The 72089-nt window shown below is 44.0% G+C and overlaps 1 protein-coding gene across 1 annotated transcript; it reads left to right on the forward strand.

Annotated features, from left to right (window-relative positions):
• Positions 1-15871: 15871 nt before the first annotated feature.
• On the forward strand, positions 15872-26880 carry RERGL (RERG like). The gene is made up of 5 exons (XM_063134415.1): positions 15872-15962; positions 19370-19426; positions 21737-21810; positions 24557-24705; positions 26239-26880. Exons 1-5 carry the CDS (start codon positions 15911-15913, stop codon positions 26519-26521), a joined length of 615 nt encoding a protein of 204 aa, XP_062990485.1. The 5' UTR covers positions 15872-15910; the 3' UTR covers positions 26522-26880.
• The last annotated feature ends 45209 nt before the right edge of the window (positions 26881-72089 follow it).

Below are 72089 nucleotides of genomic sequence, written 5' to 3' on the forward strand. Positions count from 1 at the left end.
AGCGAAACAGTGAGGCCTTTCAGGAAGGTAAAATGAATGCATTGGTTCTTTTGATGGGACTGTGGTAACCACAAGAGCTCCAGAAGGTTTGCTATTATAAGCCAGGGACATTTTTCACACATCAGATGGACTACAAAGATACCCATGTTTTCTTGGGAACTGCCCTTTCATAGGCAGATTGCAGCAAAAAAATAGCAGTGTGAGCCTAAAAATAGGTCATGTTGAAATAGAAATTAAACAAGGTATTTATTTATTTATTTTTTAAAAGTTAAAAATAGCACTCTATAAACGTGAGCCAGCAACTTGTGGCTTTTACATAAATCTTTGCAGGGCTGTTTGGCATTCCCACATCCCCTTCAGTTGGGAAATGAGGGACAGGAAGCAGAAGTAGCTCTCATTTCTCATAGTCCAGGATTGTCAAGAATCAAAAGCCGCCCAGCCAGATCCCTAGATGATTTATTTTGAATTTTGTTTATAGGGTGTTGTAAATAATAATAATAAAAAGTCAAGACCCAGCGATGAGGATCCAAACTAGTGCTGTGCCAAAAATTTCTCCCACATTTTTTTTTTATCATTCTCATTCAATTTGATAGAAAAGACATTGCTTTTGAAAAGAAATTAGTTGGTGTAGAACATTTTGGAGAAATCCCCAAGGGTTGCATCCTGGTTTCTTGTGCTTACTTTACTTAGAGGTGGTTGAGGAGTGGGCACAAATGTCCTGTCTTTCACTGTGCATTCATCTCTTCAGCAGCCTATAACCTCCTCAGCTTCCCACACTTCAATTAAAGCCCAGGGGAAGGCAATATGAGGGAATTCCTCCCATAATGGCTTTTTCCAGATCAGGAAGTGTAGGCAGCCTGGGAGGGTGCAGAGCAATGGAGAGATAGGGATGTTGCCAGCACCCGACTGAGTCCGGGAGTCCAACAGATTCTCTCCAGTCCGCTACCCCAGACCAAGTCAGGTGCATTTGGTGCAAGTGTGGACCCATGCTGGAGCACATGTGAGGCCCTGACAAGTGCTCAGCATTGCTGCCAAAATTGCACACTTCCCCCCAATGGGTCAGTGGCGGCTGTAAAGGCCCCATTTATGCGGCGTTGCCCACCCCACCATAAATAGATCACAACCCAAACCTCACCTAACAATGGGGAATCAGTTATGGGGAACCAATGAATCTGATCGGACCCTAACCGTGTCCGTAGGAAGCAAAGTAAGTAATTAAATTTGGAGCAGATGGTTAGAAATATTTGAAAGCTGAGATCATGTCCTTTCTTTATTTCAGTGGAACATCTACAGTTCCTTGAACTGTTCTCCAAAGCCTAATATGACCAGCCCATCAGTGTTGGCTGAAGGATTTGGGGTGGGTGTGTCAAATACAACAAGCCCACTATGGCTCCCCCTAACATGGAAGAATATGGGCTTGCGAAATGAGTATTCTTTTAAGGATCAGCTGATATTCTTGGATACTCTGTGCAGACTGAACGTGGGAGCATTGGGGCCCTGGCAAATGCCCAACATTGCCAGTTCTAAAAGCCCATTACCATGTTTGCTGTTTTCCTTTTGATTTTACTTTTATTCCCTAGGGCGGCCTGCTTGGCTCCCGGCGAGGCGATGGATATTAAAGCTAGCTTGAAACTTGACCTGGTTTTCATTCTGCTTCGAATGGCCCTATATGGGCAGCGAAGAGCCCCAAACGATCCAGTTACAACACAATCTCACAGGCGCCCAAGACTTACTGTTGGAAAGGGAACCGGACTTCAAGACTGGGACTGTATATTATAAGTAAAAAAATAAAGTGATACAAGTGTTTAATATTTTTGGCCTTACACCAGCCCTGTAAGTTGGATGACTAATATTCCCATTTTACAGACAGGGAACTGAGGAAATGAGACAGGGAATCCTTTCGTATCGCCCGTCACCATCATGCCTGTTGAGAGCTAGGATTTCAAGTTTGACATCCCAGCTGTAACTTCAACTTTGATGTTTTCCCACTTTATTAGGAATCATCGTGATACAGAAGCTGTTTGAGCTAGTGTTGTTTTTTCTTGTTGCTGCTGTAGTTATTGTTTGATCTGTCTGTCTGTTTGTTTATTTATTAATTGCATTTCTATGCCATTCCATAACATAATGTTCCCTGGGCTGCTTACAATCAATTTTATTTATCGATTTCTTTGAAATATTTCTATCCTGCTCATCAGCCCAAATGTTTCCTGGATCAGTTACATGCACTCAGTAAAACAAAACAGCCCCTGCCTGCAGGCTTATGATCTAAAGTAGACACAAGACGCAATGAAAAATTATGGGGAGGAAAGAGTAAAAACACGCACACGTGGTCTCATGTTAGGGCTGGTGGGATGGCCTTGCTTCCCCTCTCATCTCCTTCTATATCGCTTGCTGAAGGAACTGTGGGTGGCAACTGTAAGTTTGTATAAGAATAAAAACAATACAAATAGAAACACCCCCGTCAATAAAAACCCTGAATCAAATGCATACATACATACAACAAACCAAACCTGACAGCAGTCCCAAAGTTTATCACTTAGGTTGACCATATGGAAAGGAGGACAGGACTCGTGCATCTTTAACAATTGTCTAGAAAAGGGAGGGCTCATCTACACCAAGCAGATATTCCACTATGTAAGCAGTATGAAAGCGGTATATAAAAGGCAGGAGCCACACGACTGCTTTATAGCGGTATTGAAGTACAGTGATGACTGTTTGGGACCCATGACACAAACCATATACTGCTTTCATACCACTTTCATGGTGTTACATCCTGCTTGGTGTAGATGTGTCATGAGCCCCAACAGTTGTCAGTGCACTTCATTACCAGTATAAAGCAGGAGTGTAGATCCTGAAGTGCACGTCAATATCACTATAAAGCAGTAGTGTGGCTCCTGCCTTTTATATACCGCTTTCATAGTGGAATATCCTACTTGGTGTAGATGAGCCCGGAATTTCACGAGGTGTCCTTCGTATGCATGCAGCACCTGGTGAACCTCCCTCATCATCACAACAGTTAAAGCTGCAGGAGCCCTGCGTAGCATGACCAGATACAAAGAGGGCAGGATACAGGAGCCCTGTCCTCCTTTCCATATGGTCACCCTAGCCTGGCTAAAACGGGCAGTGTTCAATGCTGCCACTCCACTTAGGCAATGGACGTAACGCTAGTGTAAGCGACCTCTAGCACTATCCCAAAAGCATAAGCTACCATGATGGCTTCTCTGGAGAAATCCATCACACCGACTTATGCTGTTGGTGTATTCCCTAGCTGCCACACCAGCTATGTCAATTGCATAGATGGGGTGGCAGCTAGGGATGGGGTGGGAGTCTGAGAGGAGGTTGGAGTCCGGCGGGCTCCCCCCCTCCCCATTGCTCAGCCTCTAGGACCTCAGTCTGCAGACAGCATCACTTACTGGATCCTGTTTGCTAAGCTGCCATGCAGTCCATGAGTGCCCAGTGACCATCTATTCCATCAGTGAGCCACCATTTTGCGAAAAAAATGTTGGCTTAATTTTTTGGGCTTTTTTTTGTATATGTACTGTTGCCTAAATGGTGGTCATAAAGGGAACATTTACACAACATTACAGGCTGAGGGATTGGGTGGGCTCTGGGCACTCAGGGGCGGGGTTAGTCCATTCATCCATTCCTTTGGATGGTTCTTTATCTTTAAACCAAACTTTAATTGGGCTGCCTTTCAAATAAAGGACACCTTCAAAATGGAGGACAGCCCTCTGACTGCCCTTCAAATAGGGGACTGTCCTCTGTAAAAAAAAAAAAAAGAAAGGCCACCCAGGTTAATGGGTCCAGCGTCCACCCTTCATTATATGGGGCTTTTGTTTCTCCTAAGGATCTGTGCACTCCCTATTGTTACTTCCTCTGGATCAGTGTTCTGCTGACCATATGGAAAGGAGGACCGGGCTAACAGTTGCATAGAAAAGAGAATTTCAGCAGGTGTCCTTTGTGGCATGCAGCACCTGGTGAAATTTCCTCTTCATCGCAAAAGGTAAAGCTGCAGGAGCCCTGCCCTCTTTTGTATCTGGTCCCTCTAGTATAGCTCCTGCAGCTTTAACTGTTGTGATGAAGAGGGAATTTCACCAGGGGCTACATGCATACAAAGGACACCTGCTGAAATTCCCTTTGCTGTGCAACTGTTAAAAATATAGGAGCCCCGTCCTCTTTTTTATAGGGTCACCTTAATCAGTTTCCCATTGCTATTTATGGTCAGGATCATGACATAGGGCGACCATATGAAAAGGAAGACAGGGCTCCTGTGTCTTTAACAGTTACATAGAAAAGGGAATTTCAGTAGGTGTCCTTTGTATGCATGCAGCACCTGGTGAAATTCCCTCTTTATCACAACAGTTAAAGCTGCAGAAGCTATACTAGAGTGACCAGATTTAAAAGAGGGCAGGGCACTTGCAGCTTTAACTGTTGTGATGAAGAGGGAATTTTACCAGGTCCTCCATATATACAGATGACACCTGCAGAAATTCCTCTTTTCAGTACAACTGTTAAAGATACAGGAGCCCTGTCCTCCTTTTCATATGGTCACCCTATCATGACAGCTATGCCCCATTCTCCTTCCTCAGGTCATGAGAACATATAGGAATAGGGATACTGCTATGCCAGTGTGGTGCAGTGGTTCAAACACCAGACTAGGGGCCTTGCTAGACCTACCAGATAATCCAGTGGGGAGTTGGAGCGAGGCCGTGCTGCAGCTAGCGCGTGCCGTTGCCCCAAGCTAGACGTAAACACGCGATGGGGTTAGGGAAAGCCCTGTCATGTGCTCCAGTTTTTTCCAACTTAAAGGGCCATGTGCGCAGGAGCGCACCAACGTAAAAGTAAGTGTTTTTTTTTTAAAAAATAAAGGGTTCTCTGCTCCCCCTGTCCCTGATTTCGCCCCCACAATGTCTGATGCCCCCCTGCCCGCTTGCCTGTCCTCCCCCCGCTCGCCATGCCCTGTCCCCGTCCGCCATGCCCATCCCCATTCTTCTCCCCCCGCTCGCCATGCCCTGTCCCCGTCCGCCATGCCTGTCCCCATCCCCGTTCTTCTCCCCCCCTCTCGCCATGCCCTGTACCCGTCCACCATGCCTGTCCCCGTTCTTCTCCCCCCCTCTCGTGCCAGGTTCGCTCTTTCCCCCGGCCCCCATCTCCGCCCCCCCCGTGATGTCCCCCCCCCGGCCCGATGGGCACAGCACTCCTATGGAATGCTGTGCCCAGTGCATGGCTTCTCCCGGCTACTCGCGAGTAAGCGAGCAGCCGGGAAAAGCCACGGACCCTGCTAGACCTTCTGCAGCCCCAGCCTCAGCCCGGGGTTGCGGAAAAGCCGGGCCATAAGCGGATCCGCTTATCCCGGTTCAAGGGAGGACTTAGCCCGGCCTGACCCCGGGATCCCCTGTGCGTCATCTGGATGCACAGCAGGGAGACCGGGCCTCACACCGGGCTAACTCCTCGTCTAGCAACGGCCTAGGACTGGGGAGGCCTAAGTTCAAATCCCTGCCCAGCCATGAAGCTCGCTGGTTGAACAGTCTCCAACTTCCAGCTTAACGTAACTCACAGGTTTGTGGTGAGGAGAAAAGAGATCCATGTACACCACCCTGAGGAAGGGTAGGACAAAAATGCAATAAACAAATAACATGCCACCGTATATATTGCGCAGGCCATTCTGAACATCAGCAAATGGCTTGAAACAATAAATTAGATCCAAGTCCTGATGTCGGTTGGGATGACAGATAAAGCACAAATTTAAACAAAAACTAACCCCCAAACCTTGCGAGCGCTGCCAAAGAAGCGACGGGACTGGAAAGAATTTTCCTATGCAAGCTGAAGCGAAATCGAAAAGCCACGAGTCTCAAAGCGACTTTCAAGGTCAGGCCAGTGCGGACTTTATCTCCCGGTTATAAAATTAAAGTATGCAAATATAGGGTAGCATATATATAACCCTCCTTTCCCTCCTCCTTTCCCAGTGTGTCATGATTTGGGCAAGACATCCGGGTATCCCTTCTTCCTTCGCTTGGCCTCCTTGCCCATTTCACTGCAACTTGTCATCAAATATATAGGGTTTGGACAACTATAATAGGAACATAAGCTTTGTCCCCTGAATTCAATTAGCCGACTTCCCCCCCCCCAAAAAAAAAAAAGAAAAGGGGGGAAAAGAGAGAAGTTCATGTAAGTAGCCATAAACTAGAATCATAAAAAAGGATCACTGAAGTTCTGTCCTTCCCCAGTGTCCTCGTGTTCCTTTAGAAGTAGAATTGATGGTGACATTATCTTTTTCATTAGGAAGGACCGGTTATATCACTGTGCAGAGCAAGCAAAATGTGTTGGGTTTGACAGGGGCAGGATCTACACTAATGCTTTAAAATGGTTTCTAACAGTCGTGACAACTGTTGGGGCCCAGGACACACTGCAGATATAGTTTTCAAACCGTTTTCAAAGTGCCATATCCTGCTTGGGGTAGATCTGGCAAGGGTCTCCAGATTCAAGGGTCTCCAGATTCAAGGGTCTCCAGATTCAAGGGTCTCCAGATTCAAAGTGGGAGTCCACAGTGGTTAGGATGACCACGTGAAAAGGAGGACAGAGCCCCTGTATCTTTAACAGTTGCCTAGAAAAGGGAATTTCAGCAGGTGTCATTCATATGCATGCAGCACCTGATGAAATTCCCCCTTCATCACAACTGTTAAAGCTGCAGGAGACCTGTCCTCTTTTGTATCTGGTCACTCTAGTATTGCTCCTGCAGCTTTAACTGCTGTGATGAAGAGGGAATTTCACCAGGTGCTGCATGCATACAAAGGACACCTACTGAAATTCCCTTTTCTATGCAACTGTTAAAGATACAGGAGCCCTGTCCTCCTTTTTATATGGTCACCCTAACTTAATAGAGGGTAAAAGTATTAATTATAATTATTACCAGTAGGTGGTATGAATTAGCTGCTATTTCCAAGCCAGTGGGTTATTCTACACCTTTGGAAACAATAAATCTCTCTCTCTCTCTAGACTAAAAAAATAAAATAAAAGACTGTGTGTGTGTGTGTGTGTGTGTGTGTGTGTGTGTGTGTGTGTGTGTGTGCATGCATGTGAAAAACAATGAGTATCAAATCATAAGTATTCATGATAAATCATAAATACCAGGAGACATTCATGCTGGGAATAATTAGTAACACACCTCAACATTACTGAATGTCAATGACGTTTCGAATGCTCTTCACAACACAATGCCTATGAAGGAGGCGTGTGGATTTTAAATGGGTCGGGGTAATTTTGTTAATTGCGGAGATATTGCTGGGAATAAAAAGGAAGGCCTCTCAGAGGCCATAAACTACCGCGTTAGGACACACAAAACCAGCCTTCCATATTTAATGACCTGCTAACTGTTCTCAATTAGAAGCAGGGCTTTTTGTTAATACTTACGGGAACATGGATGCTATAGAAAATGCAGCTTGTTGACAACTGTGCTGTCCTTCGAAGCACTCTAAAAGGGCCCTAAGGAACCCTACACAATGTGAAAAGTGGATATCTATCATTCAGATTGTCAAGGATAGGATGGGTGGCCTGTGTCTGACTTTACAGTTCTCTCTTTGAAGGTATCCTCTATTTCAAGGACTATCCACTTCAAATCCACTTTAAAGATAAAATAAATACCATCAGAAGGGGAGGAGGGGCCTTGAAGTTGCCCTTACCTAGTTAGCAACTGGGCAGAAGGCTGAGCAGACCTAGGGCGTGTCTAGATGGGGCGATATCCTGGGGATCATCCTGGGATCATCCCTTTGCATCCACATGATGCACTGGGGATTCTGGGAGCAGAGAGGGAAGATCCCTGCATTCCCCTGGGATATCGCCCTACACTTTTGTCCCTGTTTTCCCTGCAGTCCCAGGAAGATGCTGTTGCACTGTGCCTGCTGTGGGTTCCTGGACAACAGCTGGTTGGCCACTATGTGAACAGAGTGGTGGACTAGATTGATCCTTGGTCAGATCCAGCAGAGCTGTGCTTATGTTCTTACTTTTAAGGTGGAAGATTCTTACTTCTAAGGTGAAAGTAAGGTGAAAGATTCCAAGCCCTCTTAAACAGTGCTGGTGAATAGGGATGGCATGAGCGTCTGACTGGGTCTGTGAGGGCAGCGTATTACCCCGAGACTGCGGGAAAAACTGGGACAAAAGTGTAAGGATCTTCCCTCCCTGCTTCCGGGATGTTCTTATTATGTTCTTAGTGCTAGGTTTGCATCTATACACGTAATACCTTCCTGGGTTTGGCTCCAGAGTTGGCGGCCAAACCATGGGCATTCTGCTCTTTGACCTTTTCCTCCCAGCCCTCAAATAAGGTGCTCATGAACCAAAACTCCCAGCTTCTTCCTAGCTGCCTCGGTAACTTCCTATCCCTGTTCTCTGGTCCTTTGTATACATAATATACATCTGGCCTTCCTCACCAGAAATATGCAGTTTTTGGGGAACCCTACAGGAATCTCATGCTGTTCAGGGCTCCTGAACAGTTAGTCAATGGACTTCTTCCAGTCTATGGGTTGGATCTAATGCTGGCTCTCCAACAATGGAATGGAAATGGTGGACGGAATGAATTTCCCTCCCCCCACAGCCGCCCTTGCATTGCCCCCCCCCCAATCTGTTCCAAAGGGATGAGGAGTCCCCAGTGTATATTTGGGGAGATGAGGGGATAGGGGGACAGAGAGGCGACCAAGGGGATGTCCGATTGCACAAGCAGAAGTTTGCTTGTGTGGTGTTGGAGAAAGCCCTGTGCTTCCAGGCAGGTCCCAGAACCCTGGTCTAGAGAACAGAACCAGTTCCAGCTCTGAATTTTTGTATGGCTGCCTCTACCCCAGTCTAGTTGTGACCCAAGGGTCAACAGTGAGCATACCAAAATATCTGCCTTGTTTGGCTGATCCATCTCATATTTCAGACACCGTTTCTGGAACGTTGACACTCCTGGAAAGCCACAATTGCATGGCTATTGGGCTGCATTTGGCTTGATGTAGAAGGCTGACATAGATATAAATGCCGTTTATCATGTATTGTTTGTTGATCTTCTATAAATGGGATCTGCACACCCCTCCTCTTCTTTCCTATTTTAAGAAAATGTCTGACTCCAAGGCTATGTCATAGGAGTTGCAGGGGGAAAGGGTATGCTGCCATTTGAATTATATCAACTCTCTTGCCTCTGAGATTTCGGCTATCTTTCTGGAGGACACTCAAAAACATTCATCTTCATTGTTAACTGCTGCAATAAATGATGCCTTTGTGTGGCTGGGATCTGGTCATAAAAAGCAGAATTCTGGCAGGCTGCATAGGAAACCATATTAGCATCATTGTGCTGCGCCATTAAAAAAAAACAACTTATGGCCAAAATTAACTGGGTTAATTGCCGCATGTAGGATGATGAAACACTTTGTCTTAGAAAGATTATTGGCAAGAACGAAAAATACGCCACAAGCGTGGTGTTTTGTGAGATTGCTTAAATCGGACATAAAGTTCTTGGTTATGAAAGATGGCTTTGAACTGGTGATGTTCTTTTACAGCAGGCCTCAGGGAAGGGCTTAGAATTGAACTTTAAATGTTAATGTTGCTTTGGATGTGATTCTTGGATGTGCTTATACTATGGCAAGAGATGGAGGGCCATCAGGAGTGGAAAGGGTTAGGGCAGGCTCCCAGTTTGATGAGGCCCTTGGTATAGGGATCTCCCTTGGACAACCCATGTCAGATGGGCCCCAAATTCAGTCGGTGAAAGCCCCCACCCAGTTTAAGCAGACCACAGGCAAGATTACCCACAATTTGAAAAGTCTTCCAGTGCCCCAGAGCTCTTGATATATTCTGGGGTATTGTAGAAATGAAAACTGCAACCCCAATGGCAGCCCGCTTGGAGTCATTATTATAATATCCCACAATGCACTAGTGTGCTGCTGCATTATAGACTTAGGGGCATTGTGGGAATTTTAAAATGGAAGCTATAAGCTTGCTGCCACTCAAGATGTGCAGCCCTGGACAATCAACAGCCCTTTCTGGGCTGCTTGGGCTCTGGGAGCTGCCCAAGGATGCCATGTGTTGATGCTGGGTCCATCCTGGATGACACCATTTCAGGCTACCACTACTGCTAGTGGTAGTGGTGGGTGATTTGCATGTTATATTACTCCCCATTTTTTTTAAAAAAAATATCCATGCACATAAAAAAGCTAGCATCTCAGGGAGAAAACTGGATTGAACTCTTCTCCCTGACATGTTAGTTGTTGTTATTGTTTTACATACAAGGATGATACTGATGATAATGATGATAATGATGATGATGATGATGAAGAAGAAGAAGGTCTGATCAAGACAGATGTTCCCTACCCTGTTTATGGAATGGAGGAACAGAAAGAGACAGCGTTGCCAGGTATGCAAGAAAAGTGGATTGCTGCAATATGCTTTAAGGGCTGCTCTTAACGTTGGTCTGGAAGTTGCAGATGGTGCAGAATGCCACAGCCAGGTTGGGAAATGGTAGTGGCTTAGCACCAGTGTATCACACCTATGCTGAGGTAACTGCACTGGCTACCTTTATGCTATTGGGCCAAGTTTAAGATTTGGTACTACTTTGCAAAGTCCTAAACAACTCAGGACCAGGATACCCAAGAGAGCACCTGAGCCTGCTCAGTTGCTGCACTCATCAGAGATACCCTCCTGGTGGTACCAAAGAGGTCTGGTCTATCTGACCCTCTGGAAGTCCCATACGCTATAAATTAGGCAGGCACCAACCCTTCCAGAATTTCAGTGCCTAGTGAAAACTAACTTGGTCCAACAAGCATTCCTAGAATGGCAATCTTGTCTTCCTCGTTGCGATGCCATTGTCTCTTCAAGCAATATTTTATTATGGTTGCATACTGTTTTGCTTGTCTATCTGAAATCCTATCAGGTGAAGATGCCAGTGATTCAACTGGGCAGTTCCCATGTGCAAAGCAAAGTATGCATTCTACCACTGAACTATAGCCTGTGCCCTAGAGTGTCATCACAATGGGGAAAATCATGTTTGCTTACCATCGCTTCTCTGCCCGTGTGTTTGTTCCTCATTACTTCCTCTTTTGAAAGAGGAAGTAAATAATGTGCACGTGGCCCATTCAGTGGTCCATTCCAATCGTGTTGCTTCTCCTGCACACAGCAGGAGATAGTGGCAACTTCCGTCTTTAAAAATAAGTCGGACGTACTGTTTTGTCGTGTGAAAAAGGCTAGAAGGGGCAGTAGGCACAAGAGGCAGATGACGTGGTGAGAGAGACCCGTGAAAATCCATGAGTGCCCAGCAATGAGCGTGCAATAAAATGCTCATCTAATCATCAAAACATAGGAAGCTGCTTAAACCAGTTCCGAAGGGACAAGCAAGTCTAGTAAGACTCCCCGCAATTTGGTTCACTTGGGGATTCATGTAGGAGAAATCAATGATCCCTCTACTAGAGAAAAGATCTCTCTTTTCACGCTATGTGTGTCCCTTTATATGTGTCCCTTTTTTTAAAAAAAAATATCATGGTTGGAATGTGAAGGAAAATAAAATTCCCATCAAGTGCTGTCTTCAAGGCACCTTTCTCCTTTGGAGTTTATTAAATGCTTCCTTTGTGGTGAGAACCACAATATTTAGCTTGCTAAACCAAAGGGCAAAAAGTTAAATTTCCAGGCTGTGCCCCCACTCTGTGGTCTGTCTTTTCACAGTGCAATATAAACACAGGAGCTAAAAAAGAAAGAGGGAGTTAGCATTCCGATACTAAAAATAAGCCCTATGGCAACAATATGCACACAAGGCCTTCATTTATATTCTAGGAAGTCAATTCCTGAGTAGGAACTTTTGTTCCCAAACTGTTGTTCTCGGGGCCTGATCCTGTCGTTCAAATGTCTGGTCCTAAGATACACAGAGATGAATATGTAGATTGCAGTGCTGTTGATTTTCTGCAGCTGGGCTACTATACTGCCAATGAATGTAAGACATGATGATGGTGATGATGATAATATTGCTGGAGCAGACCAAACGATCAGCTCAGAAGATTATACAGTGGCCATCCAGAGTCCTCTGGGAAGCCCACAAACAGGGCCATGAAGACCACAGCCCTCTCCCACAATTGCCCTCCAGCAACTGGTACTGTTCTGTTGTTTTTGTTCTCTAAACAGGGAGCTTTTTCTTCAGTCATAACTAGAAGCCCTTGATAGCTCCATGCATTTTTCTAATGGTTAAGGATGGTTCCCTCCAGATGTTATTGGACTACGACTCCCCCAATCCCTGACCAATGGCCATGCTGGCTGGAGTTTACAGGAGTTTGCAGTCCAGAACATCTGGGGGATTCCATGTGGCCAATCCCAAATCCCTTGTTAAACCCATCTAAGCCTTTGGCCATCAGCTCACCACAACGAGTGGCAGCAAACTCCATAAGTTCATGCTGCATTGTGTGATGGCGTACTTTTCTTTGATACTTTTCAGTGCTGGGAGCTGACCCCAAACCAGCATTAGCACAGTGGCTGTCTCTTCACAAAGTGCTGTTGCAGTGGCATTTCAGAGCATTTTGTACAGTACCTGACTGCTACTCTTTATGCATTGTCCTAGTAAGGACTATTCATATTTCTTTACTCAGCATATTATCGCTTCAGCACACATAAAAGCTGCTGGTATCAGCAGAAGTGACTATATGCTCAACAACCATGCATAAGCACAGGGTTGGCTGTAGGACCACTATCTCCCCCACTGCCACCTAGAGGTAATGATGAGAACTCCTTCCCTGTTAATTCACCAGCAACAATCTGTGTACTAGGGGTGTGCACGGACCCCCTGCTCCGCCCTGCGGGCCGATCCGAAAATTTCAGATCGGCCCGCTCCGTGCCGCTCTGCCCATACTCCGCTCCTCTTCGCTGTGGAGCTCCGGCTCCGAATCGGAGCTCCGCAGTGGAGGGGAGTGGTGCCAGGTAAGGCCGGGAGAGGAGGGCGGGGGGGGGGTTACCGGACCCTGCCACCATCGTCGCCCGTGCAGCGACGGCGGCAGAGCCCGGTAAGGGACCAAGGGGGAGGGGGGCCTTACCTGCCTCCGTCCGCGGTCCATTGGCTTCTTCAATTGAGCCCGTGGTTCAACCAGGAAGTCTGGGCCGCAAGTGCGGCCTAGACTTCCTGGTTGAACCGCAGGCTCAATTGAAGAAGCTGACGGACCACGGATGGAGGCAGGTAAGGGAGAGGAGGGGGGTTTACCGGGCCCTGCCGCTGTCGCCGCATGGGCGACAGCGACAGCGGCAGGGCCCGGTAAACCCCACTTACCTTTCCGGCGGAGCTCCGGATCGAGGCGAAGGATCCGCCTTCACCTCGATCCTCTTCGCCATGCTCCGCCGGCCCTCCAATCCTCTTCGCCTCCACCTTAAGGGCAGGCGAAGCCCCCCGCTCCGCTTCTAATTCACCAGTCCGATTAGAAGCGGAGCACATCCCGACTGTGTACTACATCAGTTGCTGCTGCAAATTATTATTAATATCTCTCTTTTCTCATTCATGGTGGTTTTTCTAGATGGACATGATGGACTTTGCCAAGTCATGGTGTCTTTTACTGATTCAGAAATTTCCTGACTATTGACCATGTTTTAATTATGACTGCTTTCTGGATGTTGGTGTGGCTGTATTTTGGAAGGCCCAGTGCTTGAAGGTTTTCTGTACAGTTTTTTGATGTGATGCTGGTGACAGATGTGACTAATGGAATAATTGTGATCTTTAATTTCCATAGCCAGTGGTGCATATTTTTCTCTCTTTTCCTCCTCCTTTACTGCAACATTTTTGTCACTAGGTATTGCTATGGCAATGAGGTACATGAGTTTTTCTCTTCTTCTTTTTTGTCTATAACTGTTATGGATGGTTGATGATGATGATGATGATTAATATTCACCTTTTTTTCCTCTAGCAAAGAACCAAAGGTGGCTTATATGGACCTTCTCCCCCTCTCCATTTTATTCTCATAACAAACCCATGAGGTACCTCAGACTGAGAGTGAGAGACGGCCCAAAGACACCGAGTGAGCTTCATGGCTGAGTGGGAACTAGAACCCAGATCTCCTGGGTCCAATATTTGAACCACTATTTCATACTGTCTCTCAAGATACCAAAGATATAGCCTTCTTTGTGGTGGCACCACAATTCTGTAATGCCCGCCCAAGAGTAACGGCAGGCTCCTTCTCTTCCTACCCTTCCTACTTCTAAGGTGCAATCCTATACATGTTTAGAGAGGAAAAAGTCTTACAACCCAGCATACCCCCTTTCTAAACAAGGACTCCCCCCCCTTTCTAAACAAGCATAAGATTGAACCCTTAGCAAGTTTGTCAAGAGGTTTTCATTTAGGCAGCCATTTGACAAAGACTTTCTTTCTGCTGATTTTGTTTTACATAGTGGTACTGATGATTTTGTTTTATTGTTTTCTTATAGTATATATTTTAAAGTATTTGTATTCACTCATTCAATGACCAGAGTCTCTGAGGTCAGTTCCTGATGAGTATTTGTATTATTAATGCCTTCATCCTTTGCTGACTTGACTGCATTTTTATGTAAAAAAGAAAAAAGAAAAATGAAGTAAAACAAATAAAATACCAAAGGTAGAAGGACACATACAGATTTTTATCCTGCTTGTGCTTTTTATATTGTATTTTGTATTTGTGTTTTTAGACTGTTGGTTGTTTTATTTTGCTTTTCATGGTTTTAATTTTTGTGAACCAGCCCAGAGAGCTTCGGCTATTGGACAGTATAAAAATGTAATAATAATAATAATAATTAAAGTATGTGTGTTAAAAACACAAGAAGAGCCTTGCGGCTCGGATCCGAGATTCATTGAGTTTGCTTTCCAAAACCAAGCTACAAGGGAGTAAGGCCCAGTGAGACTTACTTCTGAGGAACCATGCATAGGATTGCACAGTGAGTTCAGGATCCCATTTCCCAAGTGGCTAAGCAGATCTCCCTCAGAAGCTGAAATCCAAGGCATGGCCAATAGCCTTCCTTTCCTTTTGCCGCCAAACAACTGGAGTTAAGCCTTTGAGGGTTCAATTTGCCTAAAAAGCTGCACATAGTTTTAATTGGGTTTTTTTTTATTGCCTTTAAATTTTCTACTTTTTTTTGTTTGTTAATAGTTTAATACATCTTTAGCTGTGTACATTATTTATTGTTCATATTGTTTGCATTGATTTTATCTGTATGCCGCCTTGAGATGATGTAGAGTACACATGTTTCAATAACTGAATAAATTTGTCCTATCCACCACCCCCTTTAAAGCCCCGGGATGAGTGAGGGGAGGGTTAGCAAGCAAAGACGTTTTCTGAAGGAGACTCTGAACACATGCGCTACAGGAGAGAGTTCCCAAACGAAGGTCAATTTCTCAGGATGCGAGTCAATTTCACTTTTGTTTCTCTCTCCCTCCTGGGCTCCATGTCCTAAGGTGAAGCATCTCTCCAGGCGCTAAAGAGTACCCCCCACCCCCGAAGGAAATTGACTCGTTCAGGCAACCTACTCCATTCTTGATTTGTGACTATTTTGGTTTGTTTTTGTTTTGTTTTGCAAAGAGGAGAGGACGCTGTTCTTCTTCCTAGCCACGGTCCCAGGGCTGGAAAAGAAGAAGGAATGATCTGTCTTAGTAATTCCTTTCCCTGGGGTGGGGGCGACCGAAGGGTGGGCGGATCCTTGAACTACGTTGCCCTGGAATGCAACCAATTCGCTCTCCCTCGACGTCCTCCGCACAGGAGGCTATATAGAAGTTGCAAAGTGTGGTCAAATTGCTCAGAATTGCTCTCTAGGGATTGGAAGGCAGAACTGTGCAGAGACGGGAGGGAAACCCTCCCCCCGCCCCACGTACACCACAACAAACTAGGAAAAGGCATAGATTTCCTCCTCCCCCTCTGTCTTGCGTGGAGGTTTGCAGTTTGGATTGCCCAAAACGACTTCAAGGATGAATGAGATGAAAGTAGCTGTTTTGGGCAGCGAAGGGACAGGCAAATCTGGTAAGACTCCCCTCAATTTGATCCATTTGGGGATTCATGTAGGAGAGAACGATGATCTCTCTGCTGGAAAAAGGGATCTCTCTTTTCATGCTATTCGTATTGCCAAATTGATTTTTGATAGCTTTTTTTTTTTTAAAAAAAAAAAGTCGAACTACTGGAGTTCTCTAGGTTTCTTTTTGTTAGTATTTGTACATGTATATGGGGCAGATTAGTTTGTGCTTTGTTTGTGTGTTAACATATTTTAATAATATATGTATATATTATAAAATCTATATATCTGTTACTTGCAATTTCATTTTCCAGTCTATGTAATCTATCATAGGTCTAGAAATTGTATTTTTATAATGTGCTTATCTTTCTTTCTTTCTTTCTTTCTTTCTTTCTTTCTTTCTTTCTTTCTTTCAATACACTTCATTCCAAATACCCAATTGTGGTTGCCAACTTTTTCAGGTCAATTATGGTGGTCAACTTTTTTTTTTACATCCCTGGCCCTCTAACACCACTTCTATTTTTCGTGTCTAGAAAAACTTTGCCTGCTTAAGTTCTGAATGTGGATCTTCTCTTTAAGGGATAGAAACAGTCCGTTTTTAAAAAGTAATTTTTGACAAACCTTAACTTACTAGGATGATGATGCAGAGGAGTTTAGAACAAGAGCTGATATAGATTTGGCTGAATTGTAGAATTTGAATCCAAGTTTTGGAATTCTGTGACAGAATGGATTTCCACATTATAAAAGTTAACAATCCAAAGCAATGTTTGAAAGTGTTCAAAATTCCAAAAAGTTGAATTTGTGTTCTGAAACTTCAAAGTTGAAATGTGATCTTCCCCTTGAATAATAGTTCAACATGCACAATAACACCCTACTGCTGCAGCCCCAGGCACATAAAGTTGGGAATAAATCAATTGGAACTAAAAGAGGCTTACTTTTGAGTAAACATACATAGGCATCTGCTGCAAATTTTAAAATGACAGTGATAAATACCATCAACTTCCCAAATGCGGTATCACCCTTCCCAACCTGTAATTCCAACAGCACACCAACAGTGGTAACAGGGTCTGAATTTGGAGTCCATAAATTTGATTTCCACAAATAAATTTGATATAAGATCCCCTCCCTGAAATTAATATTTGCACCCAGTAGCCCAGGTTTTGCTGTAGTGTGGCTTTCTCCAACCTGACGCCCCCTAGATCTGTTGGACTACAACTTCTTTCCTCCCCAGGCAGCAATCCCCAGTCCAGCAGATCTTGGGGAGGGGGGCACCAGGCTGGGGAAACCTTCTGTAGTAGTTCTTTCAGGATTCACACAGGGATCTCTTCAACTTTAGCTGTAAATTATTAATTTAAGCTTTAGCAATAAATCAAAAAGTATGGAGGAGGAGAAGGAGAAGACGACATGGTGGAGCGGGGGAAGTCTCTATCTTGGTATCACCAGCTTGGGTTGTGCCATCATTGTATGCTCAAGAGCCTTGCAATCATCCCACTTGACCAGATGTAAGGCTTACCAGTTTTTGTTTTTGTTTTCTGAATGAGCGGATGTGATAGATAAGGCCGAATCTGCAGTACAGCTAACTTAGCAAGACTAGTCTTCATTTTTGTTTTTAATTCATCATGTTTCTTTCCCGTCTTTCTTCCAAGGAGTTCAGGGGTGCTGAACAACCCTGTGAGATAGGTTAGGCCTAAACATGGTGACAGGCCCAGGATCACCCAGTGAGCTTCAGGGCTGAGCAAGGATTTGAACCCAGGTCTCATTGGTCCAAGACTTGTGCTCTACCCACTACACCACAATGTCTCTCTTCTAACTTGAGGTTGACATTTACTGTTCCATTTTGGCAGTGTAATGCAGTTGTACTCCTAGAGAGCTTGCAAGGGTCCAGAGCATAACCTGGAGGTTTGTGATGCAACAAACTTACTGAAGCTAAGCAGTTCTGAGTCTGATCAGGGCTGGGATGAAAGACTGCCTGGGAACTTTATGTCTGCCACCTGAAAACCAAAAGACAAATAACAGAGTACTTAAAAAGTGTGTTTTTCATTGCTGGGACATGCAGTTCGTGTTAGTCATCCTTCCTTGCCTCCTTCCTCAAGTGCACATAAAGGATCCATTAACAGGGACCAATTAGTCCAAAGAGACAAATTCATGGGCACAGCATCTGGCTTTTGTATCCTTTTCCAGGATGTATGGAAGCTTCACAGCATTCTGTGGCCGCAAACCTAGGCCAGATTTACACCAAGCAAAATATGACACTTTGAAAACAGTTTGAAAATATTTATTTATTTATTTATTGCATTTATATACTGTCCCATAGCTGAAGCTCTCTGGGCAGTTTACAAAGTTAAAAACAGTAAACATTAAAAACAAATATACAAAGTTTAAAAACATAGAAAGCACAAAAACAACAGTATCCTTATAAAAACAGCTATTCTAGAGTCCGTTGAAAACAAACAAATTCAGCTCATGTTGTTAAATGCTGTTAAATGCCTGGGAGAAGAGAAAGGTCTTAACCCTGGGCTGAAAAGATAACAATGTTGGTGCCAGGCGAGCCTCGTCAGGGAGATCATTCCATAATTGGGGGGCCACCGCTGAAAAGGCCCTCTCCCTTGTTGCCATCCACTCGGAGAAGGACCTTAGATGTAGAGCGCAGTGAGTGGGTAGGTTCATGTTGGGAGAGGCGTTCCGTCAGGTATTGTGGGCCCAAGCTGTGTAAGGCTTTATAGGTCAAAACCAGCACCTTGAAATAGTATAAGGAGTGTGTCCTGGGCCCTAACAGTTGTCACTACTGTTATAAACCATCTTAAAGCAGTGGTATAGATTCTGCCCTAGTCACGACTAAGCCCTAAGACTTATTAGCTGCAACTAACTTCTTCCATCAGTTAGACTTACAGTGCAGTCCTGTGCATGTCTACTCAGAAGCAAGTCCGATTAGATTCAATATGACTTACTCCCAGGGGTAAGTGTGTGTCGGATTGCAGCTTGAGTCACAATTGACTCTAGCTGGACCAGAGGAGAAAAAATAGGTGCAGTCCAGGTTTACATTCTTCTTGGAAAGCATGTATACAAATAAAGCTGAAGGAACGCATTAATGCTGACTTGATTCAGGCTCACTTAATCCAGTGTTAGCATTAAAATAGGCACTGCAAACACACCTTAAAAGCTCCATTTATAACCTTGTCATCATTATCTCATCCCCACCGGGAGTACTCTATCTTCCGGTTGCATCTATGAACCCCAAGGAACGTTGTATTATTGGTCAATCAAGCTGTATCCTTTCTATTGGACAGGCAGCTTGGGAATCTAGAACCAAATATGCAATTTAAAGAGAGGACTCAGAAGCAATAAGGTTCTGCCTTATTGCATGTCGTATCCACAGATTGATAATTTCTTAAGTGTGATTTTTCTTCTGTCATTGCAGCCCTTACAGTGCGTTTTCTAACCAGGCGTTTCATTGGAGAATATGCCTCTGATTCTGGTAAGCCCCCCATTAAACTTGGGGAGTATGTATCTACCTTGCATCTTGGGAGAATATCTGCCCATCGGATCCCTTGTTGGCATACATCAATGATGGATCAGTTCAGCCACTCTCAAATTCTCCATGCAGAGTGGCCATGTGGGTGGAGCTTGTCACAGCACTGCTCCCTTAGCCCTGCATTGTGGAAGATGCAAAATAGGGGCCAAGCTGCCAACACAGTTGATGCTTTACCACTTGTAGTAGGGTGGCCATATGGAAAGGAGGACAAGGCTCCTGTATCTTTAACCATTGCAGAGAAAAGGGTGTTTCAGCAGGTGTCCTTTGTATGCATGCAGCACCTGGTGAACCTCCCTCTTCATCACAACAGTGAAAACTCCAGGAGCTATACTAGAGTGACCAGATACGAAAGAGGGCACGGCTCCTGCAGCTTTACCTGTTGTGACAAACAGGGAATTTCTCCAAGTGCTGCATGCAAAGAAATGACATCTTCTGAAATTCCCTCTTCATCACAACAGTTAAAGCTGCAGGAGCCCTGCCCTCTTTTGTATCTGGTCACTCTAGCTATACTTTAGCAGCTTTAACTGTTGTGATGAAGAGGGAATTTCACCAGGTGCTGCATGAATACAAAGGACACCTGATGAAATTTCCTTTTCTATACAACTGTTAAAGATCCAGGAGCCCTGTCCTCCTTTCCACATGGTCACCCTAACTTGTAGTGACAGTGCAAAAAAACTGAAACCTTTAGGAAACAAAGAAAGAAACTGTGCTGCCATGCCTGCCAATGGCGAGCCGTACCCGTGAGAAACTTTTGAGAATGTCTCTTTCCTCTAGATAAATTTGGTGAAATTGTTCCTCCATTTTCTCTGCTGACAAGTAGGGTGGAGAATTTTAAGATGCCATTTGGGCACAGATCTGCTCAGGGCAGAGGTAGGGAACTTGGTGCCCTTCAGAGTTTTGGTCTGAACTCTCGTCAGCCACATGCTCAATGGTTAGGAAATTGTGGGAGATTCCATTCCATTTCATTCATTATTACATTTCTACTCCACCCAATAGTGAAAGCAAATTTAAATGCAATTTTGCATGACCAAGAATAAAAATCCCAGGACCCATTAAAAAATCTTTTCATATGCTATCAAATGCCTGGGAGTAGAGGGAAGTCTTAATTTGGTATCAGGTTGGAAAGATGGCAGTGTTGGTGCCAGTTGGAGCTTACTGGGGAGTCATAATTGGGGAGCCACCACCGAGAAGACCCGCTCCCTTGTTGCCATCCTCCAAACCTCCCTTGGAGGAGGCACCTTGATGGGGGCCTCAGCTGAAGTTTGTAGTGTATGGGTAGGTTGGAGATACAGTCAAAAAACTTCTGGAGGGCACCAGGTGACCTACCTCTTCCCTAGAGTAATTAACAATGCAATGTTATACATGTCTACTCAGAAGTAAAACAATTATTTCAATGTGACTTACTCGCACAGATAAGTGCATTTCAGCTTCAGGGGAGCACTTAGGTAATTTTGGATTTAATGGTTTTAGGGCCCCGCCCCAAATGACAATATGTATTGATTTACTTCAAAATATGGTAAGCCAGCCCTGCTACTTTTGGGGACCCTCCTGTTTATTCTACTGAGTGGGTCCTGGGCATCTACCCCTGATATTACCTGAGGTTGCAATCCTATGTTGAAAATCAGCAACCCCCAAAGTTGGTGGCTGCTGAATGTCCCCATGCAGAGCATCTGGAGCATGAAGGCAATTGTTGCCTCTGAGTTCTGACCACCCTGCATTTTTGCTAGATGGGCAATTTTGCCCATCTAGCCATGGTGATTTGGAGTGGGAGTGAAGATGGCTTGGGCAAGCATAGGAAGCTGCATAAGCCAGCTTCCCCGGTCTCCTCCTTTCCCTCCCCTGGGACTGCCCAGGTTTAGGAGTGCAGAGAGATAGCCGGCGTGATTCTTTCTGTGCTGGCTACGAGTGGCTGGTAGCGTGGTTTACTGGCTCAGAGGTCGGAACCCTGAGTCTGACCTTGGAGCCAGTGGACCGAGAAATCCTACGGCATCCCCAGACACTGTCTAGGGGCCATAGGATTGCTCCCTAAGCCATAGGATTGCTCCCTAAACTGAAACAACTACATGTCTGTCTCTCCTGCACAGAACAAATTATAGTTTGTAAGCCCCTGAAGGCAGAGATCTGTGCTCTTATTGTTTGTAAACCTTGATGTCAACTGTCAAACAATAATGTGAATTGGTGCCTGAGGCTCTGCATTGGTACATAGTATTTATTTAGCTCCATGTTCATGCTTATTCCTTCCTTTTCCCACAGAGTGCATCTACACAAAACATATGTGTCTGGATGGAAAACAAATTAACCTGGAAATATATGATCCTTGCTCACAAGTAAGTTGAAGAATACCATGGATAGATGTGCCCCAAAACTCCTGGTTTTGGGGCACATCATTCCCAAAGTTCTTTAGGGAAATGGTGTTACAGGAGGTGCAGAGGAAGGGGAAATTAATTAGATCCTCAATTAAACTCCAAATTCAGATGAATTCCTCAGGTTTAAACCCATCTTGATCCGAATAGCAGCATTAATTTCAGAGGTTGTTTGATTTTCTCCTGTTTACACCTACTGTCCGGCAAAAAAAAAACAAAAAACAACCCTACAAAATGTTCAAAATCTCACAATTAGAGCAAAGTCTGCTTTCAGCAACTGCGACTTCAGTGCGGTTAGTGCAACAGAAATTGGCTGTGATTTTTTTTTTTCATTTTCATTTATTACATTTTTATATTGTCTGAAAGCTAGTGATCATTGATTGGTTTGCAACATGATGAAACATGATATTTTTAAAATAAAAATGTGATGGGCAAGTGCTCCACACTGTTTTATAGGAGAGTGTTGTATTGTGTGTGTGTGAAAGACCTCCTTTCAAGGACTGTTATTTGCAGGGCATTGACAGAGCCAAAGATTAGCTCAATGAACTCCGTGCAATGCCAAGATTGATTGATTGATTGTATTTATGAGTCACTGTAACAAAATGTTCTCCAAGAGAGAAACAGTAAAATATAAATAAAAAATATGATCAAGTGCTAGAATCAACAAGTAAAAAGATAGCACAAGCAGCAAGAGGAAAGCTCTGGAGAATTTAAAATATTCATAGAATCATAGAATAGTAGAGCTGGAAGGGGCCTAAAAGGCCATCGAATCCAACCCCCTCCAGCAATGCTGGAGTCTTATTAATCTGATTGAATCCCATTGAGCACAATGGATTTTAAGCAGCCTAAGCATGTGCAGGGTTGAAGCCAAAGATGCCCATAGTCCCTTGCCCTCCCCACTGAGCTGAGTAGAACCAGTTCCCCACATCTGGGATTAATATAGGCAGCAAGGGTGTCTATACAATGTGATTTTGTTGGTAACATAGGAATAAAATGTAGTACTGAATGAAGAGAAACATCATTCAGTGCTACGTTGGCAATAAGGGAAAGGGCCTTTTCTGTGGTGGCCCCCTGATCTCCCTGAAGAGGCTCGCCTGGCACCAACATTGCTATCTTTTCGGCGTCAGGTTAAGACTTTTCTCTTCTCTCAGGTAGTTAACAACATACGCTGAGTTTTTTAACTGACCCCAGAATAGCTGTTTTAAATGGATATTGCTGTTTTTATGCTTTAAAATTTTTGTATATTTGTTTTTAATGTTCATTGTTTTTAACTTTTGTAAACCGCCCATATAGCTTTGGCTACGGGGCAGTATATAAATGTAATAAATAGATAAAAATAAATAAATTCAGTATCTTGAACATCTCAGCTTTCATTAAAAAAAGAAAAGAGGTAAAAGGTGAAGCAGAAGCAAGTTCCTAGCCCTAATTGCAAAGGTATGCCTGGTGAGATCTCAGAAGCGAGAGGAGAAACACAAGTAAGGTTTCCCATGGTTAGCATTTGAGTTTTGGTACACTCTATACCTCTTCACTCCTCTCCTTATCTAACAGAATTGGAAGAAATTATACAAAATGGTAAAACAGTAAACAAAATATGCAAAATAAGAAGTCTCAAACCATCTGTCAGGGATGCTTTAGGGTGGATTCCTGCATTGAGCGGGGGGTTGGACTCGATGGCCTTTTAGGCCCCTTCCAACTCTGCTATTTTATGATTCTATGATTCTTATTAATTTATACAATTTATGCAGATTGCAGAATTCAGTTTTTGCGCATCCTGGTGTGTAAATTCCTTAACCTTTTTTTAATGCACACATGGACTGGATTAGAATGATGGATTTAGACTGAAGAAGAGTTGAGTTCAAATCCAAGTTCAGCTACAAAGCTTATTGGGTGACCTTGGGCCAATCACTCCTTCTCAGCTTAGGCTACATCGCTGGGTTGTTGTGAGGGTAAAAGTGGTGGAACCCCACTTGCTTTTTGAACTGCTGGGAGAAGAAAGTGAGTTAAAAATGCAAGTACTGATAAGTAATAAAATAGTGCTGTGCCAAAAAATTTGACCACTCCATTATCAGCATTTGGGTGTGTGTGTGGGGGGGGGATGAAAACAAATGAGGCCAGGAGAGGTGAGAAATTAAGACTTTTTTTCTCCTTAGGGAGGTGGGCAGGGTTTCCACATATCTTTTTAAATGTGGCCAGTTGCTGAGGGGTTGTCTTTCTTTTTCTTTTAAAACACTCCCAGTATTTTCAAGAGCCCAGAAGTTCTTCCTGAATGCTTATTGAAGAGGGCGAGGTCACATGGTCTCGAATAGGCATTCACTAAGAACTACTGGGCTCCTGAAAATGCCGAGGGAAGGGGGTGTTTTTTGAAAAACTAAAAAGTAGAAAGAAGGTCCCTCAGCAATCAGCTACACTTTAAAAAGGTACATGGAAGCCCTGTTCCCCTCCCCAAGGAGAAACTCCTCAGAATTCCTCCCTCCCTGTGAAAGAGACAGAAAAAAACAATGCCTCTTTCGCAGGAAGAGAGAAAGTTCCTGAAAATATTGGGCAGAATTTGGCCTAGCTTTACAAATAGAATGTATGAGTTTCTGGGGAGTGTCCAACAGTTCTCATTTGAGAGAATGGTGCACCAGCAGTTACTAGGATGCTCTTAACGTCATGCTGAGCCAGGGTCTCATGCAAAGGGTCTCACCCCATCTGTTCTCTTGTCTTCTAGCCTCGGCAAGGAAAGCTGTCCCTCACAGATGAGCTCCACTGGGCAGACGGCTTCGTCGTTGTCTACGACATCAGTAACAGAACCTCCTTCACTTTTGCAAAAGCGCTGCTGTACAGGATACGCGAGTGTCACGCGGGAGCTTGCAAAAGGTAAGATAGCACCTGATCGAGGTGGGGAAGTAAGGCTGCAGAACCACAGGCCCAGGCTCAAATCCAGTATGCCTCGGGTCCTATTCGGGCCCTGTGGGATTCCCCAGACATTCATATTGCTTTCCTTTCCCAGGCTGTCAATGGCTTAGTGGTTTTCTGGCCTTCATGCAATTCCCCCCCCTTTCTAGAAGGTTGAAATTCCTTGTCCTAATCTTGGTTACTGGCAGTTTTAAGCTCAAATATGCTGGTATTTTTAGTCCTGAGCTTGACTGAAAGGGTCATGGTGATGATTGGAGAATCACGTCTGGATCCAGATTTGATCATACTTAAGAATAGACCCACTGAAATAAAAAGGACTTGAGTTATGTCCCAGTGATTCAGCAAGTGTAGACGGAGTATGACTACATTTGGATTTAGTCCTTCACTTTTTCATTTCTTATTTGTATAATCCCTGCCCTAATGGATTAAAACAACAGCAACAACCACCCTGGAAAGTTCAAGAACATATCTGTACTACAAATCTTTCCTCTGGTTTGAGTTATTCCTTCTTCCCAGGGAATGGTTGGAAATGGAGTTCAGTGAGGGTTGTTGATGTAGTGATAAACTCAGACACCCCCCCCCCCACAAGATCACATACTATAATACCCAGTTTATCTGGATCAGAATCACTGTGGTCCCGTGCACAATTACCAGGGAGTAAGCTCCATTGAATTCTGTGGTTCTGAGTTTGACTGCGGAGGTTCAACTTGTAAAATATATTGAGCATCAATGAAAGATGTTCAGGCAGCTGAAATGCAACCTTTAGCTTTTAATTACAACGCAAATAATCTTGCAATGAAATGTTACCATTAAAACTAGTCCTGTGCTGGAAATTTCTCCCATATTTTATTTGACCATTCCCATTCAATTTGATAGAAAATAAATTGCCTTTGAAAAGAAATTTATTTATTTCAATAAATAAATCATTTAAAGGAGAACAAATTTTGGAGAAATTATCATGGGCTTAGTTCAGAGTAGGGATGTCGGATAAATCTGTACAGGGGGGGTTAAAATTCACAAAGCTTTGAGCAGGTTCCCCCCCACCCACCCTGGACTTCTACTCACTGGCCTGACTGAATGCAGATTGAGTCGGGCCAGTTCGTGGATTTTCATGGTTTTCCACCTTAAATTGTGCAAATTTGGGGCATACTTTGCGAAATTTGTGCAAGTTGCGGTCATCACATGCGTAATTTGTGCAAGTGGCACCCATGATTTTGCACAAATTGCAGATGCAATTTGCACAGGTTAAACATATTACAACCACAATTTGTGTAAATGTCACTTTAAGAATTTTTTTTTGCACTTTTAGCAAATTATTGGGGTGGCCAATAATAATTTTCAACGAACACTTTAAAATAAACAACTATGTTAAAAAATAAAGCTTAAAAACAGCACATCAACAAAAGCAGCATAGAAATGACCTCATAATTATCAGAATAAAATGGATCTCCAGATGGTGTTTACAAACCTTTTCTCTCCTCCACTTTCCCTCAGAGCATCTGAGTCTACCGTCATTTTGGTTGGGAACAAGCAAGATCTGTGCCACATGCGAGAAATTGGCTGGGATGAAGGACAAAAGTTGGCCCTGGATTACAAATGCCAATTCTGTGAACTGTCTGCGGCAGAACACTGTCAGGAAGTGGCGGCCATGTTCACCAAAGTCCTGAAGAACGTCACCACTAGTTCCAAAGGGAAGGAGAAGAGACGGCCCAGTGGGTCAAAATCCATGGCCAAATTGATCAACAACATGTTTGGGAAGAGGAGGAAGTCTGTTTAGTGGCAAGTCCAATGGCCACATTCTGAGCAGAAAGAAGATGCACAAAAAAAGGGACCTAAGCCACATGGAGCCTGCACCAACGTATTTGTTCTTGAAGAACTCAAGTTTGAAAGGAAGCCATAGAACAAGATTGAATTATTCACAGATTTCTCATTCAAGGTCTTGTTGATTGATGAGCCTCAAGGAAAGGTGAACTTCCTCCAATGAAAAGTGTTGCACCTGAGTTGACATCAGGCATTGCTAATTCTGTCTGTGGTGATGAATTCATGTGGGAGGATCCACATGTGCAGGTTTTGCTATCACAGCCAATGGGTAGACAACCTGGCTGCCTTAATCCACCTAAATTTACCCATGACTACAATCCCATTGAATACAATGAGGCCTAAGTTAATAATCAGAAATAGCTTGAGTTGGATCATGGCCAGCATGTGTGAAGAAGGCAGAGAAAGCTGCATTGGGCAGTGACTAGATCCCAAGGACTCTAAATGTTTGGGGTCTGATCTAGCTCTCTTAACATTAATTCACTCTATGATTTTAAGTAAGCACCTTTTCCTGCTTCCCCTTCCATTTTCCTTTGGAAATTGTATGATTTTGGGGGCAGAGACTGTTTTACATCCACTGAAAGTTACATTGCCCAATTCCAGTTAAAGCTTCCAGGTATTCAGTATCCTCAGCAATAATTTGTTTCCTTATATTTTACTGCCTTTTGTACAGCTGTGTGATTGCAGAGTCAAGGAGTTGTTGGTTATCCAAACCTTGCACTAAGTAAATCCAAATACTGTTAAGGGTCTGATAGCATGCTTGTAGGTAAACTCTGTTTGAGGGATGGGTCTTGGGTGGGGAGATGAATGTAGAACCTTACCTCCCAATGGCTTTCTCTTTGGGGTTGGGCTTGCTTAGCAAATTCTCCAAACTAGTGAAAAATCGATCCATGAGTGACTCATATCTGCATCTTTCATGCTTCTGGATAGTATGCACAGAGAAGGCTTGCGCATCACCACAGCAAGACGTCAAATGCATTTGGAATGTGCACCATTCATCACTTCTGCGGGGGTGGGAATGCAAAGCTACTAGCTTTAGATGGAGTGCCAACTTGTGATCTCTGTCTGGGAAAGTGTACAGACAGCAGCTTCAACCTGAGTTAGCAAAGTATATCTATTTCTGATTCATAATAAAACAGGAGCAGGCACACAGGTCATCTGGTTGCAGCCTTTCACACTATCGTGAGAGTAACTAAATTTCTATTTAAATTAAATTCTATTTAAATTAAATTAAATTATAATAGTTTTGTTGCTGTTGTTAATCACCGCTCGCCAGACAATCACACACCAGTGGGGGGAAAAAACTGGATAATTTGAACTTACCTGCATGGGATCGGAATATATGGTCTGTGGCAATATCAGAAAAAAACCCCTCATGATTTACATTTCATTCAAGGAATGACAGAACTGTTAGCATTTTATGGCATATGGAGATTTATTCAATACACATCACAACTGGATTTGCAGCAATATATGCCTGCTAATGCTTTGAGCATCTGGACATTATCGCAACCAAATGAAGATTATATATCACACTTATTATTTTTGTTTTTTGTCCTCCCACCCTTTTCTCTAAAATTGTATTAACCAAATCTTCTGTAACAGTCTGTTATGTCCCAGTTGTTAGAGGGCCGTTCTTTTTTCTGTTATATCTAAAAATAAATAAAGCGTTATATTATTATTATTATTATTATTATTATTTATTTATTTATATAGCACCATCAGTGTTATATAAAAATAATAATAGTTAACTTCTAAATTTGCATATATACATATAAATTAGCACATGCAAATTTTATGCAAATCAGAGTAGACCCTTTGTCCTCTCCCCCACCCAGTGATTCATAAAGACAGAGGACAAAAATCTGGCCTCCATTCCTGAAGCAAGGAAGCTTCATCTTCACTGGCAGAGATTCCATGGAAGGCTGCAGTGTCCCCTGAGCAGGGACGTCTTGCATGCCTCACAGATCCTTGACATCTTCAAACCCATGCCACACACACACACACACACACACTGCCCATCATGGTGACAAAAGTGTGCGAGTCACGTGTGGCTGCCAGATCAATGGTGACTGGTAGAACTTTCATACAGCTAGATATCAGTTTGCATTAACTTGTATCTGCATGTCTTTCTTTGGAGAGACTTCAGTACAATGCAGTTCTTTTGCAGCCTTTCTGAAAAGGATACCTTTCAAAGGTAATACTTTTTCTGTTCTCTGTGTTTGTTTTCCAGGAGATGGGTTGGTGTGGGGAGTATTCTGTCTTTATTGCTTCTTCCAGCACCCTCTTGTGGCCTGTTGCTCACAACTCTTTGAGAAAAGGACTGCAGCATCTTTCACCCAGGATGGAAAATATAAGTAATGCTAGTGGGCACTTGTAACAAAATGTTGCAGTGTGGAGTGCTTCTGTTTGGGTTCACTGTTTTCGGCTGCTCAGTGTTCTGTGATCATTGAGCACTGAGCTGTGTTGTAGTTTAATTTCTCCTTCCATTATCATTATTGTTATGGTCAATCCCAGGGTGATTTGAGAAATGAAACTTCAGTTGTGTCTGAATCAGTGAGAAAACCATGGGTTAAACATCCATCCAAAAACACATCAGCCCTATTCTGATGACACACTAAGCCACGTTGGTTAAGCATTTTGAGCTAAACATTATGGCTTAGTGTGTCGCGAGAACCATTCCTAACCATGGTGGCTAAATAACCATGATTTAACCACACCCACCATTTGCTGCAAAAGGGTTAGTGGCCTAACCATGGCTTAGCATGTTGTCTGAACAGGCTCGGTGAGAGGGAGTACAGGTGGGGGAAATTGTGCTTTCCGGAGCCTCTGGAAAGTGGACAATTCCCCCCTCCATTCTAATGGTGGCTGCCTTGGAGAAATCACACGTTTCTCCCCTCCTCCCCAAATGGGGCCCTTATTAATGCATACAAGGCCAGCATGTGATAGCATTACATAGATGACATCTTTGTCATTTGGGACTATGGAAGCTTGGAGAATTTTACAAACTTTATCAACCTGACAAAAACGTTTACACCTCAACTGAAAACCCAAAATCACCCTTTCTGGTTGTCTTCTTAACATTGAAAACCATATTGTCACAGACGTATCTTGTAAACCTACAGATTCCCACCTGTACCTGAACTATAAGTCGTGTCATGCAAACATCTAAAGGAGGGCATTATATCTAGTTTGGCTCTTAGGATAAAAATGTGCAATAGTGAAGATAACTTCTCAAGAAGATATAATGAACTTAACTAACATCTCCAACATGACTGGATACCCTAGTTGCATTATTGACTACGATATCAACTGAACATCAGTAATATCCAGGGATACCCTTCTTCATGAAGCAATGGATAACTCTTTGAAAGAAAACTGTCATTTCTTTGAAAGAAAACTGTATTACCATCCCACTTCCCCTAACAACTGCAGGAACATAAAAAGTTGTTACCCTATCATACCCTGCTTTGGACATTTAATGGGCGCCATTAATTCTCCACCATGTTCACATTCAGAAAACCACCCAATGTATGTAAATTGCAAGTAAAAGTAGCACTTAAACAAGATATTTGCAACCCAGGATCACACCAATGTAAACCAGCCCATTGCATTACCTGCAGTTACGTGCAAGAAACTACTTCTTTTAAGAGCACAGTTACTACCAAACCTATTTCATTAGACAATCAGGAACATGCACTTTCACAAATATAATTTATTTAATTGAATGTAGAAAGAAAAGGGGAAGGTTGTCTTTTATGTAGGAAAAAACTACAATGGGCCTAAGAACAAGGTTCCATGACCACAAATCTGCAATTTTTACCAAAAGCAAACAAAAAGCAAATATAAAGAAGTACAGCAGCCTCTTGCAAGACATTTTAACTCTTCTGTACATTGTCTCCCAGTTTTACAATGGCTTCCAAATGAACAAACAAAAGACACTGACATGCTTGACAGAAAGGGAAACATCTGGATCTACAGGCTCAGAACCTGGAGGACATTTCATAAGCTTTATAACGCTCACACCACCTCCTCCTCCTCCTCCTCCTTCTCCTTCTTCTGAATTTTCATCTCCAAGGGTGCTAAACTCCCACTCTTGGGCCTAATCTACACAAGCAGGATATTGCACTATAGAAGCTGTCTGAAAGTGGTAGATAAAAGGCAGGAGCCACACTACTGCTTTATAGTGGCATTGGCCCATTGACATTTACCATATACCACTTCCATAATTCTATATCCTGGTTGGTGTGGCTCCTGCCTTTTATATATTGCTTTCATACTGCTTTCATAGTGGAATATCCTGCTTGGTGCAGATTAGGCCTTGGTATCCATTTATCATGGGTACTGATGAGGATAGAAGCTGAATTGCTTAGCATTAAATATATTTTGAAATTATTCTGTTGCTATGTCTCCCGAACTTCCTTGGGTTTCTCTACATTAAGGAAAAGTTCTGCTGCCCTACCCGGGGCTTCGCCTTCCAGAGTTTTTGCATCTTCACAATGGGTATTCCCCTCCCCTGTTTTTCCCAGTTCCTTTGTGGGCACATTCCATATGCTTAATGTATACAGCCAGGAAATGGTGCTGCAGGATTTTTTCAACATCACATGGTTCTTGAATTTCACCACTTCTTTGATTGCATTTTTGTTGTTGTTGCTGCATTTTTTTGGCAATTTATAAAATGGCGAAATAAACCTAAAAAAATTACAAGAGAGGTACTAAAGGTTGACGACATCATGAAAAGGACCCGCAAACTTCAGTGCATGAAAAATTCCTTGTGTAAAAATGCCTCCTATGATTGCATTCATAGAGGATCCAGAACCTCCGTGTTACTTTGTTGTTGTGCTACTTCTCTTTTCCCCTCCCTCCCTCTCTATATACATAATCTGCAGCCATTTCTATAACCAGGGTTTTCCAACAGCAGCAGACTGCAAAGTGTTATAAAACACCAAATGGTAACTGAATACATCCATGCCCAGGGTGGAAAGAAAATGTCCACAAAAATTACCCCATCCTCCTTCTCCTCAATTTAGCATCTCCTTGATCCATCCTTGCTTTCAATGTTTCAATCAAGTCCTTTACACAATCACTCTCGGGCCAAAAGCCTGCCTTTTTTTCATCTCCTACAGTTTAGCTTGTCAAGAGATGTTCCTCTCCCTTGATTGCACGGGGCTGGTGTAAGATCCTGAGCTTTAGCACGCTTTGCATTCTGAGCTGGCATCATTCTTCCTAGAGTAGGGTTTCATGTTTTGCATGGAGAATATTTTCCTCCTTTTAAGCTTCTCTTCCTCCACCATAAACTGAGCACACAAAGCAGTTACTGATTACTGATTACTTTAATACATTACATTACTATCAAAGCAGAGCAATTCATGCTTTCCTGCAGCCTACCTAATGTTCTCTCTAGCAAAATCTGATTAACATGCAGAAATGTTGAACGAACTGGGAATTTGCCATTCTGTGCAAAATCATAGCTGATTTTTTTTTAAAAAAAACACCCAATAATAATAATAATTCAGTCCCTGCCCCATCATGTCTAAAAAAAACCCTCCTGCATATTACTCATCTCTGTATCTGAATATAAGAAGAAATCCAGATAAAATGTGAGCGGGTTAAACTGTCCTTATTACTACTTGTACCTTTGAAATGCAAACCTCCTGCTCTGAGTGTCCACTTCTGGTTAATGTCAATCATATAGCTTCATCCCACGTACCTGTTTCCCTTAAATTATCCCTACAGCACTAAGCTGTCAGCATTGTTGTTGTTGTTGCTACCGGGCGGCAAGATCCTTTGCATACCAGGAAGTGGGTTTAAGAGGGGAAATGTAAAAATAATCATTAAAAAATCAACGGTTGACCCAATCTGATTCAAATTTGGTATGCTTAAAGCTCTCCTTAATATCTATTACTGTGCCAATTTTGATGTCTTTACCTTTAAAGCTTATGCAGATGTAAGCATTTGTTTAATTTTTCTTCAAATCCTGCTCCTGCACCCCAGTGGCCACTCGGATGATACGCTCAAAAACTAGTACCAAAGTACGGTGAGTCTTTTGCTTTTATAGCACAATTAAAGCAGCATGCATGGGAGTACTTCACAATAAAAGCAGATTATAAGCTGGAAAACTTCGGAGTCCTTTGCACGCAATTCACAGTGATTGCACAGTATAACGCTGGTGTGATAAAGCTCATAAAGAGATAGAGTTAGCCTAGTTGTGGAGAACAAGCAGAATCCTAAGCAAGTTCAGGCAAAAAACAAAAACAAAAGTCCTATAACTCCCAGCATGCCCCAACCCGGAAATGCTGGGAGTTGTAGGACATTTTGTGTCTAAACATTATTATTATTATTATTATTATTATTATTATTATTATTATTATTATTATTATTATTATTTGCATTTTTATACCGCCCAATAGCTGAAGCTCCCTGGGCAGTTCACAAAAAACCAAAACCATTCAAAGTACAAAAGAAGCAGTATAAAAACATTATTATTATTATTATTATTATTATTATTATTATTATTATTATTGCATCATCTATGTACATGGTGCTGTACACAGTAAGCATGCATGGATTTGCACACTAGGGGGCTGTCTTGATGTTGTCTTTGCCCCGGAGTGGCTCCGAATCCGCACTGTGTCAGTTAGATGATGCAGCTGTAGATTTTGAATTCACCCCGGTGCCAAGAGACAAAGTTGTGCTGCTGAAAAGTTGTAGATGCACCCCGACTTTTCCAGCCAGAGTGAGGTCAGCCCAGCTCTTCCGCTGGTCTGCCCTCGCTCGGAGTCACTCCATGGGTATTCTCAGGCAGAAGGCAACCTCCTTTTAGTTGCTGGAAGCTACGGGAGAGGACTAGCCCAGTGAAGCCAATGGCCACCGGAAAGCACGCGCTGCCTCCCCTCCTTAGAACAACTTTCCTCCACCAAGCACAAGGGATAGTGCGGGGTTTTGGCAGTGGTGAAGACACCCTCTAAGTCATGTTCATTGTAAGTTTTCTGTAGATTCCTTATGCATATGTGAATCAGCGCATGGTGTTTGTTCACTGTTGGTATCTTCTTTCATACCTGTGGATGACACCATAGGGAAAAGGCTATTTAGACTTTGCAGCTGAGGAAAAAATGCACCCCAAACTGTACAACAGCACTCAGATTTTTACTGCTCAGTGCTACAAAAATGGGATTATGTAAATACCAAAAACAGGCAATGCCATTAGCATAACATCAGCATTTAACAATCAGAATCCACAAACAGAGTACTGATACTATCACTACAATCAGAAAAAGCCCAGTTTCTGGGAAACCAGGTAAGCCTCTTTCAATAACCTTCTTCAGGTGTGATGGCACTCATGTGATGCTGGGGAGAGTAGGGACGATGTGCTAGTTCCTCCTACTCTGTCACATCACCGCTCCCCTCCATGCATAAGGCAGGCAAAATGTCTGCAGCAGGGAGCCTTCCCTACTCATGAAAGCACATTTTAGAACAGTGATCATCCAAGTGAAAGGCGAGGAAGCTCGTGACTGCAATGCGATGGAGAGGATGAGGCCAACAGGATTATTGCTGCTCTGCCCCCACCCCACCCCACCCCAGGTGTGGCTGGGCAGGAAATACTTCTTGTGTTGCAATTTTCATTTTCATCATCGTTTGGCCTCTCTTCTTTCTTGGTCACATTCAGGCAGCATCACCCCAGTCATTTTCATGTTTATATCTTCTACGCTTTTATCCAGTAGTGAGGTGGAAATCTAACTATCTTTGGGGTTGGGAGAAGAAATGGAAGCTGGTGGCTCCAATTTCGGTGGGGCTGTAAATCCATTCTGGGTTTCAATCAGAACCAGTCAGAACTCTCAAGGTCAGAACTCTCAAGCTATCCAAGGTGTTGAACCTGCCCTAAAAATAGTTTCAGCACCTCGGATAGCTTCTTTAGAGTTCTGGCTGGTCCAATTTTCCACTGCCACCAATTCTGATAGAATACTTTAAAACCTCCTAGTAGCTGGTATAAGAGGCTTAGGAGTGACATGGGTGGCAATGCTAGAGACAAGATACACTATTAAACAAGTGATCAATTAAAGGGATGTTTTGTACATGAAGGGTTGTTATTAATATTTACTTTGGGTTTTTCAAAAGACTGCTTAGTGACAATTCTTATGGGCTCAAGAGACACTGTTGGTATTATACACCTCTTAATGACTTCTTTTTACCTTAGGCCAAATCCCCTAAATCTGCACCCCAGCCAAATACCCTGATAGCCAAGTCAAGCACTTAGGTACAGTCTTCTTCTGACACCAAAATTCCTCCTGTTGTGCTACTGGCTGGCTGGGCAGTTTATATGGTTTTTTTTTTTTATTGCATGCTTGTTTAACCTTCTCCTGGAAAGATCTTAGGGCAGCCGCCTGGCATAATACAGCTCCCTACTCCTGATTTTCACCAGCCATGTAAAGTAATCCCACAAAAAAGGAACAGTTTAATTCAAGCTTTAGCTACTCATTTCCTCCTCAGCTTTCTCTTAGTCCTTCTAAAACACTGCATACCAAAGAGCAGACCTTCTCCCTACCTGCCTATCACACACTGACTGACTTCCAACTTTCATGTATCATACCATAAATGTCATTTCCCAACTGCTCTTTTCCACCTAGCTAGAATCCCCAGCCAAGCAGAACTGAATTAACCTGTTCCAGCCCCCATCTAACAATATTCAAACTGATTGTCTCTCTCTCCTCCTTCAGAATGTCCTCCCTCTCTCAAAATTCTAGAACCCAGGGTCATCCCATGAAGCTGATTGGACGAATAAAAGGAAGTACTTCTTCACACAGCGCATAGTTAAATTATGGAACTCACTACTACAAGATGTAGTGATGCCCAACAATTTGGATGGCTTTGAAAGGGGGTTGGATAAATTCCTGGAGGCTGCTAGCCCTGATGGTTGTGTGCTATCTCCAATATTCAAGGCAGTAAGCCTGTGTGCACCAGTTGCTGGGGAACATGGGTGGGAGGGTGCTGTTGCACCATATTCTGCTTGTTCATCCCTGGCCAATGGCTGGTTGGCCACTCTGTGAACAGAGTGCTGGACTAGATGGACCCTCAGCCTGATCCAGCAGGGCTCTTCTTATGTTCTTATGTTCTTTATGTCACTAAGCAACTACTACACAGGCTTTTGACAGTAACAAAACAAGGCCTCAAACCTACTCAGATAGAGACATTATTGTCTCACAAAGTAAGGTGACCAACTGTCAGGATTTTCTCGGATTTGTCCTGGTTTCTCTTCTATCCTGGGTGACGGGGGATTTTCTGTAATTTTCTATAATATCCTGGAATGACACTCTTTCCCCTTTAAGTCTGCTATTAGCATGGCATGGGGGAATGAAGTGCTTTCTGGAGGCACGTCATTCTCCCCCCACTTCTCCAATTGGGGCCTTAAAAGGGAAAGCATGTCATTCCAGACATTATAGAAAAGGCCCCGATTGGAGCAGAGCAGGGGAAAGCATGCTTTTTGGGACACTTTCCAGAGGCCCCAGACTGCACACTTTCCTGCTGCCCCACATTGCTCCAACTGGTGCCTTAAAGGTCCCAGTTTTATTTATTTATTTATTACATTTTTATACCGCCCAATAGCTGAAGCTCTCTGGGCAGTTCACAAAAATTAAAACCATAATAAAACAACCAACATGTTAAAAGCACAATTACAAAATACAGTATAAAAAGCACAACCAGAATAAAACCACGCAGCAAAATTGATATAAGAGTTAAAACAGTAAAATTTATATTAAAATTAAAATTAAGTGTTAAAATACTGAGAGAATAAAAAGGTCTTCAGCTGGTGACAAAAGGAGTACAGTTAGAGCAGTGGGGTGGGTGGGAATGACATGCTTTCCCCCCTACTGTTCCAATTGGGTCCTTTAAGGTGGCAGGTGGAATGACACACTTTCTGGAGGCCCCAGAAAGATGCTTTCTCACCCATACCCACCTCGGGTGTCCTCTTTTTTGGTTTCCAAAATATGGTCACCCTATCACAAAGGTCACACAAAATAAACATTACAGAACAAAATGATTATCTACAGGCTCTTCTTCTTCTTCTTCTTCTTCTTCTTCTTCTTCTTCTTCTTCTTCTTCTTCTTCTTCTTCTTCTCTCTCTCTCTCTCTCTCTCTCTCTCTCTCTCTCTCTCTCTCTCTCTGTGTGTGTGTGTGTGTGTGTGTGCATCTATACATGTGTGCAGCAACTGACCCCTGGGCCAACATCATAGGTGACCCTCGGGGCTATAAAGCTGTCAAAAATGAGGCTGTTCCTTGTGAAGTAGGTCATGCATGGCTACCCTAAAGGCAGCTCCCAAAAAAGAGTCTGCAACAAAACAGAAAAGTGCAACAGCAACAATAACAGCAGCAGCAGCTGAAGAAACAGCAGCTCAATAAGAATTGTCAAAATACTTTTTTTAAAACCCACCCACGCACTCACCCACCCACACTGCTAAAAAGCTTCAGTGAATAAAAATATTTTTAATTAGTACCAAAAAGAAAATGACACAGCAGACTAGCAAATATGCCGGGAAGGGGAGTTAATCATCTTGGTGCCATGACAGGAAAGACCCTGTCCTAAGCAGCTTAACCCTTCCCCACTTCCACCCAAATTTCACTCTGAATATGCCCCAGCTGTTTTAATTTTTGCCTCCCTGGCCTGGCTCTAAAACCAGAAGGGTTGGTGTTTGTTTATTTATTTATTCTATTTATACCCCACCTTTTTTCCTTCAAGGAACCCAAGGTAGCATACATGATTCTCCTTCTTCTCTCTATTTTATCCTCACAACAACAACCCTGTGAAGTAGATTAGGCTGAGAGTCTGTGCCTGGCCCAAAGTCACCCAGTGAGTTTTCATGGCTGAGTGGGGACTAGAACCTAGATCTCCTGATTCCCAGTCCATCACTCTAACCACTACACCACACTGGCTCACCACACTGGGTTTGCAGGGTAGAAGAGACAGGGGAGGAAGGAATTTAATGCCCCTTCCCTCCCACTGGCTGATTCTCCCTTTTAAGTGTGTCCCGTTCCTGCTATCCTTTTATCTCGACAAACAAGGTTTGGGAACTCACATTTGCTGAGATAATGTCTAGTTCTGCCCTTTACCTCTATTAGAAAAGGAGTCCTGCTGAGTCTCAGTGGCTCTCTAAGAAAGTAATAAGATAGAGTTGTGATCTTAGCATGCACACATAAATCCGCCAGACATCTAAACAGATTGATAAGTCAAGTGTTTTCAGGTCAACTGTTACCAGAATGGAGTGCTTATTTGTCTCAAATTAGAAATGAGATGCTTGGTGACAGATAATAGAGATGAGAGGCATAGGAAGGGAGGGAACATTTCCCCCTTCTTCTCTTTATCAAACTCACTTGATTTAATACAAGGCATGCATGGTTAATGACGGTTTTGAGTGATACCTGTATGTTTTATAGGTGCATAAATTGGTTGTAGTAAAATCTTATACCTCCTATATCACTGGGTATTGTTTCAGCCTATTACAGGCGATATCTATCCAGAGTTGACTGGATTGTATTAATCTGATCCTAGTTTAATGATGCCTTAACATTTTTATGGGAGAATTTAATGTTTGCAGTATCCATGTTCCTTATTTGAAAGTGTGACTTATAGGTTCTCATCTTCCTTAAATTATGAAATCCTTCAGCTAATAAAGGAAAATGATTATGCTTTGCAAAAAAAGAAGAAGAAAAAAGGAAGGCAAAGTCATTTAACAAGCCATATAGCTGTCTATTGTAGGGCTTTGCATAATAATTGTAATTTAGCTATTAGGAATTCTAAAACCAGTTTATCAGTGATAGCTTGCAATTCTGAACAAAAAAACGAAAAAAGAAAGGAAAACTTCAACACTTAAAGACTACATTTTCCAAGCACAGGGGGTGAAAAAACTTTACTGTAGATCAATAATGTGTTTGTTAATATTGCTATTAAGGACATCAGTTTTTCTGAAATAGACAAGTGTTGAGGATAAATTGGGGATGTTGCAGTTATAATAATCTAATATTAAGTTGTCACTTCTGCCCCTTTGAGAAACACTAATATTTGATGCTATTCACAATGGTAGTACCAGTTGCAGAGACGTATATCGAGTACAGGTGTACAATCTATTTTGGGGCCTCTAAGGGCCTGCTAAACACGTGGAGGTATTAACTGGGTATGTGGCAAAGTTTCGTACTGTCCAAATCTGGATAGAAAACTTTTAGGGTGACTATGAAAAGGAGGACAGGGCTCCTGTATCTTTAACAGCTGTGTAGCTTCACCCCACGTACCTGCTTCCCTTGGATTATCCCTGTATCGCTAAGCTTTCGCTGTTGTTGTTGTTGTTTCTACCGAGCGACAGCGATCCTTTGCATACCAGGAAGTGAGTTTAAGGGGGAAAATGTAAAAAAATCATTACAAATCAACAGATGACCCAATTCAATTCAAATTTGGTATGCTTAAAGCACTCCTTAATATTTATTACTGTGCCAATTTTGGTGTCTTTATCTTTAAAGCTTACGCAGATGTAAACATTTCTTTAAAATCCTGCTCCTGTGCCCCAGCGGTGGCTTGGAAGATACTCTAAAAAAGTAGGGGCTAAATATGGCAAATCTTTTGGCTTTATAGCACAATTAAGGCAGGATGCATGGGAGTACTTCACAATCAAAGCAGATTATAAGGTGGAAAACTTCTGAGTCCTTTGCATGCAAATCACAGTGATTGAAGAGTATAACGCTGGTGAGATAAAGCTAGTAGAGAAAAGGGAATTTCAACAGGTGTCATTTGTATGCATGCAGCACCTGGTGAAATTCCTTCTTCATCACAACAGTTAAAGCTGTAGGAGCCCTGCTCTCTTTTGTATCTGGTCAAGTGGGCAGGGCTCCTGCAGGTTTAACTGGTTGTGATGAAGAGGGAATTTCACCAGGTGTTGCATGTATACAAGTGGCAGCTGCTGAAATCCCCTTTTCTCTACAACTGTTAAAGATAAGGTGACCTGTCCTCCTCTCCATATGGTCACGTTAAGAAAACCCAGGTTCTGATTGAAGCAGAAGCATTTCTGGTGTGCACCCAGGAAATGCTGCTTTCCTGGTCTTTTCTCTCTGGGGCCATTTTGGAAATAGCATGAGGCAGGTAGAGTGTAGCTTGCTTGAGACTGTCCCCAGGCAACAGTGGACCACATCTTGTATGGTGGTAATATGGTAGCCATGTGATCTCCTTTACAGAGGACATGCTCTATTTGAAGGGATATCAGAGAACTGTCCTCTGTTTTGAAGGTATCCTAAGGGCTGCCCAGTCCAAGTCTGGTATAAAGATAAAGAACCTTCCAAAGGAATAGCTAGGATGTGAAGTTGTCCTTCAACAATGCCTGGACAATAGAATAAGCAAGACACGGTCAGGCCACCTGGTCACCCTCCTCCAAACTATGATGAGAGTAATTCTGCATTTATATATTTAAGTTACAATAATTATTTCTAACTTTGCAACTATATGTATCAATCGGCATATGCAAATGTTATGCACATCTCTGTCACTGCCCTATGTTCACTTTTATGGTAATGCGTTTTTGGGTGTTTCACAAGTGGCCACCCTAGATGCCAGCCAACCTCTTGACACAATGGAGGCTTTGGGCATTTGAGATGAGGCCTGGCATAGTTTGATCATGAAGAGGTGCCCTCAGGATTCCACCTTGCATACCAGTCAGCTTCTGGCCTAGCAAAAGGGCAGTGATATCCTTGAATCTCTATCTGGGAGGCCTCAGAGCATGCACATAGTACTATGTAGAATCCATTCCAGGTTCTGCAATCTACTTCAACGCAGAATGGCTTCACCAACCTTTCTCACAGATGTAGAAAGTCAGCCAGAGCTTCAGCTCTCATCAGCATGGAAAGGAGGTGAATATCAAGTTGAGTCAGAGCCAAGAACAAATTTACCCAAGTGGCAAGCTGTAGCAGACAGAGCTCATCGTAGAAAACGGGGAATAGAAAATGCAGGATATAGATGGGAAGTCTGGTCAAGAAGTTTGCTGGACAGAGTTTTAAGTCCAGCTGAATGAAATCCATGGGGATGGCCTTGGGCAAGTAGCATGACTGTGTGTTCTCTTTTACATAGGGCAGCCCTCTATTTTAAGGACTGCCAGAGGACCATCCTCTGTTTGAAAGCATCCTTTATTTGAAAGCATCCAATTCTGGTTTAAAGGAAAAGAATCGTAAGGACTGTTGCCCATCTGGACAGCAGACTGAACAGGTAGGGAGACTGGTCACCTGCTCACAGTTTTCCACACTATTGTGAGATTGAACACAGCCACTTGTAGCGTTTTTTATTGCCATTGGAATTGTTTTAATGCTGTGCTTTTCATATTTCATTTTAAATGCTATTTTAATATTGATGTGCGAACTGCTTAGGGATTTTATGACATTTAGCGGTGTATAAATATCACAAATACATAAACAAACAAATACAGGTCAAACCATGTGGGAGAAAGCCTTTACACCAGAGATACTGCAAACCACTTAGAGATTTTAGTCAACACAGCAGTATAAAAGCAGTAGACATAATATTCAATTAACCCGTACAACAGGGATGGAAGAACCTCTGGCTTGTGAGCCAGATATATGGCTCATGTGGGAGGACTTTATCTGACCCACAACTTCTACCCCAGACACCCCCTTCTCCCTCCGGTCTGAGAAATCTCTTCACCCCAATCAACATATATAGACAGGTGCAGGAGAGGCAGTTGCAGGCAAGGTCATAAAAGGATGTAAAGAGATAGCCTTCAATGTACTGCATCTCTTAGTTTGTTAGTATACATTTTAGTATGTGGGTGAGATATATATATATATATATATATTTGCACTTTCTGTGAACTGTCATCCTCTTCCTAGGCTGTGGCTGGTCCATGCTGGCACAGAGTCTCTGTGCAGCGTGCTATAAAAATGTATGGGTCAGGCCACACAACTGCATTGGATTCCCTTATCATCTCTCAAAATGTAGGAGCTTCATTACCAGCAATACCTAACCCAGGTGGCTTCATTTTTGTTTATTTTCATATATGGTAATTGGAAAAAAATGTTAATGGCTTCCACTCGCTATGCGTCACGCATCACATCAATGTAATGGCCACTTCAGGAGTACATGTTTTAAGCTGTTCAAGATGATCCTTGTCGAAAGAACACTTCTGCTGGGGTGAGCATGTTTATAATGAGTTCCACCGTGCTTGCTGTGTACAAGACTGAAACCACACTAAAGAGTTTTAAGTGAATGGGTCTTAGTACGACCCACCCACCCTCTCTAAGCAACATGATCAACAGAGTACCAATTTTGGTGCACTTATTCCAAAAGATATTCCCATTGTGACCATCCACATTAGCTCCAATTGCAGCCTTCCTGGCTTTTGCACCTTGCATTTTTTGACCCACTTCACTTCTATTTGAGATGCACTATAATTTATATCCCTTTGAAAGGGATGGGCGAGGGTTCCAATGACCATCACTTATATGCAAGAATAGTAGGGCATTAGGTAGCATTAGTTATGAAAATTAATTTATCAAAAAGGATACTTTCAGGGCCTGTAATGTCAGCAAGACCTTTTATTCCGTGGAATCTGCGTTGGACAAATCAGCTGGAGACCTGCAAGTAGTCTGCAGAGCTGCAAATGGTCACATAGGGCATGTCTAGATGAGGGCTTATGCCAGGGATCGCCCTGGAATCATCCCTGTGCATCCACATGATGCACAGGGGATCCCGGAGGCAGGGAGGGATGATCCCTCAATTTCCCTGGGATAACGGGGACGGCTTTCCCCACGGATTTTCCCATGGTCTCGGGAGTGTATGGAGACAGCAGGGCAACATTTGGGCAGCTGTCCCAGTTTCGTCCCAGCTCCACGTAAGTAAATGTGAGGAGCTGGCAACCAGGCATAGGGCACGGAGCTCTTCAAGCGCTCCGTGCCCATCGGGGGTGGGGAGGGGAGGGGATAGGTTGGTTTTAAAAAAAAACTAGGGATGTGCTCCACTTCTAATCGGACCGGCGAATTAGAAGCTGAGCGGGGTGCTTCGCCTCCCCTTAAGGCGGGGGTGAAGAGGATTGGGGGGCCGGCGGAGCGTGGCGAAGAGGATTGAGGTGAAGGCGGATCCTTCGCCTCGATCCGGAGCTCCGCCGGAAAGGTAAGTGGGGTTTACCGGGCCCTGCCGCTGTCGTTGTCGCCCATGCGGCGACAGCGGCAGGGCCCGGTAACCCCCCCGCCCTCCTCTCCCGGCCTTACCTGGTGCCACTCCCCTCTACTGCGGAGCTCTGATTTGGAGCCGGAGCTCCGCGGCGAAGAGGAGCGGAGTATGGGTGGAGCAGCACGGAGCGGAGCGGGCCGATCCGAAGTTTTCGGATCGGCCCACGGGGCGGAGGGGGGGGGGGTCCGTGCACACCCCTAAAAAAACCCTTACCTATGCACTGGAGTGCTGGTGCACTCCAGGTCCTGATCTTAAAAGAAAAAAAATGGCAGACGTGATGTTCTCCTTCCTCCCGGGACGTCGCATGACACATGTGGACTGGAGGGGGGGAAGGTTCTCGCAATCAGCATGTCACGAGATCCCCCCCCCCCGGTGTAGACATGCCCATGGATGTAAAGAGGGGGACATAACTGCTTTGCATGCAGAAGGTCCCAGGTTCAATACCCGGTTTCTCCGGGTAGGGCAAGGAAAGAAATCCCACCTGAAAGGCTGGAGAGCTGATGCCAGTCACTGGCAACAGTACTGGGCTAGATGGACCAATGGTCTGACTCAGTATAAGGCAGCTTCCTATGTTCTAAAGAAGACACTTACAAGCAGCTGCCCTGAGTCTTCATCTGAGCACCTGGTTCTACTTTCCTAGAACCTGAGGATTTTCCTTAGAACTTGGCTTGGGCTTCTTTTTGCTTACCTTGATGTCCTAGAATAGGGTGACCATAAGAAAAGGAGGACTGGGCTTCTGTATCTTTAATAGTTGCATAGTAAAGGGAATTTCAGCAGGTGTCATTTGTGTGCATGACGCACCTGGTGAAATTCCCTCTTCATCACAGCAGTTAAAGATGCACAGCCCTGCCTAGCATGACCATATACAAAGAGGACAGGGAACCTGCAGCTTTAACTGTTGTGATGAAGAGGGAATTTCACCAGGTTCTCCATATATACAAATGACACCTGCTGAAATTCCCTTTTCAATATAACTGTTAAAGATACAGGAGCCCTGTCCTTTTCATATGGTCATCCTATCCTAGAAGCCCTGCTGCCATTATTTCACCAGAACTTGGAGGGACTACTATACAGGGAGTTGCCTACAATAGTCTCTTAAGTGAGTTGGAGGAAGGAGCAGGAAGTGATATGCCCCCTTTCTCACTGGTTGGTTAACATGGCTGGCCCTACTATTAGGCAGTTGCCTCAGGTGGCAGATGCTTGGGAGGTGGCAGCAAGGTGTTGTGAGGAGAGAGTTGTGGCCTGCCCTGCACCACCTAAGCTGGCCTGCTGCCTTCAGGTGTGGTGTAGGATGCATCTTATAGCCAGTGTTGACGAAAGATTCAACTACTAGTCCAGTTAGATTTTGTATGTGGAACGAGAGAGATGGCCATCTTGCCCTCAGGCAGCAAAATGTCTTCGACCAGCACTGCTTGTCAAGGAGAGAAGAAAAAATAATAATCAGGCATCCTATCTCCTAGTGCTATTTCCCAGGACTCCTGCTTTTTTCTTCTCAGCCCCGCCCTAGCAGGCCAGGGCTGTATGTTGAGGACATGGCAGTCTGCCACTGGCAGTTCCACTCCCTCATCACTTCTGGCCCAGCCATGTTTGCTTCCGGTTGAGATGTTCGTGGCAAATGCTTGCCGATGAGTTTCCCTCAACATAAGCCCACATGTCTGTCTTCTGGGCCATCACATAAATCTGCCTCCTAGAATGGAATCCACGTGAGCAAAATCCGGACCTCTAAATTAGAAGTCAGCTAGTAGGAGCATTGATGTTACCTGAGCGATAACTTCCAGCAGGGCTGGCCCAAAACATTTTGCTGCCTGAGGCAAAAACCAAGAGGTCACCCTCTCCCACTCCATGTACAAAAGCCAACTGGACTGTTTCTTCAACATTGACCATGGGAGAGCCTTCTCTACAGCACCTGAAGGCAGCAAGCGAGCTTAGGGGGCACAGGGGAGGCTGCATGGCCCACAGATCTCTACTTCAACACCTTGCTGTCACCTCCCTGCCTCACTCTGCCTAATGGTATCTGCTGCCTGAGGGTAGGGTCAGCCCTGACCTGCACAAATGGACAGAGGTATATTTAAAAGTAAAGCCACGCTCATTATACTTCAAAAGTGTAGATATATAGGGCATGGGTAGACGAGGGGGGTGGAGGGGGATGATCTCGCAATATGATGATCATGAGATCTTCCCCCTCAGTCTACACGTGGCGCACGGCATCCCAGGAGGGATGTCGCGCCCGCCATTTTGTTTTTGCTTTTTTTATAGGAAAAGAGCTTGATCGCAAAAGGTAGGGGGTTTTTTGTTTTAAAAAAGACCCCGCTCCCCAACCCCCCGATGGGCATGGAGCTCTGTGCCCGGTTCCTGGCTCCTTGTGGTTACTTGTGAGGAGCCAGGATGAAAACGGGATGCCTGGCCACACCTCCCGCAGTCTCAAGATCACCCCAAGATGGTGGGGGAAATCATGATTAAAGGGTAGGGTGATTTCCCGGGGCAAGGGAGGGATCATCCCTTCCTGCCCTCGGGATCCCCTGTGGGTCATGTCTAGACCTGGGATATCTCCAAGTCTAGACATGCCCATACTTTCTCTTTCTCCCTTTGCAATCTTATCCACTGTGCTGGTCAGCTTGCAGAGGTATTGCAAAGCCACAAGTCATGACGTTAAACTGATGCTACAGTCATCACCCACACTTCAAGGCACTCATTCCGCTCGTGCATCCGGTCAGCGAATCAGACCTTCATAATCAACCCAGCAAAAAAGTTTTAATTGTACGGTCAAAAACTTTTTCTTATCAGTTCTATTTCTAGCCACAATAGAAGAGATCAATTTCCAAATTACACATCAGATGAAGCAGAACACCCTGGGAAAAACGTGAGCTGCAGTGGTCTGACAGAGGATACATTATATTCATGAATTACTGGTGCCCTTTATAACTCAGTTAAAGATGGAGTAATGCACAGAGCCACAAGTGACTTAGCAAAAGGTCTGGGGCTAGTACAAGGGAAGATGAATATGTCTTATGCTGGCAGTGGATATCCCGCACAGAATAAGCTAATGCAACATTGAAGAGAGAATTTAAATTAAGTTCTTCCTTATTTTAGAGTTTGATAATATATGTTGGAAGGTCGTCCGCCCCCCCAAGCACTGGTGTTTTCCTTGTCTTTTAAAAGCAGAGAACATGGTAGAGCTGAAACAAAGCTAAGAGCAACAATTTTGAATTTTGATGGCTAAATGTACATGCAGAATGTTGTGTTTGGCTAATATACATTGCTGTCCTGTGATCGCTTGGTTTGTGCAAGATTTAGTATGATCAGATACAAACATTCCCCTTTCTATGGCCTTTATCCAACAGGCATCAGTGCATGTGTACGCAGCAGCTCCAGGAACTCACAATTTCACTGACCAGCTGTTTGCTGGGGTGAGGGGAAGCAACATAAGAAGGCATCTTAAATCAAGTTGGACTTTTCGTCCATCTAGTTCAATACTCACTGCTTTGACTGGCAGTTGCTCTCCAGCATTTCAGACCGGAGTCTTTTCCATCCCTAGCTGGAGTTGCCAGGGACTGAACTTGGCACAGCCTGCATGCAAAGCATGTGCTCTTCCACTGAGCTATGACCCTTCTCTAGATCAGGGCCCTACATCAAGCCCTTTTGTTCCCCATTCCAACATCTGATGAAACTACTGCAGGTATCGGACTGGGGATATATGGGTGCAGCCCTTGGATCACATTGGTAAATAGGGCTATGAACATGACCGTCTGTTTCCATACACATGTGGCTTCCATACACACGTGGAGTGGGATGCTTGGAGTTAGATGCTTTAATAACAGTGGTTATAAAATTGATTGTTCTTTAGATATTGACCCTGTTCAGATGACTTGCTAAGCCGTGGTGGTTAAGCACTTTGAGCTAAACATTATAGCTTAGCTTGTTATGTGAGCCATGCAGTTTAAACATGCTCATTTGCTGCAAAAGGCTTAGTGGCTTAACCATTGCTTAGTGTGTCATCTGAACTAGCTTATTGTGAAAGTGTGTGCTGGAAGCCAATTTCGAAGGGGTTTTACCCTATAAGACAACCCACAAATGTTTTAAATTTGTAGAGAGGTTTGGCTATGGGGTGGGATAGACGTGTAATCAATCAATCAATCTTAGATGTTATACTTCAATAAAACAGACATCTGACCAAGGCCATGCCCCCTTGGGGGCAATTATATCAAAATGGGCATGCCTCCTTGGGCCTGGGCATGTTGGGGAGGGGATGCATCCTTGAGGGTTGGCCATGATGTCCTTCTTTTTGGTTTCCAAGATATGGTCACCCTATTAGAGACAAGCTACAGGTAACGGCTGTCACCATCTGTGAGTCTATACAACAGTAAGGAAGAGACTCTACGGCAGTTCCCAGGTCTGGGAATTGGGCTGTTTGCTTGTTCTGCGTGGGGTTGCACTCCGTCTGAAGAAGCAGGTGTGTAGTTTGGGGGTGCTCCTAGATCCATCTCTATCACAGGAGACTCAGGTGACCCTGGTGGCTTGAGTGTGTATTTCGAACTTCAGTTGGTACACCAACTACATGTGTTCCTGGATAGGGACAAACTAGTTATGGTGATCCATGGATTGGTAACCTCATGATTAGACTACTGTAATGTATTCTGTGTGGGGCTACCCTTGAGCCTGGTTGAGAAAGCAGCTAGTGCAGAATGCAGCAGCTAGGGTGCTCAGTGGGACACCCAGCTATGTTTACCTAAGACCTGTGTTAAAAGAACTCCACTGGCTGCCTGTTAGTTACTGAGGCCTAAGCTAGACCTAAGGTTTATCCCAGGATTGTTCCGAGGTCATCCCTGTTCATGAAAATTACACACAGGGGATCCCGGGAGCAGGCAGGGATGACCCTAGGAGAAACCTTAGGTCTAGCTAAGGCCTGAGTCATGTTCAAGGTTATGTTATTGTCATACCAAAGTCTAAACAATTTGGGGCCAGGTCATGTAGCAGACCATCTTTCCTTACATTTATTTAATTATTTATTTATTTATTTTTTATTTATTTATTACATTTTTATACCGCCCAATAGCCAAAGCTCTCTGGGCGGTTCACAAAAATTAAAACCACAATAAAACAACCAACAGGTTAAAAGCACAACCAGGATAAAACCACACAACAAAATTGATATAAGATTAAAATACAGAGTTAGAACAATAAAATTTAAATTTAAGTTAAAATTAAGTGTTAAAAATATACATATATCCAGCCAACCTTTAAGATTGTCAGAGGAGACCTTGCTAATCATTACAAAATTAATGGAATTTTGCCATGTAACACCTTCTTCAGTAAGGGTGCCCACACTTTGGAGAACCATATCCCATTCAGTTTGGTAGGCAGAAAAGATAGCATGTTTCAAATGCCTCCAGAAAACACAATTGTTCACCCAGGCTTTTCCCCATCTTGTAATGGCATTATTCATGCTCCTTCACCTTACTGCTCCTTGCATTGCTCTGATTGTAATCAAGTTTGTTTTAAATATTTTATTTGAAATGTGGTTTTTTTATATTTATATGTGAACCACTTAGGGAGTTTAGTATATGTGGTGGTATATAAATTCTACAAATAAATAATAAAATAAAGGAGTGGAATTGTGGAAATGTGTAAGGGCCGTATCCTTCTCTACTTTTTATCCTTCTCTCCTTTTTATTCGGATCTTGAATCCAGAGAGGACCGATCCGCCTCTGCCAAAGGCGGATCCGGATTGGGTTGGGGGAGCTGCGGATCGAGGCCTCCATCCAGAGCTCTGAACACAGGTAAGGGGGGAGGGGGGCTCATGTGGCGCTGCTGCAGTTTGTGCGGCGACGATGGCAGAGCTGGGGCAGGGGGGCTTACCTTCCTCCATTGCGGTCCAGCGCAGGCTTCAACTGAGGCCTCAGTTGAAGCCTGCACCAGACTGCAACAGAAGCAGGTAAGTGGGGGGGGGGGGAGAGGTGGGCTTACCTGCCTCCATCACGGTCCGGTGTAGGCTTCAACTGAGGGCCAGGCCTCAAGCCGGAAGAGCAGGCTACAGCCTGCTCTTCCAGCTTGAGCCCTGGCCCTCAGTTGAAGCGTGCGCTGGACCATGATGGAGGCAGGTAAGTAGGGGGGAGGGGGGCTTACCAGGCTCTGATGCTGCAGTCCGTGCGGTGATTGTGGCGGAGCCAGGTAAGGGGGTGTGGGGAAGGGGGCTTATTCAACCCCCATTTTGCCCCCCCTTCCCCACTTACCTGCCTCCGCTATCTGCCGCAGAGGCAAGTAGGGAAGGGGGGGCAAAATCTCAATCCGGCCCTCTGGATCTCGCTCCATAGTGTGGAGTGGGGGAGGGTTGGATCGACCCAAAGCAGATTGGCCCAATCTGAAAGTTGTGGATCGGGCCATGAAGCAGTTTGGGGAGTCTGTGCACAGCCCTACTCAAAACCCACACATTTCCAAAGTATGTGATGCAGTCCCTGACCCAAAGTGTACAAATATGTGTCCATTTGTAATAGTGTGTACAAAAATGCATATATTTGGGGAAATGCACATAGAAACACTTCATTCAATGAAAAAATACTTGCAAAAATGTGTATGAAAAGACATGAATATTCATGCAGTATTTTTTTTTTTAAATTACAACCTGGAAGTGGGACAGAATGAACTTAGTAGTAGACAAATGTGAACCAGGGCAAAATCAAGATTGAGAAATTCACCCATTCCTAGTTTCCATAGGCCTTAACCTTGGAGAACTCAAAATGCAATATAAAAAGGGCCGTATCTTGACAATTTAATAATGTAAAACCCTCAGCTTATTTCCATGGAAATTTCTGTCAGAGACTCAAAGGCGAGCTATGACTCTAAATATGCTTCTTTTTGCCACTTTTACAATGTAATAAGGGGTTTATATATAAAAAAAATAGCAAGGGCACTTTAAAAATCTAACATGGCTATGATTTAGACTAATGTAACACACCATTTGCCACTGATTATTTTAGTTAGTTAAGCCATAAAGTCCTTTTTAAATAGGAATAGCAAGAACCTGGGCCATTAATAATTATTATTGCAAATGTCACTGATTTTTAGATGATAAAACTTAATAGACTATCACCATTAAAACATGTGCTTCTTATAATGAGGCTGTGTACCAACCTGCTCTTGGTTTTTTTCTTTCCCGTTACATTGCTTTTTGACAACCACTTTTAGCAGCTGTGCACACTAAAGGCACTCTTAACAACAACGTCAACATCATCATCATCAACAACAACAACAATAATAATATCAACCACAAATTTGCCATAAAGCTGGTGTGATGTGGAAGCTGAGCTCTGGTATTAATCACTAATACAGCATAGAACTTGGGTAGTGGGAGAAAAGGGTGGGACAGAGAAGAAGAGCAAGATAGAGAGGCAGATAGTTAGATGATAGAATTTTCTGCGTTTCCATCATTATCAACATAGTTGTTACAGCTATGTATGTATGATCCAAACAGTTCAAAACTGGTTAGTTATTATTACATCATTCCATGGTTCACAGATGAACATATTAACTGCTTCCAATGAAAAATTCTCCAATCCAGCAAGGGTCCATATGTACAGTAGCATCCTTATAATATTATTGTATTTATTGCATTTATATCCTGCCTTTCCTCCGTGGCCCTCACAGAGGCATACACGGTCCTCCTGCCATCTCATCCTCATAAGAATGTAAGACAAGCTGTGTTGGATAAGACCAAAGGTCTACCTGTCCAGACCAGCATTCTGTTCCCACAGTGGCCAACCAATGTCCATAGGAATTCCACAAAGAGGACATGAGTGAATTAGCAATCTCCCACTTGTGTTCCCCAGCAACTGGCATAAAGAAGCATACTGCCTCTGATCCTGGAGGTAATATATAGCAATCAGGACTAGGAGCCATTGATAGCCTCATCCTCCATGGAGGTGGGTTAGGCTGAGACATAGCATCTAGTCTAGGGTTATAATAAAAAAAGTAGGACAGGGCTCCTGTATCTTTAACAGTTGCGTAGAAAAGGGAACTTCAGCAGGTGTCATTTGTATGCTTGCTACAAATTCCCACTTTTTTTATATAATGTTTTTATTATTGTGTGATTCTGGTTACAAGGGTCGACTAATGTATCATATATGTACATTCGTAGTCAATACAGATAAATAATACAAATTTGTACAAGCCTGGGTAAAAATATTTAACATTAATTAGTTAATTTGATTTCATTTAAATTCCATTCAATACAATTCAACATAGGAGATATCTGATCTGTTTCATTCTCCCATTCATAGGGTGACCATATGAAAAGGAGGACAGGGCTCCTGTATCTTTAACAGTTGTATAGAAAAGGGAATTTCAGCAGGTGTCATTTGTATGCATGCAGCACTTGTGAAATTCCCTCTTCATCACAACAGTTAAAGCTGCAGGAGCCCTGCCCCCTTTTGTATCTGGTCAACATGGCAGGACTCCTGCCATGTTAACTGTTGTGCTGAAGAGGGCATTTCAACAGGTGTTGCATGCATACAAATGATACCTGCTGAAATTCCCTTTTCTACACAACAGTTAAAGCTCTGTCCTCCTTTCCATATGGTTACCCTAAACAAACTCTCAAGAAGAAGCTGCTTTATCTGACAGTGTACCACCTTACAAACTAGTACACCTGGCTCTTTTCCTCATTCTTACCTCTAATGTACCTCTTCTACTTTTCCAGCACAAAACATTTTTCCATTTTTTGCTGCAACAGTAGATCTTCCCCGTCAAGGAGAGCTGTTGGCCAACAACAAATGGAAGGAAAGTATAAAAGGCTTCAAACAGTTCCATTCAGCCTCAGGGCTTTGGGAATTAAAAGTACCGAACTTACCTTTTGCATACAGTCTTGCTATATGATGGCAAATGATGGTGCAGCATCTACAACATTGAGACTGAATGTGAGAAACCTAGATTCCAGTGTCTGCTCATCCATGGACTGAGTTTACTGCCCTTGGCTAACCCGATCTTGAAAATCTTTCAGGCTGACCCGATCTTGAAAATCTCTCCTGATGATAAACAAGACATTATAAAGAACTTGAAACACTGATTGAGCCTTTGCCTCTCAGAGTCATTTCCCAATATTCTGCTGGACCAAACCAAAGGCCTATCTGGTCCATTTGGGAAGTCTACAACAGGACATGAAAACAAGACCAACTTCCCTCCCATGTGCCCCAGCAGATATATAGAGAGGTGTATTGCAGAACCTGGAGAGATAATAGATAGCTATAATGATTGGCACCCATTGATAGCCTCATCCTCCATGAAGGTAGGTTAAGCAGATACATAGCAACTGCTCCAAGATCATCTAGTGAACTTCCTGGCTAGATAGGGATTTGATTGGCCTGGCTAATCTTCCCCCAACACTATAATTACTACACCACACTGGCTTTTTGGATGGATGAAGCACGCATACCAGCAGGTGCGCATATTGAGGCCTGCATCCCCATTGGTAACTTTATCCTCCATGAATTGGTCTAATCCCCTTCAAAAGCCATCCAAGTTTGTGGCCATCACTACATCTTGTAGTAACAGTTTAATTACGCACTGTATGAAGAAGTATTTCTCCCTATCCATTTTCTCCACCCTGTGAATAATTTTATACACTTCTATTATCTTCCCTTTCCCCCCTCTCTCTTTCCCCCTAAACTAAGGAAAAAGTCTCTTTGGTGAACATACGCAACAGGGGAAAAGGAAAGGAACCTCTCGTGCTAGCACTGAGTCATTACTGACTCTTGGAGGGACACCAGCTTTCACTGACGTTTTCTTGGCAGGCCTTATAGCGGGGTGGTTTGCCATTGCCTTCCCCGGCCGTTATTCCCTTTCCCCCAGCTAACTGGGTACTCATTTTACCGACCTTGGGAGGATGGAAGGCTGAGTCGACCTGAGCTGGCTGCCTGAAACCAGCTTCTGCTGGGATCGAACTCAGGCCGTGGGGAGAGTTTCAGCTGCAGAAACTGCTGCTTTACCACTCTGCACCACATGAGGCTCTAAACTAAAGAGCCCCCCAATAATTATAAGCTTTCCTCATAGGGGAATGTACTCCATCCTTTGATCATTTTTGTTCAGAGGAAGGGAAGAACGCAACAGTGCCATCCCCGTGTTGAAAATCACATCTTCTTCCACCCAGGCATGTATGTCTTGTTACCATGACATTTTAAGGCAAGAGTTAAACATGAAATTCTACCCCCTCCACTACATAAACAACGGAGTTGTTAAAAATTCTGTCATATGCGCAAACCTCAGTGAACGCTGCCATCAGCTTCCATCCAAACTAAATTTACTATTTGCCTATCTGTTGCATGCCTCTGAGTCATCTCCCCTTTATGCTTCAGGCTATAAATAACTCGGTAGCCATGATTTTCAAAAAGAGGGAGAAGGCTCAGAAAGAAAGGGAAATAAAGTAAAGTTCTTCTCATTTTATTTAATTTCTTGTCTCCCCCCCTTTTTTTTATGTATGTGACAAATCTCTACACAAAGATAAGAAAGGTTGGCAGGATGCTGAATAGCTCTATCTGGGTCTGAGGCTGTTTTAAACACATGGCTCGAAAATTCAGAAGAGATCTATCATTTGGCCCGGTCCACATAATTGATTCATAAGTCAGCTGCATCAGGCAGGTTTTGATGGTATCTTTATAAATAGGTTGCCGCTTTCAAAAGTGCCTGATGATATCTCTCATATTGACATGAAAGGCGTTTGGAGGTTGGAATGGGCTATAACTAAGGGCGCTCTCAGACTAGGCGATGTGAGACGCTTGCTGCTGTGCAAATAAAACATGTGCCAGAATTATTATTTTTAAATTCCCCCACCTATATATATATATATATATATATATATATATATATATGGTTTTGTTTGAATTTTTAATAGTAAACACCTGAGAAGAAGAAGCCTGCTAATGTGATTTTATTTTACTGCAAATTATAAAATCACTAGGGGTGTGCACGGACCCCCACTCCGCTTCTCTTCCAGATCCGCGATTTGCAAATGGGGCGGCTTCGATCCGCCCCCGCTCCGCCTATGTCCGCTCCGCTGCGGAGCTCCAGATCCGGATCGGAGCTCCGTTTCCCCCCCCCATAGGCTTGCATTAAGCTAAAAAAGTATATAACTTTTTTTCTGTTACAGTTAGAAACCTCAAGTTTGGCACCATGACACCTCATGGATGTATACACACGCACGCCAAGACTCAAGGCAATCCCATCATCCCATGATTTTTGGGGAATTTATGAAAATCGGGCACCCCATTCACACCCCTTTCGATAGCTCCATCAATTTGCACTTTAGAAACCTCAAACTCGGCACCATGATAGCTTATCCAGGGATACACATGCACGCCAAGGTACAAGCCGACCAAGGGGGAGGGGGGCCTTACCTGCCTCCGTCCGCGGTCCGTCGGCTTCTTCAATTGAGCCCGCGGTTCAACCAGGAAGTCTGGGTTCAGACTTCCTGGTTGAACCGCGGGCTCAATTGAAGAAGCCAACGGACCGCGGACGGAGGCAGGTAAGGGAGAGGAGGGCGAGGGGGGGTTACCGGGCCCTGCCGCCGTCGCTGCATGGGCGACAGCGACAGCAGCAGGGCCCGGTAAACCCCACTTACCTTTCCGGCGGAGCACCGGCCCCCCAATCCTCTTCGCCTCCGCCTTAAGGGCAGGCGAAGCCCCCCGCTCCACTTCTAATTCGCCGGTCTGATTAGAAGTGGAGCACATCCCTAAAAATCACACATTCTTGGAACATATGGGGATGGGGGATCAAGACTGCAGTGGCAAGCCCACCCACCCTTCACCTATGCATTTTCACAATGGAGGGTGTGCACAGAATACACAACTGTGCTGCACAGAGCTCTCTCTGTGCAATCAGAATCCTGGAAAACCTGGATGCCTGATGAGGTGGGAGGAGCATTAAGTGCCAGGGTGGATATTTTTCTCGAACAAGCGACCTTGAGAGCCCATGGTTTGCTGTTGGGTTGTTCAGGGTGGTTAACAAGCCGCATTGCATGGTTAATAAGCCACCGTGCAGAAAATGCCCTAGGTCTGACAACACGCTAACCCACAGTTCAACACACAACCCATGGTTCAGCTACAAACAACACTCAACCACTGGGTGTGGGTTAGCGTGTTGTGCGAACAGCTCCTGAGCGAGGTAATGGCAGGAGGAAGAGGAAAGGACCGAGTTAATTTTGACCAAGAACTCCCCCAAACTTGGGGAAGGCACTAGTTACACCAGCCTTCCCCAAACTGTTATCCTCCATATATTTTAGACTATAACTCACCCCATTCCTGATCATCGGTCATGCTGGGTTGGGCTGCTGGGACTTGAAGTCCAAAACATCTGGAGGGTACCAGGTTGAGGAAGACTGCCGACTGAATGTGAAAAGGTTGGGAGCTGGGGCAACACACACGATTCTGCTTTACTTCCCACTCCATCTCTTTGGTGAACATACGCAACAGGGGAAAAGGAAAGGAACCTTTCGTGCTAGCACTGAGTCATTACTGACTCTTGGAGGGACACCAGCTTTCACTGACGTTTTCTTGGCAGGCCTTATAGCGGGGTGGTTTGCCGTTGCCTTCCCCGGCCGTTATTACCTTTCCCCCAGCTAACTGGGTACTCATTTTACTGACCTCGGGGGGATAGAAGGCTGAGTCGACCTGAGCCGGCTGCCTGAAACCAGCTTCCGCTGGGATCGAACTCAGGCCGTGGGGAGAGTTTCGGCTGCAGTAACTGCTGCTTTACTGCTCTGCGCCACATGAGGCTCTACAAAACAGGGGTACCTACTAATAAATAAATAAATAAATAAATAAATAAATTTATAGCTCAGATTAATAGAAGTGAGCCAAATTGTCATACATTTCCAGTTGTGTATTTGACATGGCATAATTTTTAGTCATGCAAGAAAAGGATGTGCATGAAATTTGCATTTAAACAGTATTACACCTAAAATGTGCATTTCCATTTTCAAACATGAGGACTGTATTGCAACATTTGGGAAACAAAAGCCAGTGGGCAAGTGACAGAGCCATTCTGTGCCCCCCTCCTCCACATCATCTGGGGTACCACAGGATGCTGTGTCTCCTAGCACCATTAGGGTGCTGTGTATCCCCTCCTCTGAGGCTGGAGACAGATCTCCATCCTTGGAGGAGAGACGATTGTGGATCTCCCCTGTCCCCAGATCCTTTCAACTGCAATGGAAAGCAACTGCAGTAGCTCCTCACCTGAGGACAGAGCTCCAAGCCCAGGAAGTAACAGGGAGGGAGCAGCATGTGCCAATGGGTAGGACAGGGAGGGGAGAGGCTGGCGAAGCAATGGATCCAAAGTCTGGCATCTAGATAGGCTCTGAGTCTTATCTAGCAAAAAATATTGCAAAAGAGGAAGATGAGGCTTTAAACGTGTCTGGCGTTCCTTCTGCCCTTGCCAGGAGGGCCTAGGATGAATGGAGGGCTCTGGCAATGGATCTCCATCCATCAGGCATCAACCTCATGGGATTGTGCCCTATGTTCTAATCCTCCCATTCATTTGGAAGATGTAGATCAGTTCAGTACATATCAGGATTCACAAAGATCAAATTCTTAAAGCACACCTGTCCACAATTCCCTTGTTCCCAAGCCCCGTGAGCTGTTCCGAAGCTTCGAAACCTTATCCAAACATACGGTACAATTTTTGCCCGAAGTTTCTACCTCTTTGAAAATCCACATTTTGTTCTGAAATAGAAACTAGTGAAAACTCGGCGCAACTTGACTGGATCTCATGTTGCGATTTCTGCTATGGTGGTTGTGGTAGTGGAACTATGATATAAATGGCAGCCTGTAAGATATGAGTTGACACGATCCAGATGTGATGTTCAACTACATCATATCAGGCCTGAAAATGTCATTAAATCTGAAGGGGAAAGTGTCTAAACATGGCCAGCGAAAGTGTTGATGTAGTGCATGGAACAGCATAACAATGGGGGAAACGGTTTTATTAAATCATGTGAAACATTTCTTTTTTTTATTTTTATCATGGCAGTAGAGGTGTGTATTTTGAATTTTTAGGACTGTCTTTCATATCCGTAATTTGTTTTAGCACGGAAATACATTTCTTACGGGCAATGGGATATGGCAACAATTACAGCATTCAAAGAGAATTAGGCTGGATGCCAAGTAGAAATAGGTAGTGTGGAGAGGACAAACACATTTCCTAGAACAACTAAATGACAGGGCAGCTTGTTCCTTCAAGTGATGGATGAGCTTCCCCCGGTACAAGTCGTAATTAATTCATATATTTTTTCTGAGCTGTCACATAGAATTCTCGGAAAAAGCTCAGGCTTTATTATTATTTTTTCTGAGAAAGCTTGGAAAACAGCAACAAGACTTAGGCACTGTCCCTCATTCCTTTATTTTCGTGCTACTTTTTATCTTTTCCTAACAAAATGCCTTTTCAATTGGGGGTTGGACAGGGCTAACCAGCATGGAGGGATCACTGAAGACTCATGGAGGGATCACTGGGACTCATCAACAATGAGTGGCATCATTTTATGCTGAGGTGCATGGGATTTTTAGTTTCCCATGTCCCCCAATTCAATGAATTGGGGTGCAAAGCAGAGGGAAGTGCAGCTCCCAAGCACCCCAGAATAAAAGCTATTCTTAAACATGCTCAAGAGCATCCAGGCCTTAAGGATCAGGACTTTTCTCCTGTCCCCAACCATAAACCTCCTTCCTACTCCTGGGCCTAATCTACACCAAGCAAGATATAGCACTATGAAAGCGGTATCTAAGAGGCAGGAGCCACACTACTGCTTTGTAGTGGTATTGAAGCGCACTGACAACTTTTGGGGCCCATTGACACATACCATATACCACCATATACCATATACATGTCACTCCACTTCTGAAATCTCTTCATTGGCTTCCAATTCACTCCAGAATCCAATATAAACTTCTCCTGCTGACCTTCAAAGCTTTTCACGGTCTACCTCCTGCCTATCTCTCCTCTCTCATCTCACACTATTGCCCCGCTCATGCTCTCCGCTCCTCTGATGCCATGCTTCTCGCCTGCCCAAGGACCTCCACTTCCCTTACTCGGCTTCGTCCTTTTTCTTCTGCTGCCCCTTACGCCTGGAATGCTCTTCCAGAACACTTGAGAACTACCAACTCAATCACAGCTTTTAAAACTCAGCTAAAAACTTTTCTTTTCCCTATAGCTTTTAAATATTGAGTTTGTTCTGACTCTATACTGTTAGCCTCACCCTACCCGGTGCCTGTTTACACTTCCCTGTGCCTGTTTGCATTCTCTTTCCCTCCTTACTGTTTACTACAACTTTATTAGATTGTAAGCCTATGCGGCAGGGTCTTGCTATTTACTGTGTAATCTGTACAGCACCATGTACATTGATGGTGCTATATAAATAAATAATAATAATAATAATAACTTTCATAGCACTTTCCTAGTGCAGTATCCTGCTCGGTGTATATTAGGCCCTGGTTTCTCTCCTCTTACAAGGATAAGTTTCCTTGCGAAGGGACAGGCAGGCATATAGTGAACTCTACATGAGTCCTGATAGTTTAGGAACTGCTCATATTAGGGGGCGGGATTTCCAAACTGCAGGGCGGGGGGCGGGGCATAGTTATGAAATAGTTCTTGAAACTACTTAACCATTTCAAAGAAGTTACAAAAGTAGTTCCAGTTCCAGTTACTAAAAAGTAGTTCACTAGTAGTTTGTAGTTAAACTACCCTTTCAGGTCTTTATTGTCCATACGTGCAAAACGGCCCCTGTGTGAAGGGATGGCGCTCACTGTAAATGGAGCAGAAATTAAAGTAGCACATTTCCAGCACAAAAAAACTACATGGTTGGAAAAAGCCTTGTAATGCTTTACGAAACAGTGATCACCGTAACTCCCCCCTCTGCCAACACATCCCAATCAGAATCCTACGGTCACATTTGTAAACGTTCTCTGTGCTTAATTTTTCAAGTTGTATTACAGCCTTTATTGTGAAAGTCAAGCCTTTTTTTTTTTTTTTAAAGTTTCTTTATAGGTTCTTTGAAGAAAGTGGGGTGTGTGTGAAGGCCTTTTGTCTTTTTTATTGCTTAGATCACTCCCACCCTCTAGTGGGTCACCGGGTTATTGCATCTGATTATTAACAACTGCTGTTAAGGTTGATACTTCGTTACATCCTAAAAATAAACACAGCGGCACTCCACTAACAAACCGAATACACTGATCTGATTGAATGACTGATAATTAATATTTAGAGTCCACCTTATTTGCTAAAAAGCCATCAAGGTAGTGAAGGAAATCTTCAACATGGGAAGGAAATTTGGCCAGCATGCCAGATGAATTAAATCTCTTGTGAAGTCTACACACTATAGGTTTTTTTAAAAAAAAAACAGCCAAAAGACAATGAGCTACATTTGCACATTAATTATTTGCTTAAAATTGCAATGCTTCATGGCTTTGAAGTCTTAAAGATGCATTAGATCACTCAGCACTTTCAGGATGCATTCGAAGTCTGTCACCCAAATTTTGCCCCAAATGTTGTCCTGATTTTTTGTTCGTTATGAGGCAGAACTCATTTGCATCCCTATTAGAAAGGCTACTCTGAACTTGTACAAAGAAGAGAAACACAGTTCTGCATAAAGCAGTGTTTCCCAAACTGTCCGGAATATCCTGCCTGTCAATTCCTTTGGACGACCCCAACTTTTAGCATTATGAGGGAGGGAAAAGTGTCTCTCGAACCATAATATCACTATCATGTCCCCCAGTGGGCACCTTCTTTTCTAACCAAAATCTCCCAACTGTAACCTATCCTCACTGAGATGCCGCAGCCCCTTGCTCCTTTCTGCACCCTTTCTTGCTCTAAAAGGTCCTCTCTGAGGTGTCATCAACAGAACTGTGCACAACTTCATTCGAAATGTGGCTGCACCATACATTTTTATCGATGGAAGGCACGGAGGACTGATTTAACGTGGCAGCTCATTCTTGCCTCAAACACACCACCTTGCCAGGAGCTGTGGACATTGTATTTCTCAATTTGATGCCTTATTCTTCAATTCTGCAGATAGAAACTCCCAACTCTCTCCCCCCCCCCAGATATTTGGGGAGGGGGAGGGAAGACACCATCTGTTTTGAGGATAACTTTATGAGAAAGGTTAATGATTTGACTTCCTCCCTCCGCCTAGAGTGAAGTCCATTTCTTTCCCCCCATTCTATCTATCCTTGTTCTTTTCTCCTGTCTGAGGCCCTGAGACAATGTTTCACCTCATGAAAAGAAGCAATCTCCTTTCCTTCTTACGGTATCGCCGTTATCAGAGAAGCCCTCCATTACAGAATGGAGGCATTCACTATCTGTTTTTGATCACATTGTTAGTGGCCTGTTCAGCAGAGCCCCAGGGGTACACACTGTTATCTCTTTGGTCTATGCTGTGAACTTTGGCTGGCTAAGTGGCTCAGGCGCCTTTCTGAAAGTTTCGGCAACTATATTCAACCTCTCTAAGATGCATACTAATGTTAGCTACTAGTTTCTTCATATACATGCATGTACATGACTAGGCATGGGTGAGGAATTTGTTTCAATTCAGTTTTGATAAGAATTGGCCAAAATTCACAAAATTCTCCAGATTCAGGACAAAAGGAAGTTGAGAATCGAAATTCATGAATGTGGGGAAAACCCATAGGGATAGGAGAGCTCACCCACGTCCGATCCATCCCGGCTTGTCGGGCCACGCAAGCTTCTTCTGAGGTTCAGTGAGGCCCAATGAGCACTTTGCCACCATCTGCCCAATCTTTGAAAATTATGCATTTCTCCCCATTAAAGGCCCCATTTACACAAGAGTTAAGGCGCAAGCACTCCATTTGTGCCATTACTCTTGCGTAAATTGGGCCTTTACAGCTGACATTTACACAGTGAGGAAAACACACAATTTTCAGAGCTTCTGTTGTGACACAGAATGGAGGCTCTGGGCAAGGACACGTGGCTTCTGAGCACCCATTGGGCCTCGCAGGCGCTCTGACTGTGGGTCCACAAACGTGCCATGAGCACTCAACTGGGTCCGGGGAGCAGATGCAGGGGAGTCCATTGGAGTCATGGTCTCAGTCAGGCGCCCGTGACATCCCTAAAAACTCAAACTGAAAGATTCATTCATCTAGGCCCAGCACTTTCAGTGCTTAGCTCTTAAAACTCTGGGTTTGAACCCCTATATATTCAACCATGATTGTGGTGCAGAATGAGGGTTGCCACCTCTTTTTCTGGCAGTCTCCCCATATTTAACAGCTACCTGGCAGGCAGGTACACCTTGGTCCTTTCCAGGCTGGGAAAAGCTGTCGCTATTCAATTTGCCCAGCACAGTTGGGTGAACGTTTTACTTCACTTTGTTTGTGATAAGAATTTACCAAAATTTATAGATTTCTTCATTTTAAAGAAAGAATGAATTTAGGAGTTAAAAAATGGAATGTGGGGCAAATTCACCCATCCTACATATGACACAGGAAGCTGCCTTTATACCAGGTAGGACTACCTGTTCATCTTGCTCATTACTGGTAGCAGCTCTCCTGAGAATAGTCTTTCTCATCACTGATGTTTTAAACTGGACATGGCAGTTGATGGATCCTAGGCCCTTCTGCATGCAGAAGTGGTCTTTCTATCACTGAGTTATGGATCATTTCCAAACTCCACATTGGTTTCTGTCCTTTCCTGCTCTTCACACACTCACCATGCTGAATCACTCAGTAAGTGATTTGGAAGGAGATTCATTGGCCATCCAAAGCCATCTCACCAACAGATCTCTCCACCACCACTCCGAAAAAGGCTATAGTAGATGATGATGATGTTGATGATATAGTGAAAGCATACAACTCCCCTGTTAAAACAGCTTTGGCCCTGGTTAGGCCTCATCTAGAGTATTGCGTCCAGTTCTGGGCTCCACAATTCAAAAAGGACGCAGACAAGCTGGAGTGTGTTCAGAGGAGGGCAACCAGGATGATCAGGGGTCTGGAAACAAAGCCCTATGAAGAGAGACTGAAAGAACTGGGCATGTTTAGCCTGGAGAAGAGAAGATTGAGGGGGGACATGATAGCACTCTTCAAATACTTAAAAGGTTGTTACACAGAGGAGGGCCAGGATCTCTTCTTGATCCTCCCAGAGTGCAGCGCACAGAATAATGGGCTCAAGTTACAGGAAGCCAGACTCCAGCTGGACATCAGGAAAAACTTCCTGACTGTTAGAGCAGTGCGACAATGGAATCAGTTACCTAGGGAGGTTGTGGGCTCTTCCACTCCAGAGAAATTCAAGAGGCAGCTGGACAACCATCTGTCAGGGATGCTTTAGGGTGGATTCCTGCATTGAGCGGGGGTTTGGACTCAATGGCCTTGTAGGCCCCTTCCAACTCTGCTATTCTATGATTCTGTGATTCTAGTCTGTTTCTGGGCACAATTCAAAGTGCTGATTATCACCTATGAAGCTCTCTATGGCTTGGGTTCAGGTTATCTGAAAGACCATATTCTCCCGTGCGAGCCTGCCCGTGCTCTGAGATATTCTGGGAAGGCCTCTCTCTCAGTCTCACCAACATCCCAGGCACACCTGATGGGTACGCAGGAGAGGGCCTCCTCGGTGGCTGCTCCAAGGCTCTGGAACTCCCTTCCCAGGGAGACTAGGCTGGGTCCCTCTATGCTACAGTTTCGGAGGCAGGCAAAAACGTTTTTGTTTCAGCAGGCTTTTGGAACTATACTGGACCCGTGTTAATGTGTAGGATCCCCCCACCCTTTAACCTGTTACAGTTTTAAATTTTTTTAACATGTTTTTAATTTTACTGTAGGTTTAATTCTATTTTCACTTTTTGTAATTTATATTTATTAGGGCTGTGCACGGACCCCCTGATCCACTCCGCATCCCGATCCACTCCTTTCGGATTGGGTCTGCTCTGCTCCACATCGATCCGCCTCCGCTCCACTGTGGATCTGGATCGGAGCTCCGCTTCCCCCCCACATAGACTTGCATTGCAATGGTTAAATGCCTATAACACATGTAACTGGGCACCATGATAGCTTCCACATAGATACTTAGGCATGGCCACTTTGAAGGAAATCAGATCATGCCCTGATTTTTGGGGAATAGTTAAAAATATTTTTTCCCATTTATAGAAATGCAGTTATCTCCGTTATTTGGTCAGCTACACACATGTAACTGGGCACCAGGATACCGTCACATAGGACCTTAGGCATGGCCACTTTGAAGGAAATCAGATCATCCCCTGATTTTGGGGGAATTTTTAAAGTTAAACATAAATCAATCTTCCTCTCAGATTAACCACTTCAAAAATGAACACAGGGAGAAAAGTGTCTCTGTATTCCTCTAGCTTAGTCCCCCCCCCTTCCAACATTGGGATTGGAGGATGCTTATCATCATGATTGGGAGATGAAGCTGACTATCAACGATGAAAAAAGCACCACTCTCCCACTTTTTATCCATTTAATAAAAATTAATTGCAAGCAAACTGCACACCGTATATTTTTGAAAATCTACACAAATGACCCCCAATCATCAATCTCTAAGCACAGTAATTTTCAGGGATCTAGCTTTAGAAACAAAGAAGTTATAGGTGTTTTTTCACCCAATGCAATCCTATTTAAAAAAACCATCCAAAATGGCGATCGGAGCTCCGGAACTACGCGGAGCGCTCCGCAAATGAGAGAACCGCATCGCATCGCTCTGCTGCCCCCGACTCAATTCGTTTCCGCCTTTGGCAGAGGCGAATCAGATCGCTCCGCTCCCTCTTCTACGACCCAAAGTGGAGTGGAGCACAGCCCTAATATTTATATGTTTTAATTGTACATGTTTTAATCTTGTAAACTGCCTTAAGACTCAGTACAGGGAAAAAGGCAGTATATATATAAATATTATAATAATAATAATAATAATAATAATAATAATAATAATGCCATCCCAAGGTGATGTACACAATTTGCAGCCGCACAACACAATAGATCAATTATAAAAATGATAACAAAACAATAATAGTATAAACATTAACACTTAAAACCAGATAACACCATACACAATGGCACCCAATAAAGTCCTGACTCAATTATTGGCCAAGATAAATAGAAAAGTGTTTAGGGCCAACCTGAAGGTTCTATTAATGGGGCCTGACATACACCAAATGGAACTGAGTTCTACCAGTAGGGAGATAGCAATACACTTCTCTACCAAGTCATTTTTTTTTGGTGGGGGGAAGTGTAGCAAACTATAAGATTATATATTCACCCCTTCCTCTTTTTTCTTGGTGTGGGTTTTCAGCAACGCATGGGAAAGGCATGTAAGAATGCAGGCCCATCTCTCTGTGACATAGCCAGGCCTCCTACACCTGACCAGGAATGTCACAGCCATCTACTACAGGTGCAACCTGTTCTCCAGGTTGGCCACCCATGTATCTTTTGAAGTTTTATGCAGTCAGCACATGAAAGAATCAGTGACATGCAGATGGTTTGTTACAGAGGACAAGGAAAACTGAGGCCTGTACACAGCTCACACCTGACCAAGTACGGCTAGCTGTGATTACTTGATTTTCAGATAGTTTCTTATTAGGCCTATAGGGAAATACCTGTGAAAAACTAAGGCTTGTTGGTCCAAGTTAAGGGCCTCATTTTACCAATATTCTTTGGCACCTGAGGAGGGCCCCAAATTAACATACCCAGCCCTTCCCATCTAAGAAGAAATATATTTAGGTTTCTGTTTGAGGCTTGATGAAGCTGCTGAAGACTTCACTGTTGAAGCAGAGCTGACAAAACATAGTTTCTACAAGATTTCCCCACATCCCATCCCTCAGCTCTTGCATTTTAAGTATCTATAAGATTCCACCCACTCTCCAATTTTGCTGCTTGCAAGCAATGCCCTTGCTGTGCATTTATTTTTATTTCAGCTGATGCTCAATGCATGAAGTAAATTGGTAGCCCTTACTCTCCCTCACCCAGCTGTCTAACTTGCTGGTCTGCTTTAGCTGTTTCCCTCAATGCTTTGTCACTGAGGTTGAGATGCTTCATCAACTAGGACTCCCCCTCATGCATGGGAAAGGCTAGCAGAACACAGATCTGCAATCCAGGGTAAAGGCCCGATATCCCAATTTGATCAATTTCTTTATGAAGATACTAGTGATAGCATACTAGGTAGGGATGTGCTCCGCTTCTAATCAGACCAGCGAATTAGAAGCGGAGTGGGGGGCTTCGCCTGCCTTTAAGGCAGAGGCGAAGAGGATTGGGGGGCTGGCGGAGCGTGGCGAAGAGGATCGAGGTGAAGGCGGATCCTTCGCCTCGATCTGGAGCTTCGCCGGAAAGGTAAGTGGGATTTACCAGGCCCTGCCGCTGTCGCTGTCGCCCATGTGGCGACAGCGGCAGGACCCGGTAAACCCCCCTCCTCTCCCTTACCTGCGTTCATCCGCGGTCCGTCGGCTTCTTCAGTTGGGCCCGCGGTTCAACCAGGAAGTCTAGGCCGTGGCACAGACTTCCTGGTTGAACCGCAGGCTCAATTGAAGAAGCCGACGGACTGCGGACAGAGGCAGGTAAGCCCCCCCTCCCCTTTGGTCCCTTGCCGGGCTCTGCCGCCGTCGCCGCACAGGCGGCGATGGTGGCAGGGCCTGGTAAACCCCCCACCCTCCTCTCCTTTACCTGCCTCCGTCCGCGGTCCATCAGCTTGCGGCCCAGACTTCCTGGTTGAACCACAGGCTCAATTGAAAAAGCCGACGGACCGCGGACGGGGGCAGGTAAGGCCCCCCTCCCCCTTCATAAATGGGATGGGGGAATGCCTTGAAATTAAAATAAATTGAATGTGGGAGAAACTGAAATGAGCAGGTTTGTCAATACAGGCCCCAAGCTCTGAATGTGTTGCTGTTAAAAGTCTAGGTTTGAATCTGTCAGGGTTCCACTTATGACCTGGACCCCTGAGCAAACTCCTTAAGGAACTTTTGCTTCCTTAAGAGTCTGTCATCCTTCCTTCCTTCCTTCCTTCCTTCCTTCCTTCCTTCCTTCCTTCCTTCCCCTTCCCAATAACATGGGGTTTAGGCTGTAAATGTGGGATGAGTGACACTCCAGATACTTTAGGTGTAACATAATGGTTTACTAGTACATTTCAACAACCAAACTACAAGTAAAGATGTGTAGTTATTGGAGGTGAATGAAAAAAGTTGCAAACACGCAAATTCTTTTAACCTAGCTGTACCTAGAATTGTTCTTTCTGGTGTTTCCTCATGCTCTGATCTTTTCCTGCTCTGTCTGTCTGGCTCTCTCCTATCTTTTTATACCCTCTTTCCACAAAACAGAATGTAGTGAAACTTTTCTGAAGAAATGAAACTTAACCAGGGAAATGAATCTTAACCAGAGAAATGAAACTACTCCTCTAAGGGATATTCCTTCCCAACAGAATAACCCCAGGTGTCTAAGCCTGAGTTTATCACCTTGCCTCTGTAAGTCTCAAACTTTCCCAGAATCCCTGTGCATATAGCCATCTTTGTGTTGCTGGATGAAGGTTGTCCTATTGTTCCCTCATCTTTAACAGCTACAAAGCAGATGGGTCCATCATGGGCCTCCCCATGCTAGGAATAGCTGTACATACTGAATTTGACTGGTGCAGATGGGTGAGCATTTGTTCAGGTCATCCTTTGGCAAGAACTTACCAAAGTTCCTGTCAAAATTTCTTCATGAACAGGACAGGAAGAACTAGAGATTCAAAATACTTGATTGTGAGTGAAAGCAAAACCGGCAATTTCATCAGCCCATACCTGTACCTAGTAATAATCAAAAGGTATCTGGTCATGCTGGATTTAAACGTTCCAGAGCACAAGGCTAGAAGGCCTAAGACATGAATTCCCCAGAGGTAGACATATCTGTCCCCATATTCTCAATCATAATGTAGACACCTATTTCTGAGGCACTCCCTTGTCAAACAAAAAGGTTGATCATGAAATACCTCTCACGATAAGATATAAAAAATGTAGGTAACTGTCTTAGGACCGGTGCCTCATCCCCAGGTCCAGAACAGAGCTTGCAGTATATAATTGCCAAAGCCAGAAGGATTAGTGCTCCTACCTCCTTCGTAAGACTACCCGGGGCAAGAAGAAGGGGGGCATTTTTTAATGGGGAAAGCACATTTCTATTTCCCTCTTTATAGTGGCTTGTGGATCCCACTGCCTGTTTATTTGATTGTGTCTGAACCATAACATTTTACTTCCAGATCTGCTTCAGTAAGTCTTTTGACACCCTGGTGCGAATTTCAAGTTTTCAATCAAGCTCCAGCTGAAACACATTTTTAAGAAGTTTTCAGTATCCCTGCAATCATTCCATCCCACTCAAACAGATAAGCAAAAGCCCCATAAGCATTCACTCTTTTAATCAGACTCATACGGCCATGATTCAATTTCTTTCTCTATAGGAATCTCCTGCATTCTCCCATTCACTTCTTTATCTGAAAACTTGAATTCTGACACTTAAACCCAATTCCTTACAAGCATCCCTTGGCTATGTAAAAATGATTATCTTGTCCAGACGAAAGAGTCTTAAATTCCCTGGAAATCCTAGATAAAACATGTATATGATTTTTTTTTTTAAATGAATTGAAGTCTTTTTACTGTGATGTGAGATTCCTTGTTTCCTGGGCCAGTGGTTTTCAAACTTTCTGCCTTCAGAAGATTGTTTCAGGTTGACATGTCTGCAAAAGAACCATACCATATCTGCCATGGATCCCTTACACTTTGCAGAGGATTGTGGGAAGAGAGAATTCTCCAAGGCAGCATTGGGTAATTTGGGTCCCTTGAGGTGTTTTAGAATTTTATTTATTCACTTGCTTGACTTGCACAGACCAGCTGGATGCTAGCACTTTATTGCTCTGTATCATTCTTTCTGGCTTTTCTGTGGGTGCCCGGAAAAGCTGGGTGTGAGGCTGACTGGAAGTCCATTGGACTCCCCCCATGCACTCCCCCCAATGCCCTCCCAGCCCCTCCCCCCACCCTGCTCCCAGCTGAGATTATATATCCTGTTGGTTAGCCACACAAAGTTCTTCTCATAGCTCAGAACCTCTAGCGTAAAAAGTTCTTCTCATAGCTCAGAACCTCCAGTGTGTCATAACTCAGAAATTTTGTGCCACGCATCACCATGCATCACCTTAGCATTTTATATCTATTGATACTTTCATTAAAATCGTTCTGTGCTGCTTAATATATTAAAATCCCTAAGGGGTACTCATTAAAATACAACAGAACAATAGGTGGGTTGACAAAGCATGCTGAACCACCCTGCAAATAAGCCACCATGTGTATGTATAGAGACAAATTTAAATAGATATACAATATATTGTTCCATAGTAGAGATGAGTGTGACCAAGGCCAGATCTACACCAAGCAGGATGACAGTTTGAAAACTGTATATGGAGTGTGTCTTGGGCCCCAACAGTTGTCACTACTGTTATAAACTGTTTTAAAGCATCAGTGTAGATCCTGCCCAGGTCACCTGTGTGCTGTTCAGTCTGTTTAGGTGCTCACTGCTGATGGGAAACTTCAAGGGCCCTGCTTATGATTCTTTCTTTGAGCTGGACTTGGACTGTACATGCTTCCCAACAGAGAACACCTTCAAACTGAGGACTGTAAGATAACATGCATGGCCAACCTAGGGCATCATCAGACAAGCATTTTATTGCTCACTTGTTACTGGGCACTCACAGATTTTCACGGGTCCTTCTCACGACATCATCTGCCTCCCATGAGCTTCCCACCCCTCCTCTAACCTTCTTCATGTGACAAAAAAACTCCCCGGTAAGTCCGTATTATTTTTAAAGATGGAAGTTGCTGCTATCTCCTGCTGTGTACAGGAGAATCAGCGGGATCTAAACTAGGGCTGTGCACCACCACCCCGAACTGGACCTTCTGGATTGGGCCCGAACCACTTTGGGTTAATCTGACCCACCCCCGATCCACTTCGGAGTGGGATCTGGAGCGAGATCCGGAGGGCCGGATCGAGATTCGGACTCCATTTTGCCCCTCCTTCCTCACTTACTTTCCTCTGTGGCGGATGGCGGAGGCAGGTAAGTGGGCAGGGGGGGACAAAATGGGGACTGAATAGGTCCCCCTCAACCCTTACCTGGCTTCGCCATCCGCTGCCGCATGGACCGCAGCAGTGGCAGAGCCAGGTAAGCCCCCTTCCCCCACTTACCTGGCGCTGCCGTTGCCGCACAGACAGCGGCGATGCCGATGCCAGGTAAGCCCCCCTCCCCCCACTTACCTGGCTCCATTGTGGTCTGGGTGGTGGCTTCAACTGAGGCCCAGGGCTCAGTTGAAGCCACCACCTGGACCGCAACGGTGCCAGGTAAGCCCCCCTCCCCCCCTTACCTTGCTCTGCCTCCGTCACTGCAAGGACCGCAGCCGCAGCAGACAGGGGAGCCAGGTAAACTCCCCTCCCCCACTTACCTGGGTGTGGAGCTTTGGAACGGTCCAAATCGCTTTGGACCATTCTGAACCAATCCGCACCTCCCCCGATCCACTCCGGAACCAGTCGTCAGAGGTGCGGATCGGCCCGCTCCGCTTCGGATTCAGGGATCCGAAACGGAGCGGAGCACACCCCTAATCAAAACGGCCCACTGAATGGGCCACATGCACGTAGTTTACTTCCTCTTTCCTCTCCCTGAGAGAAAGAGGAAGTCTCGGGCAACAAAAGCGGGGCCAGAAAAGCGACGGTAGGCCAGCATGTTTTCCCCACGTCTGATGGAGCTCCTAGTCTCAATAAGAAATATGTTAATAAAAAACCAAAATAAATAAGTAGAAAAGTCCATTGAGTAGAAAGAGACAGTGGTGGTGGGAAGGAGATCTGTCAGGGTCTTGGGATGGGAGGGCCAGGGTCTTGGAAGGGGGTGGGGTATGGACCAAGAATTTCTGGAGGATGGAGAAGCATGCCAGGGAGCTTTAGAGCAGAGAGGTCAAAAAATGATGAGAGGATGGCCAAATTAACCAACCAGACCCTTACCTGGAGATTTCCATTCGAACATTTGTACAACCACAATAATAAAATAAATAAATAAACAACAACAACAACAACCCTATTCATTTCAGCCACTACATTAACCTAAATGAATAAATAAATAAAAGCTAGAGTCGACTTGAAATAGTTTCTAATAAAAATATATATCCCTAACTGGTTTCTAAATTATTTCTTTTTATGGTAAAAAGCTTTATAATTAACAAGCCAGACATTGATTTTCAGCCATTACCAATTTCTCTGTGATTATTATTGCTTCCATAATCATCTTCACTGTATTAACATAGATTAAGCAGCCCTTTAAAACTGAGTAGCTTCATTAGCTCGAAGCCTGGGAAAAGGCCTGAATAACTCAGCACTTCAGTTAAGCATTACTTGGGTGTTGAAAATGAGTCTTTAAAAGGAAATGCAAAAAAGAAAATGGGTGCAAAAATCCCAAATGGTTTTTTTTCTCTCTTTCAGAGCCTTAGCTGGAAATGTGGCATATCCCTCTGAACTGGATTGAACTTTCTAAGCTGTTTTCCAATGCTATATTAAAAATGCCCAGTTCTCATGATGGCCTCAGAACCATTTACTACTTATTCAGAAGCCTCAGAGTGACTGTAGCATTAGCTGTCTGAACTGACAACTACAGGCATCTGTGAATTCTTAAATGCTGCCACCCATTATTTCAGTTAAAGCTTCACGAGCCCTGCCCTCTTGACCAGATACAAAAGAGGGCAGGGCTCCTGCAGCTACAGTCACCCAGAGGCTTCCAATGTGTTGTGGCATGTTCACAGCTGTTAACCAGACCTATGATTTTTAGATCCTCCCATTTGCTTTCTCACTTTCCTCTGAGAATAAGACACTATGGAAACTGGACCTATTGCTTATCTGGTTACTTTCTTCAGTATCCACCAGGCTGTGAGTTTTGCACGGCTCATTGCTATAGTAGAACATAAAGGCTTGATCAAATGTTCCGGGATTGATAAGGGAGCTGCTTACTTCAGGGTCCCACATATCTCTGATTCTAGACAGAACCATGTGGGTGAACTAAATCACACCATTGCTTTCTGTGATAATGGCACCCACTGTAGTGAGAGATGATCCCAATGTCATCGAAGGAACCACATAATTTGGCTAACCCACATGGCTCCTTGTGGTCCATCTCTACAGCTATTTCACAGAGTGGTATTGTGGAATTTCTGGTTGCGTCCTCCTCCACGCAGACGGTTTCACATTAGGTTGTGTGCACGCATGTGCTACTTTCCACGTATATAATGACCATTGTCCCCTTGAGAAGGTTTTACCCTTAAAGATGGCTTAAAAGTAATTAAAGTTGCATTTCTGGTAACTTTTTTAATTTAAATTTTTTTATGGCATACTGATTTTTATTTTTATTTTAAAAAAGAAAAATACAGATATGTGCTAAATAAGATAAAATATACGGTTTTATATTTTAAGTGGCAGGAAAATAAGAAATTTAAAGTGTGTGGCATTTATGGAAGTAGCTTGCTCAGGCCTTCTCTCTCTCTCCCCCCCCCCTCTCTCTCTCTCACACACACACACTGTGAGCAGCAGCTTTTGTTTCACATGCTATAAAGTAGCTGTACAATTTGTGACCCCCAAAAGCTGAACATAACCCTCCAGACATATATGGGAGAGACTGGATAAACCTCCTGTTGTTGCTGCCTGCCTTGGACAACAAACAAACAAATGAATGAGGAGATTTATCAAGCACATGGCTGAACATTGCAGTGCATGGCTAGTAGGCTGCGTGAAGACCCTAAGTCCTTGCCCGTGTGTAGGGATGTTGGAGGAATCTGTCCAGGGGGTGGGGCCCACCCAGCTTTGGGCAGCTGGACCCCTTGGACTCCCGGCTGACATGACCACAGGTTGGCTTGACTTTACCAGAGAACATTGAGCCATCTTGAAGACTTCTGCCACTGGCCAAACCCCTCATATTCTCCTTGCTGATGTTCCTGACACTAGCAAGGAGAGCATGATGGATTGCACTTGGCGACGGCAGCAGAGTGAGAGCTGAGGGAGGAGCAACATGGTATACCTGTGTCTGCCAGTGCCCAGCAGAGGGACGGGTGGTTGCTCAACTGTGGTGGCAAGATGGGAGCAGGACCAGTGCTGGACTTGCCCGCTGCGTGTTATTGTGCACAACTTTCCGTTCTCTTTGCTGAGGTGCCAGCAGGGGCAGGGGAGGCTTGGGGACAATGACCAGAGCTGGACTTGCCCTCTGCCTCTCATTGCCTTTGCTATTATTTATTTATTTATTTATTTATTTATTTATTTATTTATTTATTACATTTATATACCGCCCCATAGCTGAAGCTCTCTGG

Source organism: Elgaria multicarinata, chromosome 9 (genome assembly GCF_023053635.1).
Source record: "Elgaria multicarinata webbii isolate HBS135686 ecotype San Diego chromosome 9, rElgMul1.1.pri, whole genome shotgun sequence".
Lineage (NCBI taxonomy): Eukaryota > Metazoa > Chordata > Lepidosauria > Squamata > Anguidae > Elgaria > Elgaria multicarinata.

What these genes read in the sequence shown, in the direction of transcription:
- RERGL (XM_063134415.1), top strand. Translation starts at nt 15,911, where the DNA reads ATGAATGAGATGAAAGTAGCTGTTTTGGGCAGCGAAGGGACAGGCAAA. An exon ending in CGAAGGGACAGGCAAATCTG is followed by an intron (nt 15,963 to 19,369) that starts GTAAGACTCCCC and finishes CTGTCATTGCAG; the next exon opens with CCCTTACAGTGCGTTTTCTA. An exon ending in TATATGATCCTTGCTCACAA is followed by an intron (nt 21,811 to 24,556) that starts GTAAGTTGAAGA and finishes CTTGTCTTCTAG; the next exon opens with CCTCGGCAAGGAAAGCTGTC.